Source organism: Somniosus microcephalus, unplaced genomic scaffold (assembly GCF_052327205.1).
Source record: "Somniosus microcephalus isolate GS21.2 unplaced genomic scaffold, FLI_Smic_1.0 unresolved_chr5, whole genome shotgun sequence".
NCBI lineage: Eukaryota > Metazoa > Chordata > Chondrichthyes > Squaliformes > Somniosidae > Somniosus > Somniosus microcephalus.
In genome coordinates this window covers 24253277-24323282 of record NW_028225183.1, presented here as the reverse complement: position 1 = coordinate 24323282, position 70006 = coordinate 24253277, and the positions used below count along the sequence as shown (strand labels likewise).

General features: G+C 46.1%; 21 non-coding genes across 21 annotated transcripts; all 21 read right to left on the bottom strand.

Annotated features, from left to right (window-relative positions):
• Nucleotides 1-26339: 26339 nt before the first annotated feature.
• trnad-guc (transfer RNA aspartic acid (anticodon GUC)) lies at nt 26340-26411 on the bottom strand. Its single transcript has one exon. It is a non-coding gene; the product is annotated as a tRNA-Asp (tRNA).
• A 1181-nt stretch (nt 26412-27592) lies between these two features.
• trnae-uuc (transfer RNA glutamic acid (anticodon UUC)) lies at nt 27593-27664 on the bottom strand. The gene has a single exon. It is a non-coding gene; the product is annotated as a tRNA-Glu (tRNA).
• Nucleotides 27665-28357: 693 nt separating this feature from the next.
• Nucleotides 28358-28429, bottom strand: trnad-guc (transfer RNA aspartic acid (anticodon GUC)). The gene has a single exon. It is a non-coding gene; the product is annotated as a tRNA-Asp (tRNA).
• Nucleotides 28430-29623: 1194 nt separating this feature from the next.
• On the bottom strand, nt 29624-29695 carry trnae-uuc (transfer RNA glutamic acid (anticodon UUC)). Its single transcript has one exon. It is a non-coding gene; the product is annotated as a tRNA-Glu (tRNA).
• Nucleotides 29696-30388: 693 nt separating this feature from the next.
• Nucleotides 30389-30460, bottom strand: trnad-guc (transfer RNA aspartic acid (anticodon GUC)). Its single transcript has one exon. It is a non-coding gene; the product is annotated as a tRNA-Asp (tRNA).
• A 1182-nt stretch (nt 30461-31642) lies between these two features.
• On the bottom strand, nt 31643-31714 carry trnae-uuc (transfer RNA glutamic acid (anticodon UUC)). The gene has a single exon. It is a non-coding gene; the product is annotated as a tRNA-Glu (tRNA).
• Nucleotides 31715-32417: 703 nt separating this feature from the next.
• On the bottom strand, nt 32418-32489 carry trnad-guc (transfer RNA aspartic acid (anticodon GUC)). The gene has a single exon. It is a non-coding gene; the product is annotated as a tRNA-Asp (tRNA).
• Nucleotides 32490-34449: 1960 nt separating this feature from the next.
• trnad-guc (transfer RNA aspartic acid (anticodon GUC)) lies at nt 34450-34521 on the bottom strand. The gene has a single exon. It is a non-coding gene; the product is annotated as a tRNA-Asp (tRNA).
• Nucleotides 34522-36474: 1953 nt separating this feature from the next.
• On the bottom strand, nt 36475-36546 carry trnad-guc (transfer RNA aspartic acid (anticodon GUC)). Its single transcript has one exon. It is a non-coding gene; the product is annotated as a tRNA-Asp (tRNA).
• A 3984-nt stretch (nt 36547-40530) lies between these two features.
• Nucleotides 40531-40602, bottom strand: trnad-guc (transfer RNA aspartic acid (anticodon GUC)). The gene has a single exon. It is a non-coding gene; the product is annotated as a tRNA-Asp (tRNA).
• A 1945-nt stretch (nt 40603-42547) lies between these two features.
• trnad-guc (transfer RNA aspartic acid (anticodon GUC)) lies at nt 42548-42619 on the bottom strand. The gene has a single exon. It is a non-coding gene; the product is annotated as a tRNA-Asp (tRNA).
• A 5231-nt stretch (nt 42620-47850) lies between these two features.
• On the bottom strand, nt 47851-47922 carry trnae-uuc (transfer RNA glutamic acid (anticodon UUC)). The gene has a single exon. It is a non-coding gene; the product is annotated as a tRNA-Glu (tRNA).
• Nucleotides 47923-48616: 694 nt separating this feature from the next.
• trnad-guc (transfer RNA aspartic acid (anticodon GUC)) lies at nt 48617-48688 on the bottom strand. Its single transcript has one exon. It is a non-coding gene; the product is annotated as a tRNA-Asp (tRNA).
• A 2165-nt stretch (nt 48689-50853) lies between these two features.
• On the bottom strand, nt 50854-50925 carry trnad-guc (transfer RNA aspartic acid (anticodon GUC)). The gene has a single exon. It is a non-coding gene; the product is annotated as a tRNA-Asp (tRNA).
• A 1953-nt stretch (nt 50926-52878) lies between these two features.
• On the bottom strand, nt 52879-52950 carry trnad-guc (transfer RNA aspartic acid (anticodon GUC)). Its single transcript has one exon. It is a non-coding gene; the product is annotated as a tRNA-Asp (tRNA).
• A 1963-nt stretch (nt 52951-54913) lies between these two features.
• Nucleotides 54914-54985, bottom strand: trnad-guc (transfer RNA aspartic acid (anticodon GUC)). The gene has a single exon. It is a non-coding gene; the product is annotated as a tRNA-Asp (tRNA).
• Nucleotides 54986-56939: 1954 nt separating this feature from the next.
• Nucleotides 56940-57011, bottom strand: trnad-guc (transfer RNA aspartic acid (anticodon GUC)). Its single transcript has one exon. It is a non-coding gene; the product is annotated as a tRNA-Asp (tRNA).
• Nucleotides 57012-58957: 1946 nt separating this feature from the next.
• On the bottom strand, nt 58958-59029 carry trnad-guc (transfer RNA aspartic acid (anticodon GUC)). Its single transcript has one exon. It is a non-coding gene; the product is annotated as a tRNA-Asp (tRNA).
• Nucleotides 59030-60220: 1191 nt separating this feature from the next.
• trnae-uuc (transfer RNA glutamic acid (anticodon UUC)) lies at nt 60221-60292 on the bottom strand. The gene has a single exon. It is a non-coding gene; the product is annotated as a tRNA-Glu (tRNA).
• A 2729-nt stretch (nt 60293-63021) lies between these two features.
• On the bottom strand, nt 63022-63093 carry trnad-guc (transfer RNA aspartic acid (anticodon GUC)). Its single transcript has one exon. It is a non-coding gene; the product is annotated as a tRNA-Asp (tRNA).
• A 6029-nt stretch (nt 63094-69122) lies between these two features.
• On the bottom strand, nt 69123-69194 carry trnad-guc (transfer RNA aspartic acid (anticodon GUC)). Its single transcript has one exon. It is a non-coding gene; the product is annotated as a tRNA-Asp (tRNA).
• Between the last annotated feature and the right edge of the window lie 812 nt (nt 69195-70006).

The window sequence follows — 70006 nt, the reverse complement described above, 5'->3', positions numbered from 1 at the left end:
GGGTATCATGCGACGGGAGGGAGTTGAGGACACTCGCATCAAAGACAGAGTCTCGGTTAAGGAGCTCCTCGAAGTGTTCCTTCCAGCAGGCACTGACTGCCTCCCTGTCTTTGATGATTACCTCTCCGTTCTTGGCCCGCAGTGGGCTAGAAACTTGTGTGCTTGGGCCGTATATGGTCTTGACTGCACTAAAGAATCCACTCACGTCATGATAGTGAGAAATGGAAGAAACAAAATTCTAAAAGTGGTGGATATAAGTGAGTCACAGCGGCTATGGAGACGAGTGACTGAACGTTCTGAATTCAGTTGGTTGGATGTCGGTGTTTGTCGTGTCTGGTGCTGGATTCAGGCCAATGATGGACCAGAGGAAATTCTGCAAATAGTTTCTGCCTGTCAATGACAGCTGAAGGGAAAGAATAGCATGGACCTCCATGAGGTAAATGGTGAAGAAGTGATATGATAATGTGCAGAACCGCTCACCCTGCATGGTTTACTGCTGTTGGTGAAGCGACGAAATTTATGATTGTTCAATTATGGACGTACACTTCGGGAAGGATGGCAAGGGCCTGGCGAGGGTGCAGAGGAGATCTACTAGAATGGTACCAGGGTTATTGGATTTAAGTTATGTGGATAATCCTACCGCTGCCAGATATTGTGTTTTTTTGTAAATTTCGTCTCTAAAACCATTACACTGTGCAGGCTGGCCAGTTTTGACAATATTTATGCCACACTTAAACTTTCGATGCTGACATTTCCGTTCCCTCACACATCTCCACACGCGCTGGGTCTCACTTACTCAGAGATTCTACCACTATTACAATTTTTTTGCTTGCATTTCTTACAACCCATCAACCGCACCCTCCTTGCTGCCACTCTCACACCCACCATTTCCCCACCGCTTCCCCGTTCACCCTTCCAAATTTACCGGTTGAACAGCACCTCCAACCTGCTCCTGCGCTCGAATCCGATCAATATAACAAGAAGATATTCTCAGCGTGACACAGGGAGGAATAGACTGGATTTTAGGAGGTGTTACTTTTCCCAGAGAGCATTGTGCCTCAGGAATGCGTTGCCAGTCGATGTTGTGGGTACTGACTCTCTGATCGCCTTCAAGAAGGATGGGATCATATGGCAGATGGATGTTAATGCAAAGAAGTGTGATGTGATATATTTTGGATGGACGAATGGGGAGAGGCGTTATGAAACAGAGAGATCTGGATGTGCATGCGCACAAGTCTTTGGAGGTGGCAGGACACGATCAGGGCTGTTAAAAAGCATATGGGATGCTTGGCTTTCTCAATAGAGCAATAGAGAAGAAAAGTAAAGAAATTATGCTAAACCATCTTGAAACACTGGTTAGTCTCAGTTGAGTATTGTGTTCAATTATGGGCATAAACTTTGACCAGAATAGCAAAGCCTTGGAGAGGGCACAGAGGAGATTTACTAGAATGGTACCAGGGTTAATTGATCTTAGTTGTGTGGAGAGATTGGAGAACGTCGGATTGTTCTCCTAGAGCAGAGACGGTTAAGGGGAGGCTTAATAGAGATATTCAAATACTTGAAGTGGTTTGATAGAACAAGTAGGAAAACTATTTCCCCTGACAATTGGAATGGTAACCAGAGGTCACAGATATAATATAAATCGGCGCACAGATGGTTGTTAATTGCAGGAATGCATTGCCTAAAAAGGTAGTGGAGTCAGACTCGACAGCAACTTCCAAAGACAATTGGACATTTATTTGAAGATAACTCGCAGGGTGGTGGGAAAAACGTTGGGGTATGGGGTGAAAATGGACAGCTATTTCAAAGAGCCAGGACAGGCAAGACAGCCGAATGGCCCCTGTTGTGATGTAATAGTCTATGACTTTAACCCCTCCATAATGATAAAGGCCTATGTGAGGTCTCCTCTCAGTCTACTTTTTCCTTGAGGGAAGATGCAATATAATCCCTCAAGTCTTCCTTCTCATTTCCCCTTTCTCTGTTCCTGGAGTGATGAGGCCAGAATTCTTCTCTTCACACACAGTTGCATCCGTTGAACCTACTTCAGCACAGATTGGAACACAGAGGGAGATTAGAAAGATAATACAGCCGGTTCTTCTGTTTTACATTACAGCAAAGCATCAGCTGGGGATGTAGCTCAGTAATACAGCGCATTCATGTCTGAGGTCCTGGGTTCTATCCCCAGCATCTCCAAATATTGTGATAAACACTATAGTTTTCGGCAAAATGTTATTTTATGAGTTCCAGCGTATCCCATCTGCTCCTGCGCGTCAATTCGATCAATATTACAAGTTAATATTCTCAACCTGACCTAGCCAGACAGTGAAACTTACATTAAGACAAGGATAAGAGAAGATTTATTCGCTGGAAACAGGTGGTGGGCTGGTCTCCGTGTTGAGGATAAGGGTCAGATGTTGTTTGAATTCCATTAGTCTGAGGAACTTTTGATTATGAGGGCAAATATCCCCTATTATTCTCTCCTCTTTAATTATGGTAAATTTCAGGCTCAATACGGCAGGAATAGTTCAGTTGTGAGAGCATTAGAAGGAAGATCAGAAGTGCCGGCTACGCTCAGAATTTTATTAACACAATTGGCAAAATTCTGTAATATTTCCCTGAGGAAATTATTATCTTTCCTTTTTTCTACCATTGTTTATTTCTTCCCTCTGACTCGATATCTTCCGTTTCGCTTACTTTCTGCCGACGGTTGTCACGATATTATTTGTTGTCATCTTGCAATGTTTCCCCTCAGGCTCGCACGCTCTTCTCAGACATGTATTGCCTTATCGTTTTTCACCTCCTCAGGATGTTCCACAGCGCTTAACAACAAATGAAGTATTTTGAAGTGTAGTTATTGTTGGGATGTTGGAAACGTTAAAATTAACTCGACCTGAAACATTAACTCTGTTTCTCTCTCCACAGATGCTGCCTGACCTGCTGAGTATTTCCAGCATTTTGTTTTTTTATTTCAGATTTCCAGCATGCACAGTATTTTGCTTTTGTATCTGTTTATTAGTGTTCAAACAGAGTAACCAAATCAGTTCGGGTCAAATATTTTCTGATTAGAAATTCATACCTCTAGCATTTGTCTGAAAATAAGTGATTGCAGGGGCTGCTCGCTTATCAGCCGCGGCGCCAGCGACAGGAAAAATTCATCCGCTCACAACCGAGTCCTCCAATGTACTGGACCTGATCGTGACGGAGCAGCTCAATCCGCAGGCCCTGATTGGACACATTCAATGGGGCATTTTCGCGGCGATGTATGTGATTGGTTGGTTGTTGTCACATGATCAGGGTGCGGGGCGATGCAAGGAAGCTGAAGTTGTCTGGCAATTCTATTGCTTCAAGCTTTCCGTTCTTATCCATGTAAGTGTAAAACTGAGCAAAGTGTTGAAAAGGGTTTCCAGAATGGATTATCTACTGTGGCCGATTTTCCAGCTGGATTTTCATGGCAAGAACGCTGCACTTGGAATATTGGTACAAGGGAAGTAGAATATCGAGGCTGCCTGGCAGAAGACTGAACGATGAAGCGATAGTTCCCATTGGAAGCAGGAAGGCAGCAGCAGTATGCACACCACTGTTCATTTCACGGAATCAAAGACTCCATTTTTATGCAACAGATAATTTTGCAAAAATTGAAATCTGTTCCTGTCCCTGGGTGGGCTCGAACCACCAACCTTTCAATTAAAAGCTGAATGCGCTGGCCCATTGCGCCACAAAAACAGCCGAGAAACGCTTTGAAATTCGAATTATTCCACGGCAACCCAAGTGATTATGCTCCAGAAAGTTCACACCAGAGGCACCGATTTTACAGCAAATGAGAAGCTGCGTGGGGCTAATTGAAATTCCGGTCAGTTGTGGCCGATTGGTTAAGGCAAGGAAATAAAAACCCGCTTTGCTTTCCCTGCATAAGTTCGAATTCTGCCGACTACGGAAATGAAAACGTCGTCCGCAATGCCCTGTTTTTAATTCTGGCCCATTGCGCCACACAGACAGACGAGCGACACTTTGCAATTGGATTAATTCCACAGGAAGCCAAGTGTTTATGTAACAGAGCGTTCACAGCAGAGGCACCGATATTGCAGCAAATGAGAAGGTGCGTGGCTCGAATCAACCATTGGAGTCGTCGTGGCCGAGTGTTTAAGGCGACAGACTTGAAACCTCTTCGGTGTTTCCTCGCAGAAATTCGATTTCTGCTGACTACGAAATGAGGACGTCGTTCCAAATAACACGTTTTTACTTCATTTTAACCGCTGCCTTTCGGTTCCTGTGCCGAGACACATTGAAAGCTACAATCAAACAAAGATTCAAGCAGAAAGTAAAACAAGCAATTCACCCCATAATTTCATCACGGCATCACGAGAGGCCTAGGTCACAGGAGAAATGTTACATTGTTCAATGCTCTTGAAACCGTGAAAGCAATGTTAACCGTCGAAAATATTTATTTCGCAACCCATTGAAGAAAATACACGTCCTCCGCGCAGCCATTTTCCAGTTTATGCTACTTCCTACTGCGATGCTTATTAATGAACTAAGACAGACCGGCCACAGTTCTCAACCCCGCCGGCCAAGATCGGTGCATGATAACATAAGAAATAGGAGCAGGGTTTGGCCATGCGGCCCTCGATCCTGCTCCGTCATTCAGTAAGGCCATGGCTGATCCTCTACCTCAACTGATAATTACCGAACTAGCCCCATATACCTTGATTTCCGTAAAGTACAAATCCATCTCAGTTAGGAATTTACTCTACGACTGAACACCACAGCCCTCTGCGGTTGACAATTACAAAGATACACAATCCTTACAATTAAGCAAATTCTCCTCTTCTCAATCCTAAATGGCCGGCCCCTTATTCTGAAACTTTGACCCCTAGTTCGGGAATCCACAGCCAGGGTAAACAGTCTCTCAGCATCCGCCCAGTCAAGACCTGAAAGAATTTATATGTTCTTCCTTCATACAATCTGTTGATTTCATTTCACCACAGAAAACAATGTTTAACTGGATGGACACACAGCAGGAAATACAATGTAGCCGCAGATTTATTCTCCAACCACATTCTCTGACACGCACGCGACTGTATAAAGGGACAAAAGCAGCACACGGGAGAAAAAGGCGATTTGAACCCCGTTCGTAGCGTCGAATTGCCTCAATTTACCCAATCGCCTTATGAAGCAGCAATTTGAATCAGGCTGAAAACGATACGCGATCACACACTGCAAACCGCACGGAAAAAGAAAAGCACAAGGCCCGTGACAGTCACTAAACCGCATTCAAACATAGCAACCAAATCAGCTCGCATCAAAGATTTTGTGATTAGAAATTCAAACTTCTAGAATTTGGCTGAAAACAAGAGATTGCAGGGGCTGCTCGCTTCTCGGCCGCGGCGCCAGCGGCAGGAACAAGTCATCCGCTCACAACTGAGTCCTCCAACGTACTGGAGCTGCTTGTGACGGAGCAGCTCAATCCTCAGGTGCCTTATTGGAGACATTCAATGGGGGCGTTCTCGCGCCGCTGTTTGTGATTGGTTGGTTGTTGTCACGTGATCAGGGTGCGGGGCGATGCAATGAAGCTGAAGTTGTCTGGCAATTGATATTGTTTCAAGCTTTCCATTCTTATCCATGTAAGTGTAAAACTGAGGAAAGTGTAGGAAAGGGTTTTCGGCATGGATTATCTACTGTGGCCGATTATCCTGCTGGATTTTCATGGCAAGAACTCTGCAGTTGGAATATTGGTATAAGGGAAGTAGAATACGGAGGCTGCCTGGCAGGAGACTGATCGATGAAGCGATTGTTCCCATTGGAAGCAGGAAGGCAGCAGCAGTTTGCTCACCACTGTTCATTTCACGGAATCAAAGACTCCATTTTTATACAATAGGTATGTTTGCAAAAATTAAAAGCTACGCACGTCCCTGGGCGGGCTCGAACCACCGACTTTTCAGTTAACACCTAGAAAGCGCTGAGCACATTGTGCCACAAAGACAAATGCAAAACGCTTTGCAATTCGAATTATTCCACGGGAACCCAAGTGATTATGTAACAGAGCGTTCACAGCAGAGGCACCGATTTTGCTTCAGAGAGGGGCTATAAAATGCCCCAGAGACCAGGTTATGCCTCACAGCGTCGGCGGGAATCCTGAGCGGCAGAGCGGGGCTATAAAAAGCCCCAGAGACCAGATAAGGTTTACCAGTCTCCAGTCTGGGAACTCTGAGGGAAGGAGAGAGGTCAAAAGTAATCCAAGTGTGACGTCACCGGAAAGCGGGTAAGTGATTGGTTGGTGATTATTTCTCCCTTTTGAAGCTTAAATCTCTTTGGTTTATAGTTTCTAAGGTGTGATATTCACCATCTAAAATCGGGCAGAGGGTATTTAAGAATAATATTAACAAATTTTATTAATTACATAGAATGGGAGATCAGGTGATGTGTTGCTGCTGCAATGTGTGGGAGCTGGTGGACACCATTGATGCTCACGGTGATCACATTTGCAGTAAGTGTTGGCTGATCGAGGAATTCCGGCTCTGTGTTGAAGAGCTGGAGTCCGAGCTTCAAACACTGAGACACTTCAGGGAGGGGGAGAGTTACCTGGACTCTGTTTATCATGAGATATTCACACCAATTAGATTAATTAATTCAGATGTAGTCCGTGGCCAGGGTCAGGATGGTGTGACTAGAAGTGAGACAGGTACGGGGATCCATGAGGTAGTTTTGGAGGAGCCGCAGCCCTTGCACTTGTCCAACAGGTTCGAGGCTCTTACTCCCTGTGGGGTTGGGAACAGGGACTGCGGGGAGCATGAGCAACCTGGCCACAGCACCGTGGAGCAGGGGGCCATTCAAGTGGGGGGAGTTAAAAGAAATGTGGTAGTGGTAGGGGATAATATCGTTAGGGGGATAGATAGAGTTCTTTGCAGCCGAGAGCGAGAGACCCGAAGGCTGTGTTGCCTGCCTGGTGCCAGGGTTAAGGACATCTCCTCTGGACTGGAGAGAAACTTGGAGTGGGTGGGGGAGGATCCAGTTGTCGTGGTCCATGTTGGTACCAACGACATAGACAGGACAAGGAAAGAGGTTCTGCTGAGGGAGTTTGAGCAGCTAGGGGCCAAATTAAAAAGCAGAACCACAAGGGTAATAATCTCTGGATTATTACCTGAGCCACGAGCGAATTTGGCTAGGACGAATAAAATCAGAGTGTTAAATGCGTGTCTCAAAGACTGGTGTGGGAGAAATGGGTTTTGCTTCCTGGGACACTGGCACCAGTACTGGGGCAGGAGGGAGCTGTTCCGTTGGGACGGGCTTCACTTGGCCAGTGCTGAGACTAGAGTCCTGGTGGATCATATAACTACGGCTGTAGAGAGGGCTTTAAACTAACTAGTGGGGGGGAGGTTCCTAGAGAGCAAATAATAAAAATGACAACAGAGAAGGTCATAGACTTAGGTAGCAGTGGGGAAATTGAAAACCAGAGCGTGTCAGGAAGGGGCAGAAGGTATGGAGTAAAAGCTAAAGTAATAAAAAGGGCAAAAGCAGGAACTAAGTGTCACAAAGCATCTTTGAAAGTTCTTTATCTGAGTGCACGTAGCATTCGTAACAAAATAGATGAGTTCATGGCACAAATAATTACATATGGGTATGATCTTGTGGCCATTACAGAAACATGGCTGCAGGGTGACAATGCCTGGGAATTAAACATACCAGGTTACTTAACGATCAGGAAGGACAGGCAGGAAGGAAGGGGAAGTGGCGTGGCTATGTTAATAAAGGAAGGAATCACTGTAATACAGAGAAATGATATTGGGTCAAAAGATCAGGATAATGAAACAGTTTGGGTGGAGGTATGGAATAAAAAGGGGAAAAAAACACGAGTGGGCGGAGTCTATAGGCCTCCGAACAGTGGCAACTCTGTTGGACGGAGTATCAATCAGGAAATAGTTGAGGCTTGTAATAAGGGAACATCTATTATTATGGGGGATTTTAACTATCATATTAATTGGACAAATCAAATTGGGCAGGGCTGCCTTGAGGATGAGTTCATTGAATGTATTAGGGATGGGTTTCTTGAGCAGTATGTAACTGAACCGACCAGGGAGCAAGCAACCTTAGATCTCGTCCTGTGTAACGAGAAAGGATTAATTAAAAATGTAAATGATCCCCTTGGAATGAGTGACCATAACATGGTTGAATTCCATATTCAATTAGAGGGTGAGAAGGTTGGATCTCAAACAAGCGTGCTAAGCTTGAATAAAGGAGACTATGAAGGTATGAGAGCGGAATTGAGTAGAGTTGATTGGGAAAATAGATTAAAGGGTAGGACGATACATGATCAGTGGTGTACATTTAAGGAGTTATTTTACAACTTCCAAAAAGTATATATTCCACTTAGAAGAAAAGGGTGTAAAAGAAAAGACAGCCATCCGTGGCTAAGTAAAGAAATTAAGGATAGTATTCGACTAAAAACAAGGGAATATAAGGTAGCCAGTGGGAGGATAGAGGATTGGGAAAACTTTAAAAGACAGCCAAAAATAACAAAAAGATTGATTAAGAAAGGGAAGATAGATTGTGAAAGTAAATTAGCAAAAAATATAAAAACAGATAGTAAGAGTTTTTATAGTTATATAAAAAGAAAAAGGGTGGCTAAAGTAAAGTTGGTCCCTTAGAGGATGAGACTGGGAAATTAATGGTGGGAAATATGGAGATGGCAAAAACACTGAATGAATATTTTGTATCAGTCTTTACAGTAGAAGACACTAAGAATATCCCAACACTGGACAAACAGGGGGCTAAAGGGGGGGAGGAGCTAAACACGATCAAAATCACTGAGGAAGTGGTACTCGGTAAAATAATGGGACTCAAGGCGGATAAATCACCTGGACCTGATGGCTTACATCCTAGTGTCTTGAGGGAAGTGGCGGTAGGGATTGTGGATGCATTGGTAATAATTTTCCAAAACGCCCTAGACTCGGCAAAGGTCCTGGCAGACTGGAAAACTGCTAATGTAACACCCTTATTTAAAAAGGGCAGTAGATTGAAGGCTGGAATCTATAGACCAGTTAGCCTAACATCTGTGGTAGGTAAAATTTTGGAGTCCATCAATAAGGAGACAGTAACAGGACATTTGGATAATCATAATTTAATAGGACAAAGTCAGCATGGTTTTATGAAGGGGAAGTCATGTTTGACATATTTGCTGGAGTTCTTTGAGGAAGTAACATATAGGGTGGATAAAGGGGAACCAGTGGACGTAATGTATTTAGACTTCCAAAAGGCATTTGACAAGGTGCCACACAGAAGATTATTGCTTAAGATAAAAAATCATGGGATTGGAGGTAATATTCTGGCATGGATAGAGGATTGGCTATCTAATAGAAGGCAGAGATTTGGGATAAATGGTTCATTCTCAGACTGGCAATCATTAACTAGTGTTGTTCTGCAGGGGTCAGTGCTGGGTCCCCAAAATCTTTACAATCTATATTAACGATTTGGAGGAGGGGACCGAGTGTAACATATCAAAGTTTGCAGATGATACTAAGATGGGAGGGAAAGTAGTGAGTGAGGAGGACATAAAAAACCTGCAAGGGGACATAGACAGGCTAAGTAGGTGGGCAGAGATTTGGCAGATGGAATACAATACTGGAAAGTGTGAGGTTACGCACTTTGGCAGGAAAAATCGTAGAACAAGTTATTATCTTAATGGCAAGAAACTTGAAAGTACTGAAGTACAAAGGGATCTGGGGGTCCTGGTGCACGAAACTCAAAAGGTTAGTATGCCGGTGCAGCAGGTGATTAATAAGGCCAATGGAATGTTGGCTTTCATTGCTAGGGGGATAGAATATAAAAATAGGGAGGTATTGCTTCAGTTGTCCAAGGTATTGGTGAGACCGCACCTGGAATAGTGCATACAGTTATGGTGTCCATACTTAAGAAAGGACATACTTGCTCTCCAGTCAGTACAAAGAAGGTTCACTCGGTTAATCCCGGGGATGAGGGGATGGACGTATGAGGAGAGGTTGAGTAGATTGGGACTCTACTCATTGGAGTTCAGAAGAATGAGAGGTGATCTTATTGAAACATAGAAGATTGTGAAGGGTTTGCATCGGGTGGATGCGGGGAAGATGTTCCCGATGATGGGTGAAACTAGAACTAGGGGGCATAGTCTTAGAATAAGGGGCTGCTCTTTCAAAACTGAGATGAGGAGGAACTACTTCACTCAGAGGGTGGTAGGTCCATGGAATATGCTGCCCCAAAAAGCTGTGGAAGCTACTTCATTACATAAATTTAAAACAGAAATAGACAGTTTCCTAGAAGTAAAGGGAATTAAGGGTTATGAGGAGCGGGCAGGAATTTGGACATGAGTCTAGGTTCGGAGCGGGCACAGGGGCCGTATAGCCTGACCCTGCTCCTATTTCGTGTGTCTAATTCTGTTAGATTCAGGAGATGGTTCTGTGATAGTGGATTGGCGGTTAGGATCAGATCAGCCATGATCTTATTGAATGGCGGAGCAGGCTCGAGGGGCCGATTGGCCTACTCCTGCTCCTATTTCTTATGTTCTTATGTTCAAATGAGAAGGTGCTTGAGACCAATCGACTACCGGGGTAGTCGTGGCTGAGTGGTTATGGTTAAAGCGATGGACTTGACATCTGTTGGGGTTTCCCCGTGCAGATTCGAATCCTGCCGACTACGGAAATGAAGACGTCGTCCCAAATTACCCGCTTTTACTTCATTTTAACCGTTGCCTTTCGTTTCCTGTGCCGAGACACATTCAAAGCTACAATCAAACAAAGATTCAAGCAGAAAGTAAAACAAGCGCTTCACCCCATTATTACATCAAGGCACCACGAGAGGCCGAGGCCACAGGAGAAATACTACGTTGTTTAATGCTCTTGAAACCGTGAAAGCAATTGTAACCGTCGAAAATATTTCTTTTGCAACGCATTGAAGAAAATGCACGTCGTCCGTGCAGCCATTTTCCAGTTTATGCTACTGCCTTCTGCGATGCTTATTAATGAACTAAGCCAGACCAGCCACAGTTCTCAAACCTGCCGGCCAAGATCGGTACATGATAACATAAGAAATAGGAGCAGGATTTGGCCATGTGGCCCTCGATCCTGCTCCGCCGTTCAATAAGTTCATGGCTCTACCTCAACTGAAAATTACCGACCTAGCCCCATATACCTTGATTTCTGTAATGGGCAAATCCATCTCGGTTAGGAATGTACTCAACGACTGAACACCACAACCGTCTGCGGTAGAGAATTCCAAAGAACCGCAATCCTTACAATTAAGCAATTTCTCCTCATCTCAATTGTTAATGGCCGGCCCCTTATTCTGAAACATTGACCCCGAGTTCGGGACTCCACAGCCAGGGTTAACAGCCTCTCAGCATCCGCACAGTCAAGCCCTGAAAGAATTTATATGTTCTTCCTTCGTACAGTCTGCTGATTTCATTTCACCACTGAAAACAATGCAGCCGCAGATTTATTCTCCAACCACATTCTCTGACACGCACGCGGCCGTATAAAGGGACAAAAGCAGCACACGAGAGAAATGGCGATTTGAATCCCGTTCGTTGTGTTGAATTCCTCAATTTGGCCGAACGCCATATGGAGCAGCAATTTGAATCAGACATTACACTTCATTTCAGTCTCAAAACGTTAAGCGGTCACACACTGCAAACCGCACGCGAAAAGAAAAGCACAAGGCCCGTGCGAGTCACTAAACCGCATTCAAACACAATAATCAAGTCATCTCGGGTCAAAGATTTGATGATTAGAAATTCATACCTCTAGCATTTGGCTGAAAACAGGAGATTGCAGGGGCTGCTCGTTTGTCGGCCATGCCGCCAGCGACAGGAACAAATCACCCGCTCACAACCGAGTCCTCCAACGTACTGGAGCTGATTGTGATGGAGCAGCTCAATCCTCAGGCCCTGATTGGACACATCCAAATGGGGGCGTTCTCGCGACGTTGTATGTGATTGAATCGTTGTTGACTCGTGATCAGGGTGCGGGGCGATGCAAGGAAGCTGAAGTTGTCTGGCAATTGTTATTGTTTCAAGCTTTCCGTTCTTGTCCATGTAAGTGTAAAACGGAGGAAAGTGTAGATAAGGGTTTTCAGAATGGATTATCTACTGTGGCCGATTTTCCTGCTGGATTTTCACGGCAAGAACTCTGCACTTGGAATATTGGTATAAGGGAAGTAGTATATCCAGGCTGCCTGGCAGAAGACTGATCGCTGAAGCGATTGTTCCCATTGGAAGCAGGAAGGCAGCAGCAGTTTGCTCACCACTGTTCATTTCACGGAATGAAAGACTCAATTTTTATACAATAGATATGTTTTCAATAAGTAAAACCTGGTGAATGTTAAATCTCAAGAGTTTAATTACCTTGCTTGTATAACAATTAAAAGAGTACGCAGGAGACAGAGTTCAGTTAACAGCCATCACTTTCAAGAGAGTCTTCTCAACTCGATGCACTCTCATTCCCATAGTGCATTGCACATCACAACTACGGTAACCTATGTGGAACAATTCAAATACAACATTCAAAATACACAACATCTCCTCCCCTCTTACATTAGATGTCCCAATAGAACCACAACATTTTAAAACACAATAACCTGGGTGGGGGTAGACTTCCTCCCACCATGGCTATAGCCATGGGGATTATACTGCCCCAGATAAATGGTAAGCCTCTGAACTTTAAGTTCAAACGTATAGGTGCCCGCCGTTCTCTGGTAGGATATCGGCGGTCAACCTGACTCTCCAGTTCATTGTCTCTCACAGGTGACGTCAACACAGTTGTAGGCGGCTGAGGTGCCTATATACAGGCCTCCCTTACTGATGAGATAGGGGCTCAAGCGGCTGCTTTCTCAGAAGTTGAGCCTCTCGGTGCAGAAGGCGGATGACCCACAGCATCACCCAATGGCAGATAAACTGCTGTTGGTGGTTCAGTGGGTGTTGCTGCACTTTGAAGAAGCTGATCGGTGTGTCACTTCCAGACAATGTCCTCAGGTGTCTGTCCAGTGTAGGGTACTGGACCAGTCTTTGCAATGACAGTAGCAGGAACCCACTTAGGTCCAGCACTGTAGTTCCGTGCCAACCCATGTTCACCTGGACTGAAGACTCTGTCTTTGGAGCGTTCTTCACGTCGTTTGCTGTGCTTATCCTGCTGATACTGTACCACGTCTTTCACCTTTGGCGGTTTCAGTAGGTCGAAGTTGGTTCGTAGCTATCTTTTGAGCAGTAGAGTGGCAGGTGATGCTTTTGTGGTCGTTTGTGGTGTGTTCCTGTAACTCAACAGGAAACTATACAGGCGCTGATGAAGCATTGCCTGGCCTTAGAGAGTGCTCCATGGTCTGAACAAACCTCTCAGCTAGACCATTGGTCGCAGGGTGCTATAGTGCAGCCCTGATATGTTGTATGCCATTCACCTGCAGGAATGTAGCCATTTCTTGTGACACCCATTGTGGACCGTAGTCTGAGACAAGTTGCATCGGAGATCCACATCGGCTGAACACCTCACCTAAATTCTCGATGGTCTTCTCAGCGGTGGTGAACCTCATTATAACAATTTGGCCACTTACTGTGCGCGTCAACAGCCACCAGGAACATTCTCTCCTCGAATGGACCTGCAAAGTCTACATGAATGCGGTGCCATGCTTCCTCTAGAAAGTCCCAGGGGTGAAGAGGTGCAAGCTGTGGCACATTACGAACTCTCTGACATGAGGAACAGGTTTTAGCTTTGTCCTCAACCTATCCATTCATACCCAGCCACCAGAAGTAGCTCTTCGCCATTTCTTTCATACGAACCATTCCGCAGTGTCTGGAGTGTAGTGGCTGTAACACTGGTTTCCGTAGTGATGGTGGAATAACCACTCTCCTCCCCCACAGGAAACATCCAGACTGCACCAACAGTTCGTTTCACCGTAAGAGATATGGTTTCAGGTTTGGGTCATCGCTGACAAGCTTGCCCCTGATGATAATGTCCAGCAGTGCAGACAACACTGGGTCGTTTCTGGTGTTTCGTCGGACCTGTGTAGCAGGCACGTTCTCCACCTGCCTAAAATAGCAGATGTCCAAGCTACGCATCATAGGCTTGGTGACAGGCAGCGGCAACCTGGAAAGACCGTCGGGATTGCCGTGCATGTCAGATTTGCGATATCTAATGTCAAATGTGTGTACAGACAACAGCAGCGCCCACCTTTGCATTCTGCCCGCAGCAAGTGACTGAATCCCTGTATGGGGCCCGAGGATGGTCGTGAGAGGGCGGTGATCTGTTAGTGGGGTGAACTGTCTCCCGTACAAATATTGGAGAAACTTGCGAACGCCATAAACGATGCTCAGTGCTTCTCGTTCTATTTGGGCGTAGTTAGTTTCAGCTCTTTTCAAAGTCCTAGATGCGAATGCTGTCGGCTTCTATTCTCCATTTGGCATGATATGAGAAACGACCGCTCCAACAACATATGACAATGCATTGCAAGCTAACTGTATTGGTAATGAAAGGCTAAAATGCGTCAAAGGCTCTGAATTCAGGAGCGTGTCCTTTGCTGTCATGAACGCCTCCTGACACTTGTTAGTCAATTCCCACTTCTTGCCTTTACATAGAAACCAATGCAGCGGCCTCAGCATCGAAGCTAGTTTCGGTATGAACCGTCATAGTAGTTCAGTAACAATAGAAAAGAACGCAGCTGGCTGATATTTTCAGGTGCTGGGGCATCCTCGATTGCCTTGGTCTTGGACGGTGCCTTGTGAAGGCCTGTGGCATCGATCACATGACCGAGGTACTCAACTGATGCCTGAATAAAATCGCATTTATCCCTGCGAACTCTGAGTCCGCAATCCCTCAGTCTCTGTAGCATTGCGTCCAAGTTACGCAGATGGTCTTGGTCATCACACCCAGTAACTAAGATATCATCTAAATAGCAGTGGACTCCAGGCAATCCACTAACGATCTGGTCCATAGCATGTTGGAAATGCGATGGAGCTAAAGTAAATTCGAAAGGTAGTCGACGATACCTAAATAGGCCCTTGTGCATCACAATAGTCAGCATTTCTCGTGACTGTTCATCCACATGCATTTGCAGGTAGGCTTGACAGAGGTCGACTGGCCCCCAGCAAGTCCCGCAAACAAATCATCAATATGGGAAAGTGGATATTGCTCCACGGACAATACAGGGTTAACAGATACTTTAAAATCTCCAAATATCCTAACTCCACCCCCTTTCTTGAGCACTGGTAAGATGGGCGTTGCCCATTCACTCATGCTGCATGGTTCTAGTACTCAGCTTTCAACTAGGGCTTCTAAGTCACCCTCGACTTTTGGTCTGATGGCATAGGGTACAGGTCGGACCTTCATGAACTTGGGTTTGCTATCCTGCTTAATAGGGAGCTTCACAATAATATCTTTCATGCTACCCAGTTCTCCAATAAAGAATTCTGCATGCTTCTTTAAGATGGCGGGTAAGCCTGGATCATTGTGTGACATCATATAGACTGATGACCAGTCTAATTTTATTTCCTCCATCCACGAACGTCCCAGCAGGGAGGGTTAGTCTCCTTTAACTATGTAGAGTGGTAACTTCCTAGTTTGTTCATTCAACTAAACTGTGACCTCAGTGATATCTCTCACGGTTACTCTTTCACCAGAATATGTCTTTAATGCTATGTTAGCTGGCTGAAGTGGAAGGTGCTTTAATGTCTTTTTGTAGACTGTCTCTGACATAAGAGATACTGCTGCCCCGGTATCGATCTGCATTCGCACAGGCTGCCCCTCTAACAAGGGTGATAGCCAGTAGCCATGCGAATCCCCAGCTACAGTCAGCACGCTCAGTGATCATTCCTCCTCTGACGTGTCACTTGCCTCTGTTTTGTCCTGTTCTACAGAGCCGACATGCTTCTTTGTCTTTTGTCTGAATGTTTCTTTTCTTCCTTCCGTCTTTGACGTTATCTCTGTGTCCTTTTTATTTCTGCATGTGCGCTGACTATGTCCCTTTTTACCACAACTGTGGCAATCCATGTCCACTCAACAGCATGCAGACGCAAGATGCCCCGTTTTGCCACAACGGAAGCATGGCCCTTGGCTCTCTGTTCTTACTTTGTGCACTTTTTCTTTTGTACCCAAATGTTGAGCTTCCTTAGCTGCCAACTCCGTGGAAATACTGATTTCAATGGCCCTTTGTAGTGTCAGATTAATCTCCATTAATAGTCTCTTCTGTAAGGCTTCAGTCAGTTCTCATACCATACACTAGCCTATCTCTTATAGTATCATTTAGCACGTCATTAAACTCACAGTGCTCTGATAGTCTTTTTAGTGCAGCTACAAACATGGTCACTGTTTCTCCTTCTTCCTGGTTACGCCTGTGGAACCTAAACATTTCAGCTACGACTAGGGGTTTGGGTGAAAAATGCCCTTTTAGTATCTCCACAATTTCGCTATATTGTTTAGTCCCTGGTTTATCTGGATGCACTAAAGTACGCAAAAGATTGAAAGTCTTTGGTCCCATCACACTTAACAATGTAGGTACTACTTTGTTCCCTCCAATGTCATTTGCTTGTGTGAAGTATTCAAATCGTTCTGTGTATGAGCTCCATTGTTCGACATTCTCATCAAATGGTCCAGTGTTAACGACAATTCCAGCCATTTTCCTTCTCTCAGGATCCTAATTATCATTCACTAAGGATCCTTCCAATGTTGAACTCAACGAACATCACTATCAGTTATTTAGTGCTTCAATTCACAGGTCGTTTCACAGTCGAATAAGTGTCCTTCCCGATTTACTCACTGCTTTTACTCCCCTTTTTCAAGTCGTTAGAACATTATACGCCATCTCGTCTTCCCGACATTGCAAGCTCCTTTATCCTCGAGCCAGCCTCACTTTAATTAACTGTCCATGGCAAAAATAACAGTTTTAAACACGTAAAACATATAAGTATGTGAAGGGGTTGGATCGGGTGGATGCGGGTAAGATGTTCCCGATGATGGGTGAAACTAGAACTAGGGGGCATAGTCTTAGAATAAGGGGCTGCTCTTTCAAAACTGAGATGAGGAGGAACTACTTCACTCAGAGGGTGATAGGTCCATGGAATATGCTGCCGCAAAAAGCTGTAGAAACTACATCATTACATAAATTTCAAACAGAAATAGACAGTTTCCTAGAAGTAAAGGGAATTAAGGGTTACGGGGAGCGGGCAGGAATTTGGACATGAGTCTAGGTTTGGATTGGTCATGGCCCTGTGGGTAGCGGAGCGGGCCCAGAGGCCGTGTAGCCTGATCCTGCTCCTATTTCATGTGTCTAATTCTGTTAGATTCAGGAGATGGTTCTGTGATAGTGGATTGGCGGTTAGGATCAGATCAGCCATGATCTTATTGAATGGCGGAGCAGCCTCGAGGGGCCGATTGGCCTACTGCTGCTCCAATTTCTTATGTTCTTAAAACCCGACTATTTTCCGCACAGCAGAGCCACGTAAGTTCAGACGTCCTCGTCGCCACTTTTGTTAAATCTCAAGAGTTTAATAACATTTCTTGTATAACAATTAAAAGAGTATGCAGGAGACAGAGTTCAGTTAACAGCCATCACTTTCAAGAGAGTCTTCTCAACTCGATGCACTCTATTTCCCATAGTGTATTGCACATCACAACTACGGTAAGCTTTATGGAACAATTCGAATACAACATTCTAAATACGCAACAGTCACGTCCCTGGGTGGTCTCAAACCATCAACCTTTCAGTTAACAGCCGAACGCGCAGGCTCCTTGCGCCCCAGAGACAAGTGACGAAAACTTTACAACTGGAATTATTCCACAGGTACCCAAGTGATTATGTACCAGAGCGTTTGCAGCAGAGGCACCGATTTTGCAGCAAATAAGAGGCTGCGTGGTTCCAATGGAATGTCGGGTTTGTCGTGGCCGAATGGTTAAGTCGATGGATTTTAAATCCATTGGAGTTTCCCAGCGCAAGTTCGAATTATGCCGACTACGGAAATGAGGACATCGTCCCCAATGAGTCATTTTTACTGCATTTTAACCGCTGCCTTTCGGTTCCTGTGCCGAGACACATTCAAAGCTACAATCAAACAACGATTCAAGCAGAAAGTTAAACAAGCACTTCACCCCATTATTACATCACGACATCACGAGAGGCCTAGGCCACAGGAGAAATACTACATTGATTAATGCTCTTGAAACCGTGAAAGCAACTTTAAACGTCGAATATATTTATTTTGCCACCCATTGAAGAAAATGCACGTCGTCCGCGCAGCCATCTTCAAGTTGATGCTGCTTCCTACTGCGATGCTTATTTAATGAACTAAGCCAGACGAGCCACAGTTCGCAACCCCGCTGGCCAAGATCGGAATATGAGAACGTAAGAAATAGGAGCAGGATTTGGCCATGCGTTCCTCGAGCCTGCTCCGCCATTCAATAAGATCATGGCTGATCAGATGTTCGACTCAACGCCACTTTCGCACCCGCTTCCCCTAACGCTTGACTCCCTTGTAGCTCAAATGTATGTCTATCTCCGCCTTGAATATAATCAATGACTCCGCTTCCACAGCTCTCTGGGCTAGAGGATTCCAAAGATTCACGACCGTTTGAGAGAAGAAATTCCTCCTCATCTCCGTTTTAAATGGGCTACCTCTTATCCTGAAACGCTGCCCCCATGTTATAGATTCTCGCAGGAGGGGAACATCCTCCCTGCATCTACACTGTCAATCCCCCACAGAATCATATAAAGAGACAAAGAGGGAGACAGAGACAAAGATAGACATATAGAGCGAGAGCCTCAGTTTGACGTCTTACGGACTGGTCCGAGGGAAAAGGGACTTCAGATATGTTGAGAGTGTGGAGAAGCTGCGATTGTTTTCCTCAGAAGGTTAAGAGGAAATTTAATTGAGGCTTTCAAAACTAAAGTGGCTTTGATTGAGTTAATAAGGAGAAACGCTTTCCAGTGGCAGGAGTGACGGCAACCAGAGGACACCGATTGAAGATAACCAGCAAAAGAATCAGTATGGGGAGAATTGTCTTACGCAGCAAGGGCTCAGGACTAATGAATATCTTACTGCTCAGGATAAGTTATCACGGCCCAGGCACTCTCTCATTCCAGGATTGCAACCGTTTATAAGTCTCAAATGTTGCATTTTTCACACTGGCAATGAGTTGATTGATAGCCGTGCTGTGATCAGCTAAGTTTGTTCGGGAGATGCAGTTGACAAGAAAATACATGGAATACGGATAATAACCGTGACTGTTCTGATACTGTGAGCTACAGTTAAATGTGGGCATGTAAACATTTAAAGTGTCTCGTTCACAATGTAATTTCCGGCTGGCTTTGAAAGAGCAGCCATTTCACAGAATGCCTAATGATAAGCTGCTGACTGTTGAAGCAGCAGCGCTGCGGAAAGTTGAAAGGTTGATGAGGTGCAAGCATTGCTTCGCGCGGGTGTTTTGATTGGTGGCATTTCAAACAGCCCCAAAATGCACTGTTCTCTGGGCAGGAAACGAACCCGAGCAGCCGTGGTGAACGCGCCGAATCCTAACCACTAGTCCAGCAGAAAAGCTGCGAAAAACTTCCTGCCAAGAAGCAGGGCAACGCAGTTATTCCTCCTTGCTGCTTTGAAATTCAAATCACTTTCACGCCAGGCAAACTTTTCGTACAAGATGACATCTTTTAGACGAGAACACAAAGGACATGTTCACTAAGCCACAGCATCAAGTGCGGGAAGGCGACCATTTGGCATATATTTCCTTCTATGCTTTTCTCAGAGACAGAGGCATAAAGTCAGAGAGAAGCCGTCGGGGAATTGAATACTGAACATGATAATATCCACGACATTGTAGAGGAGATGGTTATGCAGTGCTTGAGACAAAGCAGCAAACACACACAAAATACCCGTATGTGCTCTCTTTGTGTGGGTATGTCTCAGATATCCATCTCAGTGTCATGCATTCATGGAGGCTGGCAGCACGGTGTGAGGCCATTCGGCCAATCGTGCCTGTGCTGTCTCTTTGAAAGAGCAGTCGTGCTTTCTCCCGCTGTTATCTCATTTTCTCTCTCCCTCCTCAGTGCCCCACACAACAGGCAAACAGAAGGAGAACACTCTACTAACGAGGAACTGGTGCAGGGACTTGTTATAAATTTCGTCATGTACATATTTTAAAATTATTTTCGTTCATTTTGTTCTATTCAGCTTTTCCCAGGGTGTTTTTAAGGAGCTGCCCAAAGGTTTAAAATTGGGGAAGTTAAAAATTCTCCCCGTCGGGGAATTAAACCCCGGTCTCCCGCGTGACAGGCGGGGATACTCACCACTATACTAACGAGGAACTGAAAAGTGCCGAATCTGTCAGAGCAAAAATCGACCTGTGAACAGAGGGACAGAGGCAGAAGGGACAGAAATAAGAATAAGAACAGAAGGAATAGGAGCAGGAGTGGGCCATTCGGCCCCTCGAGCCTGCCCCGCCATTCAATAAGATCATGGCTGTTCAGATCTTCTACTCAACGCCACTTTCCTGCCCGCTCCCCATAACCCTTGACTCCACTGCAGCTCAAATATATGTCTATCTCCACCTTGAATATATTCAGTGACTCCGCCTCCACAGCTCTCTGGGGCAGAGGATTCCAAAGACTCACGACATTCTGAGAGAAGAAATTCCTCCTCATCTCCGTTTTAAATGGGCGACCGGATATCCTGGAGCTTTGCCCCCGAGTTGTAGATTCCCCCAGGAGGGGAAACATCCTCTCTGCATCTATCCTGTCAAGCACCCTCAGAATCCTATACAGAGAGAGACAGGGACAAAGAGGGAGACAAAGATAGACATACAGAGCGAGACACTCAGTTTGACGCCTTGCAGAGTGGTCCGAGGGATAAGGAACTTCAGTTATGTTGAGAGTTTGTGATTGTTTTCCTCAGACGGTTAAGAGGAAATTTAATAAGAGGCTTTCAAAATTACAAGGGGATTTGATTGAGTTAATAAGGAGAAACGCTTGCTAGTGGCAGGTATGACGGTAACCAGAGGAGAACAATTGAAGATAACAGAATCAGTATGGGGAGAATTGTATTACGCAGCAAGGGCTCAGGCCTACTGAATATCTTACTGCTTAGAAATGTTATCACGGCCCAACTCTCTCTCACTAAAGTCTTGCACACGTTGCTAACTTTCAAATGTTGCATTCTTCAAACTGGCGTTGAGTTGATTGATAGCCGTGCTGTGATAAGCTAAGTTTGTTATGGGGGTGCAGCCTGCAAGAAAATACATGGAAGTTTGATAATAACCGTGACTGTTCTGACACTGTCAGCTGCAGTTAAATGTGGGCAAGTACACGTTTAAATTGTCTCGTCCCAAATGTAATTTCCTGCTGACTTTGAAACAGTAGGCATTTTACAAAAGGCAAGGAAGTGCATTGTGTACCTGTTGAGGCAGCAGCAGTGTTGAAATTGCACATGTTGATCAAGAGCAGACATTGCTTCGCGCGGGTGCATTGATTGGAGGCATTTCAAACAGCTTCAAAACGCACTGTTCCCTAATCGGGAATTGAACCCGGGCCGCGGCGGTGAAAGCGCCGAAACTTAACCCCTAGACCACCAGGCAAGTTGCAAGAAGTTGCAAGAAGGTGCCTGCCAGCAAGCAGAGCAACGCAGACTTTCCTCCTTGCTGCTTTGAAATTCAGATCACTTTCACGCCAGGCAAACTTTTCGTACAAGATGACATCTTTTAGACGAGAACACAAAGGACATGTTCACTAAGCCACAGCATCAAGTGCGGGAAGGCGTCCATTTGCCATATATTTCCTTCTATGCTATTCTCAGAGACAGAGGCATAAAGTCAGAGAGAAGCCGTCGGGGAAGTGAAAACTGACATCATAATATCCACGACATTGTCGAGGAAATGGTTATGCAGTGCTTGAGACAAAGCAGCAAACACACACAAAATACCCGTATGCGCTCTCTTTGTGTGGGTATGTCTCAGATATCCATCTCAGTGTCATGCATTCATGGAGGCTGGCAGCACGGTGGGAGGCCATTCGGCCAATCGTGCCTGAGCTGTCTCTTTGAAAGAGCAGTCGTGCTTTCTCCCGCTGTTATCTCATTTTCTCTCTCCCTCCTCAGTGCCCCACACAACAGGCAAACAAAAGGAGAACACTCTACTAACGAGGAACTGGTGCAGGGAGTTGTTATAAATTACCTCATGTACATATTTTAAAATTATTTTCGTTCATTTTGTTCTATTCAACTTTTCCCAGGGTCTTTTTAAGGAGCTGCCCAAAGGTTTAAAATTGGGGATGTTAAAAATTCTCCCCGTCGGGGAATTGAAGCCCGGTCTCCCGCGTGACAGGCGGGGATACTCACCACTAAACTAACGAGGAACTGAAAGGTGCCGAATCTGTCAGAGCAAAAATCGACCTGTGAACAGAGGGACAGAGGCAGAAGGGACAGAAATAAGAATAAGAACAGAAGGAATAGGAGCAGGAGTGGGCCATTCGGCCCCTCGAGCCTGCCCCGCCATTCAATAAAATCATGGCTGATCAGATCTTCTACTCAACGCCACTTTCCTGCCCGCTCCCCATAACCCTTGACTCCACTGCAGCTTAAATAGATGTCTATCTCCACCTTGAATATATTCAGTGACTCCGCCTCCACAGCTCTCTGGGTGAGAGGATTCCAAAGATTCACGACATTCTGAGAGAAGAAATTCCTCCTCATCTCCGTTTTAAATGGGCGACCGGATATCCTGGAGCTTTGCAGCCTAGTTGTAGATTCCCCCAGGAGGGGAAACATCCTCCCTGCATCTATCCTGTCAAGCACCCTCAGAATCCTATACAGAGAGAGACAGGTACAAAGAGGGAGACAAATATAGAAATACAGAGCGAGACACTCAGTTTGACGTCTTGCAGAGTGGTCCGAGGGATAAGGAACTTCAGTTATGTTGAGAGCTTGTGATTGTTTTCCTCAGACGGTTAAGAGGAAATTTAATAAGAGGCTTTCAAAATTACAAAGGGATTTAATTGAGGTAATAAGGAGAAACGCTTGCCAGTGGCAGGTATGACCGTAACCAGAGGAGACCAATTGAAGATAACAGAATCAGTATGGGGAGAATTGTAGTACGCAGCAAGGGCTCAGGCCTACTGAATATCTTACTGCTTAGAAATGTTATCACGGCCCAACTCTCTCTCACTAAAGTCTTGCACACGTTGCTAACTTTCAAATGTTGCATTCTTCAAACTGGCGTTGAGTTGATTGATAGCCGTGCTGTGATAAGCTAAGTTTGTTAGGGGGGTGCAGCCTGCAAGAAAATACATGGAAGTTTGATAATAACCGTGACTGTTCTGACACTGCCAGCTGCTGTTAAATGTGGGCATGTACACGTTTAAATTGTATCGTCCCAAATGTAATGTCCTGCTGACTTTGAAACAGCAGGCATTTTACAAAAGGCAAGGAAGTGCATTGTGTACCTGCTGAGGCAGCAGCAGTGTTGAAATTGCAAAGGTTGATCAGGAGCAGGCATTACTTCGCGCGGGTGCGTTGATTGGAGGCATTTCAAACAGCCACAAAACGCACTGGTCCCTAACCGGGAATCGAACCCGGGCCGCGGCGCTCAAAGCGCCGAATTTTAACCACTAGACCACCAGGGAAGCTGCAAGAAGTTGCAAGAAGCTGCCTGCCAGCAAGCAGAGCAACGCAGACTTTCCTCCTTGCTGCTTTGAAATTCAGATCACTTTCACGCCAGGCAAACTTTTCGTACAAGATGACATCTTTTAGACGAGAACACAAAGGACATGTTCACTAAGCCACAGCATCAAGTGCGGGAAGGCGTCCATTTGCCATATATTTCCTTCTATGCTTTTCTCAGAGACAGAGGCATAAAGTCAGAGAGAAGCCGTCGGGGAAGTGAAAACTGAACATCATAATATCCACGACATTGTCGAGGAAATGGTTATGCAGTGCTTGAGACAAAGCAGCAAACACACACAAAATACCCGTATGTGCTCTCTTTGTGTGGGTATGTCTCAGATATCCATCTCAGTGTCATGCATTCATGGAGGCTGGCAGCACGGTGGGAGGCCATTCGGCCAATCGTGCCTGTGCTGTCTCTTTGAAAGAGCAGTCGTGCTTTCTCCCGCTGTTATCTCATTTTCTCTCTCCCTCCTCAGTGCCCCACACAACAGGCAAACAGAAGAAGAACACTCTACTAACGAGGAACTGGTGCAGGGAGTTGTTAAAAATTTCGTCATGTACATATTTTAAAATTATTTTCGTTCATTTTGTTCTATTCAACTTTTCCCAGGGTCTTTTTAAGGAGCTGCCCAAAGGTTTAAAATTGGGGATGTTAAAAATTCTCCCCGTCGGGGAATTGAACCCCGGTCTCCCGCGTGAACAGGCGGGGATACTCACCACGATACAAACGAGGAACTGAAAGGTGCCGAATCTGTCAGAGCAAAAATCGACCTGTGAACAGAGGGGACAGAAATAAGAATAAGAACAGAAGGAATAGGAGCAGGAGTGGGCCATTCGGCCCCTCGAGCCTGCCCCGCCATTCAATAAGATCATGGCTGATCAGATCTTCTACTCAACGCCACTTTCCTGCCCGCTCCCCATAACCCTTGACTCCACTGCAGCTCAAATATATGTCTATCTCCACCTTGAATATATTCAGTGACTCCGCCTCCACAGCTCTCTGGGGTAGAGGATTCCAAAGATTCACGACATTCTGAGAGAAGAAATTCCTCCTCATCTCCGTTTTAAATGGGCGACCGGATATCCTGGAGCTTTGCCCCCTAGTTGTAGATTCCCCCAGGAGGCGAAACATCCTCCCTGCATCTATCCTGTCAAGCACCTTCAGAATCCTATACAGAGAGAGACAGGGACAAAGAGGGAGACAAAGATAGACATACAGAGCGAGACACTCAGTTTGACGTCTTGCAGAGTGGTCCGAGGGATAAGGAACTTCAGTTATGTTGAGAGTTTGTGATTGTTTTCCTCAGACGGTTAAGAGGAAATTTAATTAGAGGCTTTCAAAATTACAAGGGGATTTGATTGAGTTAATAAGGAGAAACGCTTGCCAGTGGCAGGTATGACGGTAACCAGAGGAGACCAATTGAAGATAACAGAATCAGTATGGGGAGAATTGTATTACGCAGCAAGGGCTCAGGCCTACTGAATATCTTACTGCTTAGAAATGTTATCACGGCCCAACTCTCTCTCACTAAAGTCTTGCACACGTTGCTAACTTTCAAATGTTGCATTCTTCAAACTGGCGTTGAGTTGATTGATAGCCGTGCTGTGATAAGCTAAGTTTGTTAGTGGGTGCAGTCTGCAAGAAAATACATGGAAGTTTGATAATAACCGTGACTGTTCTGACACTGTCAGCTGCAGTTAAATGTGGGCATGTACACGTTTAAATTGTCTCGTCCCAAATGTAATTTCCTGCTGACTTTGAAACAGCAGGCATTTTACAAAAGGCAAGGAAGTGCATTGTGTACCTGTTGAGGCAGCAGCAGTGTTGAAATTGCAAAGGTTGATGAGGAGCAGGCATTACTTCGCGCGGGTGCGTTGATTGGAGGCATTTCAAACAGCCACAAAACGCACTGGTCCCTAACCGGGAATCGAACCCGGGCCGCGGCAGTGAAAGCGCCGAATCTTAACCACTCGACCACCAGGGAAGCTGCAAAAAGCAGCAAGAAGCTGCCTGCCAGCAAGCAGAGCAACGCAAACTTTCCTCCTTGCTGCTTTGAAATTCAGATCACTTTCACGCCAGGCAAACTTTTCGTACAAGATGACATCTTTTAGACGAGAACACAAAGGACATGTTCACTAAGCCACAGCATCAAGTGCGGGAAGGGGTCCATTTGCCATATATTTCCTTCTATGCTTTTCTCAGAGACAGAGGCATAAAGTCAGAGAGAAGCCGTCGGGGAAGTGAAAACTGAACATCATAATATCCACGACATTGTCCAGGAAATGGTTATGCAGTGCTTGAGACAAAGCAGCAAACACACACAAAATACCCGTATGTGCTCTCTTTGTGTGGGTATGTCTCAGATATCCATCTCAGTGTCATGCATTCATGGAGGCTGGCAGCACGGTGGGAGGCCATTCGGCCAATCGTGCCTGTGCTGTCTCTTTGAAAGAGCAGTCGTGCTTTCTCCCGCTGTTATCTCATTTTCACTCTCCCTCCTCAGTGCCCCACACAACAGGCAAACAGAAGGAGAACACTCTACTAACGAGGAACTGGTGCAGGGAGTTGTTATAAATTTCGTCATGTACATATTTTAAAATTATTTTCGTTCATTTTGTTCTATTCAACTTTTCCCAGGGTCTTTTTAAGGAGCTGCCCAAAGGTTTAAAATTGGGGATGTTAAAAATTCTCCCCGTCGGGGAATTGAACCCCGGTCTCCCGCGTGACAGGCGGGGATACTCACCACTATACTAACGAGGAACTGAAAGGGGCCGAATCTGTCAGAGCAAAAATCGACCTGTGAACGAGGGACAGAAGGGACAGAAATAAGAATAAGAACAGAAGGAATAGGAGCAGGCCATTCGGCCCCTCGAGCCTGCCCCGCCATTCAATAAGATCATGGATGATTAGATCTTCTACTCAACGCCACTTTCCTGCCCGCTCCCCATAACCCTTGACTCCACTGCAGCTCAAATATATGTCTATCTCCACCTTGAATATATTCAGTGGCTCCGCCTCCACAGCTCTCTGGGGTAGAGGATTCCAAAGATTCACGACATTCTGAGAGAAGAAATTCCTCCTCATCTCCGTTTTAAATGGGCGACCGGATATCCTGGAGCTTTGCCCCCTAGTTGTAGATTCCCCCAGGAGGGGAAACATCCTCCCTGCATCTATCCTGTCAAGCAACCTCAGAATCCTATACAGAGAGAGACAGGGACAAAGAGGGAGACAAAGATAGACATACAGAGCGAGACACTCAGTTTGACGTCTTGCAGAGTGGTCCGAGGGATAAGGAACTTCAGTTATGTTGAGAGTTTGTGATTGTTTTCCTCAGACGGTTAAGAGGAAATTTAATAAGAGGCTTTCAAAATTACAAGGGGATTTGATTGAGGTAATAAGGAGAAACGCTTGCCAGTGGCAGGTATGACGGTAACCAGAGGAGACCAATTGAAGATAGCAGAATCAGTATGGGGAGAATTGTATTACGCAGCAAGGGCTCAGGCCTACTGAATATCTTACTGCTTAGAAATGTTATCACGGCCCAACTCTCTCTCACTAAAGTCTTGCACACGTTGCTAACTTTCAAATGTTGCATTCTTCAAACTGGCGTTGAGTTGATTGATAGCCGTGCTGTGATAAGCTAAGTTTGTTATGGGGGTGCAGCCTGCAAGAAAATACATGGAAGTTTGATAATAACAGTGACTGTTCTGACACTGTCAGCTGCAGTTAAATGTGGGCATGTACACGTTTAAATTGTCTCGTCCCAAATGTAATTTCCTGCTGACTTTGAAACAGCAGGCATTTTACAGAAGGCAAGGAAGTGCATTGTGTACCTGTTGAGGCAGCAGCAGTGTTGAAATTGCAAAGGTTGATCAGGAGCAGGCATTGCTTCGCGCGGGTGCATTGATTGGAGGCATTTCAAACAGCCTCAAAACGCACTGTTCCCTAACCGGGAATCGAACCCGGGCCACGGCAGTGAAAGCGCCGAATCTTAACCACTAGACCACCAGGGAAGCTGCAAAAAGCTGCCTGCCAGCAAGCAGAGCAACGCAGACTTTCCTCCTTGCTGCTTTGAAATTCAGATCACTTTCACGCCAGGCAAACCTTTCGTACAAGATGACATCTTTTGGACGAGAACACAAAGGACATGTTCACTAAGCCACAGCATCAAGTGCGGGAAGGCGTCCATTTGCCATATATTTCCTTCTATGCTTTTCTCAGAGACAGAGGCATAAAGTCAGAGAGAAGCCGTCGGGGAAGTGAAAACTGACATCATAATATCCACGACATTGTCCAGGAAATGGTTATGCAGTGCTTGAGACAAAGCAGCAAACACACACAAAATACCCGTATGTGCTCTCTTTGTGTGGGTATGTCTCAGATATCCATCTCAGTGTCATGCATTCATGGAGGCTGGCAGCACGGTGGGAGGCCTTTCGGCCAATCGTGCCTGTGCTGTCTCTTTGAAAGAGCAGTCGTGCTTTCTCCCGCTGTTATCTCATTTTCTCTCTCCCTCCTCAGAGCCCCACACAACAGGCAAACAGAAGGAGAACACTCTACTAACGAGGAACTGGTGCAGGGAGTTGTTATAAATTTCGTCATGTACATATTTTAAAATTATTTTCGTTCATTTTGTTCTATTCAACTTTTCCCAGGGTCTTTTTAAGGAGCTGCTCAAAGGTTTAAAATTGGGGATGTGAAAAATTCTCCCCGTCGGGGAATTGAACCCCGGTCTCCCGCGTGACAGGCGGGGATACTCACCACTATACTAACGAGGAACTGAAAGGTGCCGAATCTGTCAGAGCAAAAATCGACCTGTGAACAGAGGGACAGAGGCAGAAGGGACAGAAATTAGAATAAGAACAGAAGGAACAGTAGCAGGAGTGGGCCATTCGGCCCCTCGAGCCTGCCCCGCCATTCAATAAGATCATGGCTGATCAGATCTTCTACTCAACGCCACTTTCCTGCCCGCTCCCCATAACCCTTGACTCCACTGCAGCTCAAATATATGTCTATCTCCACCTTGAATATATTCAGTGGCTCCGCCTCCACAGCTCTCTGGGGTAGAGGATTCCAAAGATTCACGACATTCTGAGAGAAGAAATTCCTCCTCATCTCCGTTTTAAATGGGCGACCGGATATCCTGGAGCTTTGCCCCCTAGTTGTAGATTCCCCCAGGAGGGGAAACATCCTCCCTGCATCTATCCTGTCAAGCAACCTCAGAATCCTATACAGAGAGAGACAGGGACAAAGAGGGAGACAAAGATAGACATACAGAGCGAGACACTCAGTTTGACGTCTTGCAGAGTGGTCCGAGGGATAAGGAACTTCAGTTATGTAGAGAGTTTGTGATTGTTTTCCTCAGACGGTTAAGAGGAAATTTAATAAGAGGCTTTCAAAATTACAAGGGGATTTGATTGAGGTAATAAGGAGAAACGCTTGCCAGTGGCAGGTATGACGGTAACCAGAGGAGACCAATTGAAGATAGCAGAATCAGTATGGGGAGAATTGTATTACGCAGCAAGGGCTCAGGCCTACTGAATATCTTACTGCTTAGAAATGTTATCACGGCCCAACTCTCTCTCACTAAAGTCTTGCACACGTTGCTAACTTTCAAATGTTGCATTCTTCAAACTGGCGTTGAGTTGATTGATAGCCGTGCTGTGATAAGCTAAGTTTGTTAGGGGGGTGCAGCCTGCAAGAAAATACATGGAAGTTTGATAATAACAGTGACTGTTCTGACACTGTCAGCTGCAGTTAAATGTGGGCATGTACACGTTTAAATTGTCTCGTCCCAAATGTAATTTCCTGCTGACTTTGAAACAGCAGGCATTTTACAGAAGGCAAGGAAGTGCATTGTGTACCTGTTGAGGCAGCAGCAGTGTTGAAATTGCAAAGGTTGATCAGGAGCAGGCATTGCTTCGCGCGGGTGCATTGATTGGAGGCATTTCAAACAGCCTCAAAACGCACTGTTCCCTAACCGGGAATCGAACCCGGGCCACGGCAGTGAAAGCGCCGAATCTTAACCACTAGACCACCAGGGAAGCTGCAAGAAGCTTCCTGCCAGCAAGCAGAGCAACGCAGACTTTCCTCCTTGCTGCTTTGAAATTCAGATCACTTTAACGCCAGGCAAACCTTTCGTACAAGATGACATCTTTTAGACGAGAACACAAAGGACATGTTCACTAAGCCACAGCATCATGTGCGGGAAGGCGTCCATTTGCCATATATTTCCTTCTATGATTTTCTCAGAGACAGAGGCATAAAGTCATAGAGAAGCCGTCGGGGAAGTGAAAACTGAACATCATAATATCCACGACATTGTCCAGGAAATGGTTATGCAGTGCTTGAGACAAAGCAGCAAACACACACAAAATACCCGTATGTGCTCTCTTTGTGTGGGTATGTCTCAGATATCCATCTCAGTGTCATGCATTCATGGAGCTGGCAGCACGGTGGGAGGCCATTCGGCCAATCGTGCCTGTGCTGTCTCTTTGAAAGAGCAGTCGTGCTTTCTCCCGCTGTTATCTCATTTTCTCTCTCCCTCCTCAGTGCCCCACACAACAGGCAAACAGAAGGAGAACACTCTACTAACGAGGAACTGGTGCAGGGAGTTGTTATAAATGTCGTCATGTTCATATTTTAAAATTATTTTCGTTCATTTTGTTCTATTCATCTTTTCCCAGGGTCTTTTTAAGGAGCTGCCCAAAGGTTTAAAATTGGGGATGTTAAAAATTCTCCCCGTCGGGGAATTGAACCCCGGTCTCCCGCGTGACAGGCGGGGATACTCACCACTATACTAACGAGGAACTGAAAGGTGCTGAATCTGTCAAAGCAAAAATCTACCTGTGAACAGAGGGACAGAAGGGACAGAAATAAGAATAGAAGGAATAGGAGTAGGAGTGGGCCATTCGGCCCCTCGAACCTGCCCCGCCATTCAATAAGATCATGGCTGTTCAGATCTTCTACTCAACGCCACTTTCACTGCCCGCTCCCCATAACCCTTGACTCCACTGCAGCTCAAATATATGTCTACCTCCACCTTGGATATATTCAGTGGCTCCGCCTCCACAGCTCTCTGGGGTAGAGGATTCCAAAGATTCACGACATTCTGAGAGAAGAAATTCCTCCTCATCTCCGTTTTAAATGGGCGACCGGATATCCTGGAGCTTTGCCCCCTAGTTGTAGATTCCCCCAGGAGGGGAAACATCTTCCCTGCATCTATCCTGTCAAGCAACCTCAGAATCCTATACAGAGAGAGACAGGGACAAAGAGGGAGACAAAGATAGACATACAGAGCGAGACACTCAGTTTGACGTCTTGCAGAGTGGTCCGAGGGATAAGGAACTTCAGTTATGTTGAGAGTTTGTGATTGTTTTCCTCAGACGGTTAAGAGGAAATTTAATAAGAGGCTTTCAAAATTACAAGGGGATTTGATTGAGGTAATAAGGAGAAACGCTTGCCAGTGGCAGGTATGACGGTAACCAGAGGAGACCAATTGAAGATAGCAGAATCAGTATGGGGAGAATTGTATTACGCAGCATGGGCTCAGGCCTACTGAATATCTTACTGCTTAGAAATGTTATCACGGCCCAACTCTCTCTCACTAAAGTCTTGCACACGTTGCTAACTTTCAAATGTTGCATTCTTCAAACTGGCGTTGAGTTGATTGATAGCCGTGCTGTGATAAGCTAAGTTTGTTAGGGGTGCAGCCTGCAAGAAAATACATGGAAGTTTGATAATAACCGTGACTGTTCTGACACTGTCAGCTGCAGTTAAATGTGGGCATATACGCGTTTAAATTGTCTCGTCCCAAATGTAATTTCCTGCTGACTTTGAAACAGCAGGCATTTTACAAAAGGCAAGGAAGTGCATTGTGTACCTGTTGAGGCATCAGCAGTGTTGAAATTGCTAAAGGTTGATCAGGAGCAGACATTGCTTCGCGCGGGTGCATTGATTGGAGGCATTTCAAACAGCCTCAAAACGCACTGTTTCCTAACCGGGAATCGAACCCGGGCCGCGGCGGTGAAAGCGCCGAATCCTAACCACTAGACCACCAGGGAAGCTGCAAGAAGCTGCAAGAAGCTGCCTGCCAGTAAGCAGAGCAAAGCAGACTTTCCTCCTTGCTGCTTTGAAATTCAGATCACTTTAACGCCAGGCAAACCTTTCCTACAAGATGACATCTTTTAGACGAGAACACAAAGGACATGTTCACTAAGCCACAGCATCAAGTGCGGGAAGGCGTCCATTTGCCATATATTTCCTTCTGTGCTTTTCTCAGAGACAGAGGCATAAAGTCAGAGAGAAGCCGTCGGGGAAGTGAAAACTGACATCATAATATCCACGACATTGTCCAGGAAATGGTTATGCAGTGCTTGAGACAAAGCAGCAAACACACACAAAATACCCGTATGTGCTCTCTTTGTGTGGGTATGTCTCAGATATCCATCTCAGTGTCATGCATTCATGGAGGCTGGCAGCACGGTGGGAGGCCTTTCGGCCAATCGTGCCTGTGCTGTCTCTTTGAAAGAGCAGTCGTGCTTTCTCCCGCTGTTATCTCATTTTCTCTCTCCCTCCTCAGAGCCCCACACAACAGGCAAACAGAAGGAGAACACTCTACTAACGAGGAACTGGTGCAGGGAGTTGTTATAAATTTCGTCATGCACATATTTTAAAATTATTTTCGTTCATTTTGTTCTATTCAACTTTTCCCAGGGTCTTTTTAAGGAGCTGCTCAAAGGTTTAAAATTGGGGATGTTAAAAATTCTCCCCGTCGGGGAATTGAACCCCGGTCTCCCGCGTGACAGGCGGGGATACTCACCACTATACTAACGAGGAACTGAAAGGTGCCGAATCTGTCAGAGCAAAAATCGACCTGTGAACAGAGGGACAGAGGCAGAAGGGACAGAAATAAGAATAAGAACAGAAGGAATAGGAGCAGGAGTGGGCCATTCGGCCCCTCGAGCCTGCCCCGCCATTCAATAAGATCATGGTTGATCAGATCTTCTACTCAACGCCACTTTCCTGCCCGCTCCCCATAACCCTTGACTCCACTGCAGCTCAAATATATGTCTATCTCCACCTTGAATATATTCAGTGGCTCCGCCTCCACAGCTCTCTGGGGTAGAGGATTCCAAAGATTCACGACATTCTGAGAGAAGAAATTCCTCCTCATCTCCGTTTTAAATAGGCGACCGGATATCCTGGAGCTTTGCCCCCTAGTTGTAGATTCCCCTAGGAGGGGAAACATCCTCCCTGCATCTATCCTGTCAAGCACCCTCAGAATCCTATACAGAGAGAGACAGGGACAAAGAGGGAGACAAAGATAGACATACAGAGCGAGACAGTCAGTTTGACGTCTTGCAGAGTGGTCCGAGGGATAAGGAACTTCAGTTATGTTGAGAGTTTGTGATTGTTTTCCTCAGACGGTTAAGAGGAAATTTAATAAGAGGCTTTCAAAATTACAAGGGGATTTGATTGAGGTAATACGGAGAAACGCTTGCCAGTGGCAGGTATGACGGTAACCAGAGGAGACCAATTGAAGATAGCAGAATCAGTATGGGGAGAATTGTATTATGCAGCAAGGGCTCAGGCCTACTGAATATCTTACTGCTTAGAAATGTTATCACGGCCCAACTCTCTCTCACTAAAGTCTTGCACACTTTGCTAACTTTCAAATGTTGCATTCTTCAAACTGGCGTTGAGTTGATTGATAGCCGTGCTGTGATAAGCTAAGTTTGTTAGGGGGGTGCAGCCTGCAAGAAAATACATGGAAGTTTGATAATAACCGTGACTGTTCTGACACTGTCACATGCAGTTAAATGTGGGCATGCACACGTTTAAATTGTCTCGTCCCAAATGTAATTTCCTGCTGACTTTGAAACAGCAGGCATTTTACAAAAGGCAAGGAAGTGCATTGTGTACCTGTTGAGGCAGCAGCAGTGTTGAAATTGCAAAGGTTGATCAGGAGCAGGCATTGCTTCGCGCGGGTGCATTGATTGGAGGCATTTCAAACAGCCTCAAAACGCACTGTTCTCTAATCGGGAATCGAACCCGGGCCGCGGCAGTGAAAGCGCCGAATCTTAACCACTAGACCACCAGGGAAGCTGCAAGAAGCTGCCTGCCAGCAAGCAGAGCAACGCAGACTTTCCTCTTTGCTGCTTTGAAATTCAGATCACTTTAACGCCAGGCAAACTTTTCGTACAAGATGACATCTTTTAGACGAGAACACAAAGGACATGTTCACTAAGCCACAGCATCAAGTGCGGGAAGGGGTCCATTTGCCATATATTTCCTTCTATGCTTTTCTCAGAGACAGAGGCATAAAGTCAGAGAGAAGCCGTCGGGGAAGTGAAAACTGAACATCATAATATCCACGACATTGTCCAGGAAATGGTTATGCAGTGCTTGAGACAAAGCAGCAAACACACACAAAATACCCGTATGTGCTCTCTTTGTGTGGGTATGTCTCAGATATCCATCTCAGTGTCATGCATTCATGGAGGCTGGCAGCACGGTGGGAGGCCATTCGGCCAATCGTGCCTGTGCTGTCTCTTTGAAAGAGCAGTCGTGCTTTCTCCCGCTGTTATCTCATTTTCTCTCTCCCTCCTCAGTGCCCCACACAACAGGCAAACAGAAGGAGAACACTCTACTAACGAGGAACTGGTGCAGGGAGTTGTTATAAATTTCGTCATGTTCATATTTTAAAATTATTTTCGTTCATTTTGTTCTATTCAACTTTTCCCAGGGTCTTTTTAAGGAGCTGCCCAAAGGTTTAAAATTGGGGATGTTAAAAATTCTCCCCGTCGGGGAATTGAACCCCGGTCTCCCGCGTGACAGGCGGGGATACTCACCACTATACTAACGAGGAACTGAAAGGTGCCGAATCTGTCAGAGCAAAAATCGACCTGTGAACAGAGGGACAGAGGCAGAAGGGACAGAAATAAGAACAGAAGGAATCGGAGCAGGAGTGGGCCATTCGGCCCCTCGAGCCTGCCCCGCCATTCAATAAGATCATGGCTGATCAGATCTTATACTCAACGCCACTTTCCTGCCCGCTCCCCATAACCCTTGACTCCACTGCAGCTCAAATATATGTCTATCTCCACCTTGAATATATTCAGTGGCTCCGCCTCCACAGCTCTCTGGGGTAGAGGATTCCAAAGATTCACGACATTCTGAGAGAAGAAATTCCTCCTCATCTCCGTTTTAAATGGGCGACCGGATATCCTGGAGCTTTGCCCCCTAGTTGTAGATTCCCCTAGGAGGGGAAACATCCTCCCTGCATCTATCCTGTCAAGCACCCTCAGAATCCTATACAGAGAGAGACAGGGACAAAGAGGGAGACAAAGATAGACATACAGAGCGAGACAGTCAGTTTGACGTCTTGCAGAGTGGTCCGAGGGATAAGGAACTTCAGTTATGTTGAGAGTTTGTGATTGTTTTCCTCAGACGGTTAAGAGGAAATTTAATAAGAGGCTTTCAAAATTACAAAGGGATTTGATTGAGGTAATAAGGAGAAACGCTTGCCAGTGGCAGGTATGACGGTAACCAGAGGAGACCAATTGAAGATAGCAGAATCAGTATGGGGAGAATTGTATTATGCAGGAAGGGCTCAGGCCTACTGAATATCTTACTGCTTAGAAATGTTATCACGGCCCAACTCTCTCTCACTAAAGTCTTGCACACTTTGCTAACTTTCAAATGTTGCATTCTTCAAACTGGCGTTGAGTTGATTGATAGCCGTGCTGTGATAAGCTAAGTTTGTTAGGGGGGTGCAGCCTGCAAGAAAATATATGGAAGTTTGATAATAACCGTGACTGTTCTGACACTGTCAGCTGCAGTTAAATGTGGGCATGTACACGTTTAAATTGTCTCGTCCCAAATGTAATTTCCTGCTGACTTTGAAACAGCAGGCATTTTACAAAAGGCAAGGAAGTGCATTGTGTACCTGTTGAGGCAGCAGCAGTGTTGAAATTGAAAAGGTTGATCAGGAGCAGGCATTGCTTCGCGCGGGTGCATTGATTGGAGGCATTTCAAACAGCCTCAAAACGCACTGTTTTCTAATCGGGAATCGAACCCGGGCCGCGGCAGTAAAAGCGCCGAATCTTAACCACTAGACCACCAGAAAAGCTGCAAGAAGCTGCCTGCCAGCAAGCAGAGCAACGCAGACTTTCCTCCTTGCTGCTTTGAAATTCAGATCACTTTAACGCCAGGCAAACTTTTCGTACAAGATGACATCTTTTAGACGAGAACACAAAGGACATGTTCACTAAGCCACAGCATCAAGTGCGGGAAGGCGTCCATTTGCCATATATTTCCTTCTATGCTTTTCTCAGAGACAGAGGCATAAAGTCAGAGAGAAGCCGTCGGGGAAGTGAAAGCTGACATCATAATACCCACGACATTGTCGAGGAAATGGTTATGCAGTGCTTGAGACAAAGCAGCAAACACACACAAAATACCCGTATGTGCTCTCTTTGTGTGGGTATGTCTCAGATATCCATCTCAGTGTCATGCATTCATGGAGGCTGGCAGCACGGTGGGAGGCCATTCGGCCAATCGTGCCTGTGCTGTCTCTTTGAAAGAGCAGTCGTGCTTTCTCCCGCTGTTATCTCATTTTCTCTCTCCCTCCTCAGAGCCCCACACAACAGGCAAACAGAAGGAGAACACTCTACTAACGAGGAACTGGTGCAGGGAGTTGTTATAAATTTCGTCATGTACATATTTTAAAATTATTTTCGTTCATTTTGTTCTATTCAACTTTTCCCAGGGTCTTTTTAAGGAGCTGCCCAAAGGTTTAAAATTGGGGATGTTAAAAATTCTCCCCGTCGGGGAATTGAACCCCGGTCTCCCGCGTGACAGGCGGGGATACTCACCACTATACTAACGAGGAACTGAAAGGTGCCGAATCTGTCAGAGCAAAAATCGACCTGTGAACAGAGGGACAGAGGCAGAAGGGACAGAAATAAGAATAAGAACAGAAGGAATAGGAGCAGGAGTGGGCCATTCCGCCCCTCGAGCCTGCCCCGCCATTCATTAAGATCATGGCTGATCAGATCTTGTACTCAACGCCACTTTCCTGCCCGCTCCCCATAACCCTTGACTCCACTGCAGCTCAAATATATGTCTATCTCCACCTTGAATATATTCAGTGGCTCCGCCTCCACAGCTCTCTGGGGTAGAGGATTCCAAAGATTCACGACATTCTGAGAGAACAAATTCCTCCTCATCTCCGTTTTAAATGGGCGACCGGATATCCTGGAGCTTTGCCCCCTAGTTGTAGATTCCCCCAGGAGGGGAAACATCCTCCCTGCATCTATCCTGTCAAGCACCCTCAGAATCCTATACAGAGAGAGACAGGGACAAAGAGGGAGACAAAGATAGACATACAGAGCGAGACAGTCAGTTTGACGTCTTGCAGAGTGGTCCGAGGGATAAGGAACTTCAGTTATGTTGAGAGTTTGTGATTGTTTTCCTCAGACGGTTAAGAGGAAATTTAATAAGAGGCTTTCAAAATTACAAGGGGATTTGATTGAGGTAATAAGGAGAAACGCTTGCCAGTGGCAGGTATGACGGTAACCAGAGGAGACCAATTCAAGATAGCAGAATCAGTATGGGGAGAATTGTATTACGCAGCAAGGGCTCAGGCCTACTGAATATCTTACTGCTTAGAAATGTTATCACGGCCCAACTCTCTCTCACTAAAGTCTTGCACACGTTGCTAACTTTCAAATGTTGCATTCTTCAAACTGGCGTTGAGTTGATTGATAGCCGTGCTGTGATAAGCTATGTTTGTTAGGGGGGTGCAGCCTGCAAGAAAATACATGGAAGTTTGATAATAACAGTGACTGTTCTGACACTGTCAGCTGCAGTTAAATGTGGGCATGTACACGTTTAAATTGTCTCGTCCCAAATGTAATTTCCTGGTGACTTTGAAACAGCAGGCATTTTACAAAAGGCAAGGAAGTGCATTGTGTACCTGTTGAGGCAGCAGTGTTGAAATTGCAAAGGTTGATCAGGAGCAGACATTGCTTCGCGCCGGTGCATTGATTGGAGGCATTTCAAACAGCCTCAAAACGCACTGTTTCCTAACCGGGAATGGAACCCGGGCCGCGGCGGTGAAAGCGCCGAATCCTAACCACTAGACCACCAGGGAAGCTGCAAGAAGCTGCCTGCCAGCAAGCAGAGCAACGCAGACTTTCCTCCTTGCTGCTTTGAAATTCAGATCACTTTCACGCCAGGCAAACTTTTCGTACAAGATGACATCTTTTAGACGAGAACACAAAGGACATGTTCACTAAGCCACAGCATCAAGTGCGGGAAGGGGTCCATTTGCCATATATTTCCTTCTATGCTTTTCTCAGAGACAGAGGCATAAAGTCAGAGAGAAGCCGTCGGGGAAGTGAAAACTGAACATCATAATATCCACGACATTGTCCAGGAAATGGTTATGCAGTGCTTGAGACAAAGCAGCAAACACACACAAAATACCCGTATGTGCTCTCTTTGTGTGGGTATGTCTCAGATATCCATCTCAGTGTCATGCATTCATGGAGGCTGGCAGCACGGTCGGAGGCCATTCGGCCAATCGTGCCTGTGCCGTCTCTTTGAAAGAGCAGTCGTGCTTTCTCCCGCTGTTATCTCATTTTCTCTCTCCCTCCTCAGTGCCCCACACAACAGGCAAACAGAAGGAGAACACTCTACTAACGAGGAACTGGTGCAGGGAGTTGTTATAAATTTCGTCATGTTCATATTTTAAAATTATTTTCGTTCATTTTGTTCTATTCAACTTTTCCCAGGGTCTTTTTAAGGAGCTGCCCAAAGGTTTAAAATTGGGGATGTTAAAAATTCTCCCCGTCAGGGAATTGAACCCCGGTCTCCCGCGTAACAGGCGGGGATACTCACCACTATACTAACGAGGAACTGAAAGGTACCGAATCTATCAAAGCAAAAATCGACCTATGAACAGAGGGACAGAGGCAGAAGGGACAGAAATAAGAATAGAAGGAATAGGAGCAGGAGTGGGCCATTCGGCCCCTCGAACCTGCCCCGCCATTCAATAAGATCATGGCTGATCAGATCTTCTACTCAACGCCACTTTCCTGCCCGCTCCCCATAACCCTTGACTCCACTGCAGCTCAAATATATGTCTACCTCCACCTTGAATATATTCAGTGGCTCCGCCTCCACAGCTCTCTGGGGTAGAGGATTCCAAAGATTCACGACATTCTGAGAGAAGAAATTCCTCCTCATCTCCGTTTTAAATGGGCGACCGGATATCCTGGAGCTTTGCCCCCTAGTTGTAGATTCCCCCAGGAGGGGAAACATCCTCCCTGCATCTATCCTGTCAAGCAACCTCAGAATCCGAAACAGAGAGAGACAGGGACAAAGAGGGAGACAAAGATAGACATACAGAGCGAGACAGTCAGTTTGACGTCTTGCAGAGTGGTCCGAGGGATAAGGAACTTCAGTTATGTTGAGAGTTTGTGATTGTTTTCCTCAGACGGTTAAGAGGAAATTTAATAAGAGGCTTTCAAAATTACAAGGGGATTTGATTGAGGTAATAAGGAGAAACGCTTGCCAGTGGCAGGTATGACGGTAACCAGAGGAGACCAATTGAAGAATCAGTATGGGGAGAATTGTATTACGCAGCAAGGGCTCAGGCCTACTGAATATCTTACTGCTTAGAAATGTTATCACGGCCCAACTCTCTCTCACTAAAGTCTTGCACACGTTGCTAACTTTCAAATGTTGCATTCTTCAAACTGGCGTTGAGTTGATTGATAGCCGTGCTGTGATAAGCTAAGTTTGTTAGGGGTGCAGCCTGCAAGAAAATACATGGAAGTTTGATAATAACCGTGACTGTTCTGACACTGTCAGCTGCAGTTAAATGTGGGCATGTACACGTTTAAATTGTCTCGTCCCAAATGTAATTTCCTGCTGACTTTGAAACAGCAGGCATTTTACAAAAGGCAAGGAAGTGCATTGTGCACCTGTTGAGGCAGCAGCAGTGTTGAAATTGCTAAAGGTTGATCAGGAGCAGACATTGCTTCGCGCGGGTGCATTGATTGGAGGCATTTCAAACGGCCTCAAAACGCACTGTTCTCTAACCGGGAATCGAACCCGGGCCGCGGCAGTGAAAGCGCCGAATCTTAACCACTAGACCACCAGGGAAGCTGCAAAAAGCTGCAAGAAGCTGCCTGCCAGCAAGCAGAGCAACGCAGACTTTCCTCCTTGCTGCTTTGAAATTCAGATCACTTTAACGCCAGGCAAACCTTTCGTACAAGATGACATCTTTTAGACGAGAACACAAAGGACATGTTCACTAAGCCACAGCATCAAGTGCGGGAAGGCGTCCATTTGCCATATATTTCCTTCTATCCTTTTCTCAGAGACAGAGGCATAAAGTCAGAGAGAAGCCGTCGGGGAAGTGAAAACTGACATCATAATATCCACGACATTGTCGAGGAAATGGTTATGCAGTGCTTGAGACAAAGCAGCAAACACACACAAAATACCCGTATGTGCTCTCTTTGTGTGGGTATGTCTCAGATATCCATCTCAGTGTCATGCATTCATGGAGGCTGGCAGCACGGTGGGAGGCCATTCGGCCAATCGTGCCTGTGCTGTCTCTTTGAAAGAGCAGTCGTGCTTTCTCCCGCTGTTATCTCATTTTCTCTCTCCCTCCTCAGAGCCCCACACAACAGGCAAACAGAAGGAGAACACTCTACTAACGAGGAACTGGTGCACGGAGTTGTTATAAATTTCGTCAAGTACATATTTTAAAATTATTTTCGTTCATTTTGTTCTATTCAACTTTTCCCAGGGTCTTTTTAAGGAGCTGCACAAAGGTTTAAAATTGGGGATGTTAAAAATTCTCCCCGTCGGGGAATTGAACCCCGGTCTCCCGCGTGACAGGCGGGGATACTCACCACTATACTAACGAGGAACTGAAAGGTGCCGAATCTGTCAGAGCAAAAATCGACCTGTGAACAGAGGCAGAAGGGACAGAAATAAGAACAGAAGGAATAGGAGCAGGAGTGGGCCATTCGGCCCCTCGAGCCTGCCCCGCCATTCAATAAGATCATGGCTGATCAGATCTTGTACTCAACGCCACTTTCCTGCCCGCTCCCCATAACCCTTGACTCCACTGCAGCTCAAATATATGTCTATCTCCACCTTGAATATATTCAGTGGCTCCGCCTCCACAGCTCTCTGGGGTAGAGGATTCCAAAGATTCACGACATTCTGAGAGAAGAAATTCCTCCTCATCTCCGTTTTAAATGGGCGACCGGATATCCTGGAGCTTTGCCCCCTAGTTGTAGATTCCCCTAGGAGGGGAAACATCCTCCCTGCATCTATCCTGTCAAGCACCCTCAGAATCCTATACAGAGAGAGACAGGGACAAAGAGGGAGACAAAGATAGACATACAGAGCGAGACAGTCAGTTTGACGTCTTGCAGAGTGTTCCGAGGGATAAGGAACTTCAGTTATGTTGAGAGTTTGTGATTGTTTTCCTCAGACGGTTAAGAGGAAATTTAATAAGAGGCTTTCAAAATTACAAAGGGATTTGATTGAGGTAATAAGGAGAAACGCTTGCCAGTGGCAGGTATGACGGTAACCAGAGGAGACCAATTGAAGATAGCAGAATCAGTATGGGGAGAATTGTATTATGCAGCAAGGGCTCAGGCCTACTGAATATCTTACTGCTTAGAAATGTTATCACGGCCCAACTCTCTCTCACTAAAGTCTTGCACACTTTGCTAACTTTCAAATGTTGCATTCTTCAAACTGGCGTTGAGTTGATTGATAGCCGTGCTGTGATAAGCTAAGTTTGTTAGGGGGGTGCAGCCTGCAAGAAAATATATGGAAGTTTGATAATAACCGTGACTGTTCTGACACTGTCAGCTGCAGTTAAATGTGGGCATGTACACGTTTAAATTGTCTCGTCCCAAATGTAATTTCCTGCTGACTTTGAAACAGCAGGCATTTTACAAAAGGCAAGGAAGTGCATTGTGTACCTGTTGAGGCAGCAGCAGTGTTGAAATTGAAAAGGTTGATCAGGAGCAGGCATTGCTTCGCGCGGGTGCATTGATTGGAGGCATTTCAAACAGCCTCAAAACGCACTGTTTTCTAATCGGGAATCGAACCCGGGCCGCGGCAGTAAAAGCGCCGAATCTTAACCACTCGACCACCAGAAAAGCTGCAAGAAGCTGCCTGCCAGCAAGCAGAGCAACGCAGACTTTCCTCCTTGCTGCTTTGAAATTCAGATCACTTTAACGCCAGGCAAACTTTTCGTACAAGATGACATCTTTTAGACGAGAACACAAAGGACATGTTCACTAAGCCACAGCATCAAGTGCGGGAAGGCGTCCATTTGCCATATATTTCCTTCTATGCTTTTCTCAGAGACAGAGGCATAAAGTCAGAGAGAAGCCGTCGGGGAAGTGAAAGCTGACATCATAATACCCACGACATTGTCGAGGAAATGGTTATGCAGTGCTTGAGACAAAGCAGCAAACACACACAAAATACCCGTATGTGCTCTCTTTGTGTGGGTATGTCTCAGATATCCATCTCAGTGTCATGCATTCATGGAGGCTGGCAGCACGGTGGGAGGCCATTCGGCCAATCGTGCCTGTGCTGTCTCTTTGAAAGAGCAGTCGTGCTTTCTCCCGCTGTTATCTCATTTTCTCTCTCCCTCCTCAGAGCCCCACACAACAGGCAAACAGAAGGAGAACACTCTACTAACGAGGAACTGGTGCAGGGAGTTGTTATAAATTTCGTCATGTACATATTTTAAAATTATTTTCGTTCATTTTGTTCTATTCAACTTTTCCCAGGGTCTTTTTAAGGAGCTGCCCAAAGGTTTAAAATTGGGGATGTTAAAAATTCTCCCCGTCGGGGAATTGAACCCCGGTCTCCCGCGTGACAGGCGGGGATACTCACCACTATACTAACGAGGAACTGAAAGGTGCCGAATTTGTCAGAGCAAAAATCGACCTGTGAACAGAGGGACAGAGGCAGAAGGGACAGAAATAAGAATAAGAACAGAAGGAATAGGAGCAGGAGTGGGCCATTCCGCCCCTCGAGCCTGCCCCGCCATTCATTAAGATCATGGCTGATCAGATCTTGTACTCAACGCCACTTTCCTGCCCGCTCCCCATAACCCTTGACTCCACTGCAGCTCAAATATATGTCTATCTCCACCTTGAATATGTTCAGTGGCTCCGCCTCCACAGCTCTCTGGGGTAGAGGATTCCAAAGATTCACGACATTCTGAGAGAACAAATTCCTCCTCATCTCCGTTTTAAATGGGCGACCGGATATCCTGGAGCTTTGCCCCCTAGTTGTAGATTCCCCCAGGAGGGGAAACATCCTCCCTGCATCTATCCTGTCAAGCACCCTCAGAATCCTATACAGAGAGAGACAGGGACAAAGAGGGAGACAAAGATAGACATACAGAGCGAGACAGTCAGTTTGACGTCTTGCAGAGTGGTCCGAGGGATAAGGAACTTCAGTTATGTTGAGAGTTTGTGATTGTTTTCCTCAGACGGTTAAGAGGAAATTTAATAAGAGGCTTTCAAAATTACAAGGGGATTTGATTGAGGTAATAAGGAGAAACGCTTGCCAGTGGCAGGTATGACGGTAACCAGAGGAGACCAATTCAAGATAGCAGAATCAGTATGGGGAGAATTGTATTACGCAGCAAGGGCTCAGGCCTACTGAATATCTTACTGCTTAGAAATGTTATCACGGCCCAACTCTCTCTCACTAAAGTCTTGCACACGTTGCTAACTTTCAAATGTTGCATTCTTCAAACTGGCGTTGAGTTGATTGATAGCCGTGCTGTGATAAGCTATGTTTGTTAGGGGGGTGCAGCCTGCAAGAAAATACATGGAAGTTTGATAATAACAGTGACTGTTCTGACACTGTCAGCTGCAGTTAAATGTGGGCATGTACACGTTTAAATTGTCTCGTCCCAAATGTAATTTCCTGGTGACTTTGAAACAGCAGGCATTTTACAAAAGGCAAGGAAGTGCATTGTGTACCTGTTGAGGCAGCAGTGTTGAAATTGCAAAGGTTGATCAGGAGCAGACATTGCTTCGCGCCGGTGCATTGATTGGAGGCATTTCAAACAGCCTCAAAACGCACTGTTCCCTAACCGGGAATGGAACCCGGGCCGCGGCGGTGAAAGCGCCGAATCCTAACCACTAGACCACCAGGGAAGCTGCAAGAAGCTGCCTGCCAGCAAGCAGAGCAACGCAGACTTTCCTCCTTGCTGCTTTGAAATTCAGATCACTTTCACGCCAGGCAAACTTTTCGTACAAGATGACATCTTTTAGACGAGAACACAAAGGACATGTTCACTAAGCCACAGCATCAAGTGCGGGAAGGGGTCCATTTGCCATATATTTCCTTCTATGCTTTTCTCAGAGACAGAGGCATAAAGTCAGAGAGAAGCCGTCGGGGAAGTGAAAACTGAACATCATAATATCCACGACATTGTCCAGGAAATGGTTATGCAGTGCTTGAGACAAAGCAGCAAACACACACAAAATACCCGTATGTGCTCTCTTTGTGTGGGTATGTCTCAGATATCCATCTCAGTGTCATGCATTCATGGAGGCTGGCAGCACGGTGGGAGGCCATTCGGCCAATCGTGCCTGTGCCGTCTCTTTGAAAGAGCAGTCGTGCTTTCTCCCGCTGTTATCTCATTTTCTCTCTCCCTCCTCAGTGCCCCACACAACAGGCAAACAGAAGGAGAACACTCTACTAACGAGGAACTGGTGCAGGGAGTTGTTATAAATTTCGTCATGTTCATATTTTAAAATTATTTTCGTTCATTTTGTTCTATTCAACTTTTCCCAGGGTCTTTTTAAGGAGCTGCCCAAAGGTTTAAAATTGGGGATGTTAAAAATTCTCCCCGTCAGGGAATTGAACCCCGGTCTCCCGCGTAACAGGCGGGGATACTCACCACTATACTAACGAGGAACTGAAAGGTACCGAATCTATCAAAGCAAAAATCGACCTATGAACAGAGGGACAGAGGCAGAAGGGACAGAAATAAGAATAGAAGGAATAGGAGCAGGAGTGGGCCATTCGGCCCCTCGAACCTGCCCCGCCATTCAATAAGATCATGGCTGATCAGATCTTCTACTCAACGCCACTTTCCTGCCCGCTCCCCATAACCCTTGACTCCACTGCAGCTCAAATATATGTCTACCTCCACCTTGAATATATTCAGTGGCTCCGCCTCCACAGCTCTCTGGGGTAGAGGATTCCAAAGATTCACGACATTCTGAGAGAAGAAATTCCTCCTCATCTCCGTTTTAAATGGGCGACCGGATATCCTGGAGCTTTGCCCCCTAGTTGTAGATTCCCCCAGGAGGGGAAACATCCTCCCTGCATCTATCCTGTCAAGCAACCTCAGAATCCGAAACAGAGAGAGACAGGGACAAAGAGGGAGACAAAGATAGACATACAGAGCGAGACAGTCAGTTTGACGTCTTGCAGAGTGGTCCGAGGGATAAGGAACTTCAGTTATGTTGAGAGTTTGTGATTGTTTTCCTCAGACGGTTAAGAGGAAATTTAATAAGAGGCTTTCAAAATTACAAGGGGATTTGATTGAGGTAATAAGGAGAAACGCTTGCCAGTGGCAGGTATGACGGTAACCAGAGGAGACCAATTGAAGAATCAGTATGGGGAGAATTGTATTACGCAGCAAGGGCTCAGGCCTACTGAATATCTTACTGCTTAGAAATGTTATCACGGCCCAACTCTCTCTCACTAAAGTCTTGCACACGTTGCTAACTTTCAAATGTTGCATTCTTCAAACTGGCGTTGAGTTGATTGATAGCCGTGCTGTGATAAGCTAAGTTTGTTAGGGGTGCAGCCTGCAAGAAAATACATGGAAGTTTGATAATAACCGTGACTGTTCTGACACTGTCAGCTGCAGTTAAATGTGGGCATGTACACGTTTAAATTGTCTCGTCCCAAATGTAATTTCCTGCTGACTTTGAAACAGCAGGCATTTTACAAAAGGCAAGGAAGTGCATTGTGCACCTGTTGAGGCAGCAGCAGTGTTGAAATTGCTAAAGGTTGATCAGGAGCAGACATTGCTTCGCGCGGGTGCATTGATTGGAGGCATTTCAAACGGCCTCAAAACGCACTGTTCTCTAACCGGGAATCGAACCCGGGCCGCGGCAGTGAAAGCGCCGAATCTTAACCACTAGACCACCAGGGAAGCTGCAAAAAGCTGCAAGAAGCTGCCTGCCAGCAAGCAGAGCAACGCAGACTTTCCTCCTTGCTGCTTTGAAATTCAGATCACTTTAACGCCAGGCAAACCTTTCGTACAAGATGACATCTTTTAGACGAGAACACAAAGGACATGTTCACTAAGCCACAGCATCAAGTGCGGGAAGGCGTCCATTTGCCATATATTTCCTTCTATCCTTTTCTCAGAGACAGAGGCATAAAGTCAGAGAGAAGCCGTCGGGGAAGTGAAAACTGACATCATAATATCCACGACATTGTCGAGGAAATGGTTATGCAGTGCTTGAGACAAAGCAGCAAACACACACAAAATACCCGTATGTGCTCTCTTTGTGTGGGTATGTCTCAGATATCCATCTCAGTGTCATGCATTCATGGAGGCTGGCAGCACGGTGGGAGGCCATTCGGCCAATCGTGCCTGTGCTGTCTCTTTGAAAGAGCAGTCGTGCTTTCTCCCGCTGTTATCTCATTTTCTCTCTCCCTCCTCAGAGCCCCACACAACAGGCAAACAGAAGGAGAACACTCTACTAACGAGGAACTGGTGCACGGAGTTGTTATAAATTTCGTCAAGTACATATTTTAAAATTATTTTCGTTCATTTTGTTCTATTCAACTATTCCCAGGGTCTTTTTAAGGAGCTGCACAAAGGTTTAAAATTGGGGATGTTAAAAAATTTTCCCGTCGGGGAATTGAACCCCGGTCTCCCGCGTGACAGGCGGGGATACTCACCACTATACTAACGAGGAACTGAAAGGTGCCGAATCTGTCAGAGCAAAAATCGACCTGTGAACAGAGGCAGAAGGGACAGAAATAAGAACAGAAGGAATAGGAGCAGGAGTGGGCCATTCGGCCCCTCGAGCCTGCCCCGCCATTCAATAAGATCATGGCTGATCAGATCTTGTACTCAACGCCACTTTCCTGCCCGCTCCCCATAACCCTTGACTCCACTGCAGCTCAAATATATGTCTCTCTCCACCTTGAATATATTCAGTGGCTCCGCCTCCACAGCTCTCTGGGGTAGAGGATTCCAAAGATTCACGACATTCTGAGAGAACAAATTCCTCCTCATCTCCGTTTTAAATGGGCGACCGGATATCCTGGAGCTTTGCCCCCTAGTTGTAGATTCCCCCAGGAGGGGAAAGATCCTCCCTGCATCTATGCTGTCAAGCACCCTCAGAATCCTATACAGAGAGAGACAGGGACAAAGAGGGAGACAAAGATAGACATACAGAGCGAGACAGTCAGTTTGACGTCTTGCAGAGTGGTCCGAGGGATAAGGAACTTCAGTTATGTTGAGAGTTTGTGATTGTTTTCCTCAGACGGTTAAGAGGAAATTTAATAAGAGGCTTTCAAAATTACAAGGGGATTTGATTGAGGTAATAAGGAGAAACGCTTGCCAGTGGCAGGTATGACGGTAACCAGAGGAGACCAATTGAAGATAGCAGAATCAGTATGGGGAGAATTGTATTACGCAGCAAGGGCTCAGGCCTACTGAATATCTTACTGCTTAGAAATGTTATCACGGCCCAACTCTCTCTCACTAAAGTCTTGCACACGTTGCTAACTTTCAAATGTTGCATTCTTCAAACTGGCGTTGAGTTGATTGATAGCCGTGCTGTGATAAGTTTGTTAGGGGGGTGCAGCCTGCAAGAAAATACATGGAAGTTTGATAATAACCGTGACTGTTCTGACACTGTCAGCTGCAGTTAAATGTGGGCATGTACACGTTTAAATTGTCTCGTCCCAAATGTAATTTCCTGCTGACTTTGAAACAGCAGGCATTTTACAAAAGGCAAGGAAGTGCATTGTGTACCTGTTGAGGCAGCAGCAGTGTTGAAATTGCAAAGGTTGATCAGGAGCAGACATTGCTTCGCGCCGGTGCATTGATTGGAGGCATTTCAAACAGCCTTAAAACGCACTGTTCCCTAACCGGGAATCGAACCCGGGCCGCGGCGGTGAAAGCGCCGAATCCTAACCACTAGACCATCAGGGAAGCTGCAAGAAGCTGCCTGCCAGCAAGCAGAGCAACGCAGACTTTCCTCCTTGCTGCTTTGAAATTCAGATCACTTTCACGCCAGGCAAACTTTTCGGACAAGATGACATCTTTTAGACGAGAACACAAAGGACATGTTCACTAAGCCACAGCATCAAGTGCGGGAAGGGGTCCATTTGCCATATATTTCCTTCTATGCTTTTCTCAGAGACAGAGGCATAAAGTCAGAGAGAAGCCGTCGGGGAAGTGAAAACTGAACATCATAATATCCACGACATTGTCCAGGAAATGGTTATGCAGTGCTTGAGACAAAGCAGCAAACACACACAAAATACCCGTATGTGCTCTCTTTGTGTGGGTATGTCTCAGATATCCATCTCAGTGTCATGCATTCATGGAGGCTGGCAGCACGGTGGGAGGCCATTCGGCCAATCGTGCCTGTGCTGTCTCTTTGAAAGAGCAGTCGTGCTTTCTCCCGCTGTTATCTCATTTTCTCTCTCCCTCCTCAGTGCCCCGCACAACAGGCAAACAGAAGGAGAACACTCTACTAACGAGGAACTGGTGCAGGGAGTTGTTATAAATTTCGTCATGTTCATATTTTAAAATTATTTTCGTTCATTTTGTTCTATTCAACTTTTCCCAGGGTCTTTTTAAGGAGCTGCCCAAAGGTTTAAAATTGGGGATGTTAAAAATTCTCCCCGTCGGGGAATTGAACCCCGGTCTCCCGCGTGACAGGCGGGGATACTCACCACTATACTAACGAGGAACTGAAAGGTGCCGAATCTGTCAGAGCAAAAATCGACCTGTGAACAGAGGGACAGAGGCAGAAGGGACAGAAATAAGAACAGAAGGAATCGGAGCAGGAGTGGGCCATTCGGCCCCTCGAGCCTGCCCCGCCATTCAATAAGATCATGGCTGATCAGATCTTGTACTCAACGCCACTTTCCTGCCCGCTCCCCATAACCCTTGACTCCACTGCAGCTCAAATATATGTCTATCTCCACCTTGAATATATTCAGTGGCTCCGCCTCCACAGCTCTCTGGGGTAGAGGATTCCAAAGATTCACGACATTCTGAGAGAACAAATTCCTCCTCATCTCCGTTTTAAATGGGCGACCGGATATCCTGGAGCTTTGCCCCCTAGTTGTAGATTCCCCCAGGAGGGGAAACATCCTCCCTGCATCTATCCTGTCAAGCACCCTCAGAATCCTATACAGAGAGAGACAGGGACAAAGAGGGAGACAAAGATAGACATACAGAGCGAGACAGTCAGTTTGACGTCTTGCAGAGTGGTCCGAGGGATAAGGAACGTCAGTTATGTTGAGAGTTTGTGATTGTTTTCCTCAGACGGTTAAGAGGAAATTTAATAAGAGGCTTTCAAAATTACAAGGGGATTTGATTGAGGTAATAAGGAGAAACGCTTGCCAGTGGCAGGTATGACGGTAGCCAGAGGAGACCAATTGAAGATTGCAGAATCAGTATGGGGAGAATTGTATTACGCAGCAAGGGCTCAGGCCTACTGAATATCTTACTGCTTAGAAATGTTATCACGGCCCAACTCTCTCTCACTAAAGTCTTGCACACGTTGCTAACTTTCAAATGTTGCATTCTTCAAACTGGCGTTGAGTTGATTGATAGCCGTGCTGTGATAAGCTAAGTTTGTTAGGGGGGTGCAGCCTGCAAGAAAATACATGGAAGTTTGATAATAACCGTGACTGTTCTGACACTGTCAGCTGCAGTTAAATGTGGACATAGTCATAGAGTCATAGCGTAATACAGCACGGATAGAGGCCCTTCGGCCCATCGTGTCCATGCCGGCCATCAAGCCCTGTCTAATCTAATCCCATATTCCAGCATTTGGCCCGTAGCCTTGTATGCTATGGCATTTCAAATGCTCATCCAAATGCTTCTTAAATGTTGTGAGGGTTTCTGCCTCCACAACCCTTTCAGGCAGTGAGTTCCAGACTCCAACCACCCTCTCGTCCCAAATGTAATTTCCTGCTGACTTTGAAACAGCAGGCATTTTACAAAAGGCAAGGAAGTGCATTGTGTACCTGTTGAGGCAGCAGCAGTGTTGAAATTGCAAAGGTTGATCAGGAGCAGGCATTGCTTCGCGCGGGTGCATTGATTGGAGGCATTTCAAACAGCCTCAAAACGCACTGTTCCCTAACCGGGAATCGAACCACGGGCCGCGGCGGTGAAAGCGCCGAATCCTAACCACCAGGGAAGCTGCAAGAAGCTGCAAGAATCTGCCTGCCAGCAAGCAGAGCAACGCAGACTTTCCTCCTTGCTGCTTTGAAATTCAGATCACTTTCACGCTAGGCAAACTTTTCGTACAAGATGACATCTTTTAGACGAGAACACAAAGGACATGTTCACTAAGCCACAGCATCAAGTGCGGGAAGGGGTCCATTTGCCATATATTTCCTTCTATGCTTTTCTCAGAGACAGAGGCATAAAGTCAGAGAGAAGCCGTCGGGGAAGTGAAAACTGAACATCATAATATCCACGACATTGTCCAGGAAATGGTTATGCAGTGCTTGAGACAAAGCAGCAAACACACACAAAATACCCGTATGTGCTCTCTTTGTGTGGGTATGTCTCAGATATCCATCTCAGTGTCATGCATTCATGGAGGCTGGCAGCACGGTGGGAGGCCATTCGGCCAATCGTGCCTGTGCTGTCTCTTTGAAAGAGCAGTCGTGCTTTCTCCCGCTGTTATCTCATTTTCTCTCTCCCTCCTCAGTGCCCCACACAACAGGCAAACAGAAGGAGAACACTCTACTAACGAGGAACTGGTGCAGGGAGTTGTTATAAATTTCGTCATGTTCATATTTTAAAATTATTTTCGTTCATTTTGTTCTATTCAACTTTTCCCAGGGTCTTTTTAAGGAGCTGCCCAAAGGTTTAAAATTGGGGATGTTAAAAATTCTCCCCGTCGGGGAATTGAACCCCGGTCTCCCGCGTGACAGGCGGGGATACTCACCACTATACTAACGAGGAACTGAAAGGTGCCGAATCTGTCAGAGCAAAAATCGACCTGTGAACAGAGGGACAGAGGCAGAAGGGACAGAAATAAGAACAGAAGGAATCGGAGCAGGAGTGGGCCATTCGGCCCCTCGAGCCTGCCCCGCCATTCAATAAGATCATGGCTGATCAGATCTTATACTCAACGCCACTTTCCTGCCCGCTCCCCATAACCCTTGACTCCACTGCAGCTCAAATATATGTCTATCTCCACCTTGAATATATTCAGTGGCTCCGCCTCCACAGCTCTCTGGGGTAGAGGATTCCAAAGATTCACGACATTCTGAGAGAACAAATTCCTCCTCATCTCCGTTTTAAATAGGCGACCGGATATCCTGGAGCTTTGCCCCCGAGTTGTAGATTCCCCCAGGAGGGGAAACATCCTCCCTGCATCTATCCTGTCAAGCACCCTCAGAATCCTATACAGAGAGAGACAGGGACAAAGAGGGAGACAAAGATAGACATACAGAGCGAGACAGTCAGTTTGACGTCTTGCAGAGTGGTCCGAGGGATAAGGAACTTCAGTTATGTTGAGAGTTTGTGATTGTTTTCCTCAGACGGTTAAGAGGAAATTTAATAAGAGGCTTTCAAAATTACAAGGGGATTTGATTGAGGTAATAAGGAGAAACGCTTGCCAGTGGCAGGTATGACGGTAACCAGAGGAGACCAATTGAAGATAGCAGAATCAGTATGGGGAGAATTGTATTACGCAGCAAGGGCTCAGGCCTACTGAATATCTTACTGCTTAGAAATGTTATCACGGCCCAACTCTCTCTCACTAAAGTCTTGCACACGTTGCTAACTTTCAAATGTTGCATTCTTCAAACTGGCGTTGAGTTGATTGATAGCCGTGCTGTGATAAGCTAAGTTTGTTAGGGGGTGCAGCCTGCAAGAAAATACATGGAAGTTTGATAATAACCGTGACTGTTCTGACACTGTCAGCTGCAGTTAAATGTGGGCATGTACACGTTTAAATTGTCTCGTCCCAAATGTAATTTCCTGCTGACTTTGAAACAGCAGGCATTTTACAAAAGGCAAGGAAGTGCATTGTGTACCTGTTGAGGCAGCAGCAGTGTTGAAATTGCAAAGGTTGATCAGGAACAGGCATTGCTTCGCGCGGGTGCATTGATTGGAGGCATTTCAAACAGTCTCAAAACGCACTGTTCCCTAATCGGGAATCGAACCCGGGCCGCGGCAGTAAAAGCGCCGAATCTTAACCACTAGACCACCAGGGAAGCTGCAAAAAGCTGCCTGCCAGCAAGCAGAGCAACGCAGACTTTCCTCCTTGCTGCTTTGAAATTCAGATCACTTTCACGCCAGGCAAACTTTTCGTACAAGATGACATCTTTTAGACGAGAACACAAAGGACATGTTCACTAAGCCACAGCATCAAGTGCGGGAAGGGGTCCATTTGCCATATATTACCTTCTATGCTTTTCTCAGAGACAGAGGCATAAAGTCAGAGAGAAGCCGTCGGGGAAGTGAAAACTGAACATCATAATATCCACGACATTGTCCAGGAAATGGTTATGCAGTGCTTGAGACAAAGCAGCAAACACACACAAAATACCCGTATGTGCTCTCTTTGTGTGGGTATGTCTCAGATATCCATCTCAGTGTCATGCATTCATGGAGGCTGGCAGCACGGTGGGAGGCCATTCGGCCAATCGTGCCTGTGCTGTCTCTTTGAAAGAGCAGTCGTGCTTTCTCCCGCTGTTATCTCATTTTCTCTCTCCCTCCTCAGTGCCCCACACAACAGGCAAACAGAAGGAGAACACTCTACTAACGAGGAACTGGTGCAGGGAGTTGTTATAAATTTCGTCATGTACATATTTTAAAATTATTTTCGTTCATTTTGTTCTATTCAACTTTTCCCAGGGTCTTTTTAAGGAGCTGCCCAAAGGTTTAAAATTGGGGATGTTAAAAATTCTCCCCGTCGGGGAATTGAACCCCGGTCTCCCGCGTGACAGGCGGGGATACTCACCACTATACTAACGAGGAACTGAAAGGTGCCGAATCTGTCAGAGCAAAAATCGACCTGTGAACAGAGGGACAGAGGCAGAAGGGACAGAAATTAGAATAAGAACAGAAGGAACAGGAGCAGGAGTGGGCCATTCGGCCCCTCGAGCCTGCCCCGCCATTCAATAAGATCATGGCTGATCAGATCTTATACTCAACGCCACTTTCCTGCCCGCTCCCCATAACCCTTGACTCCACTGCAGCTCAAATATATGTCTATCTCCACCTTGAATATATTCAGTGGCTCCGCCTCCACAGCTCTCTGGGGTAGAGGATTCCAAAGATTCACGACATTCTGAGAGAACAAATTCCTCCTCATCTCCGTTTTAAATAGGCGACCGGATATCCTGGAGCTTTGCCCCCGAGTTGTAGATTCCCCCAGGAGGGGAAACATCCTCCCTGCATCTATCCTGTCAAGCACCCTCAGAATCCTATACAGAGAGAGACAGGGACAAAGAGGGAGACAAAGATAGACATACAGAGCGAGACAGTCAGTTTGACGTCTTGCAGAGTGGTCCGAGGGATAAGGAACTTCAGTTATGTTGAGAGTTTGTGATTGTTTTCCTCAGACGGTTAAGAGGAAATTTAATAAGAGGCTTTCAAAATTACAAGGGGATTTGATTGAGGTAATAAGGAGAAACGCTTGCCAGTGGCAGGTATGACGGTAACCAGAGGAGACCAATTGAAGATAGCAGAATCAGTATGGGGAGAATTGTATTACGCAGCAAGGGCTCAGGCCTACTGAATATCTTACTGCTTAGAAATGTTATCACGGCCCAACTCTCTCTCACTAAAGTCTTGCACACGTTGCTAACTTTCAAATGTTGCATTCTTCAAACTGGCGTTGAGTTGATTGATAGCCGTGCTGTGATAAGCTAAGTTTGTTAGGGGGGTGCAGCCTGCAAGAAAATACATGGAAGTTTGATAATAACCGTGACTGTTCTGACACTGTCAGCTGCAGTTAAATGTGGGCATGTACACGTTTAAATTGTCTCGTCCCAAATGTAATTTCCTGCTGACTTTGAAACAGCAGGCATTTTACAAAAGGCAAGGAAGTGCATTGTGTACCTGTTGAGGCAGCAGCAGTGTTGAAATTGCAAAGGTTGATCAGGAGTAGACATTGCTTCGCGCGGGTGCATTGATTGGAGGCATTTCAAACAGCCTCAAAACGCACTGTTCCTTAACCGGGAATCGAACCACGGGCCGCGGCGGTGAAAGCGCCGAATCCTAACCACGAGGGAAGCTGCAAGAAGCTGCAAGAATCTGCCTGCCAGCAAGCAGAGCAACGCAGACTTTCCTCCTTGCTGCTTTGAAATTCAGATCACTTTCACGCCAGGCAAACTTTTCGTACAAGATGACATCTTTTAGACGAGAACACAAAGGACATGTTCACTAAGCCACAGCATCAAGTGCGGGAAGGGGTCCATTTGCCATATATTTCCTTCTATGCTTTTCTCAGAGACAGAGGCATAAAGTCAGAGAGAAGCCGTCGGGGAAGTGAAAACTGAACATCATAATATCCACGACATTGTCCAGGAAATGGTTATGCAGTGCTTGAGACAAAGCAGCAAACACACACAAAATACCCGTATGTGCTCTCTTTGTGTGGGTATGTCTCAGATATCCATCTCAGTGTCATGCATTCATGGAGGCTGGCAGCACGGTGGGAGGCCATTCGGCCAATCGTGCCTGTGCTGTCTCTTTGAAAGAGCAGTCGTGCTTTCTCCCGCTGTTATCTCATTTTCTCTCTCCCTCCTCAGTGCCCCACACAACAGGCAAACAGAAGGAGAACACTCTACTAACGAGGAACTGGTGCAGGGAGTTGTTATAAATTTCGTCATGTACATATTTTAAAATTATTTTCGTTCATTTTGTTCTATTCAACTTTTCCCAGGGTCTTTTTAAGGAGCTGCCCAAAGGTTTAAAATTGGGGATGTTAAAAATTCTCCCCGTCGGGGAATTGAACCCCGGTCTCCCGCGTGACAGGCGGGGATACTCACCACTATACTAACGAGGAACTGAAAGGTGCCGAATCTGTCAGAGCAAAAATCGACCTGTGAACAGAGGGACAGAGGCAGAAGGGACAGAAATAAGAATAGAAGGAATAGGAGCAGGAGTGGGCCATTCGGCCCCTCGAGCCTGCCCCGCCATTCAATAAGATCATGGCTGCTCAGATCTTCTACTCAACGCCACTTTCCTGCCCGCTCCCCATAACCCTTGACTCCACTGCAGCTCAAATATATGTCTATCTCCACCTTGAATATATTCAGTGGCTCCGCCTCCACAGCTCTCTGGGGTAGAGGATTCCAAAGATTCACGACATTCTGAGAGAAGAAATTCCTCCTCATCTCCGTTTTAAATGGGCGACCGGATATCCTGGAGCTTTGCCCCCTAGTTGTAGATTCCCCCAGGAGGGGAAACATCCTCCCTGCATCTATCCTGTCAAGCACCCTCAGAATCATATACAGAGAGATACAGGGACAAAGAGGGAGACAAAGATAGACATACAGAGCGAGACACTCAGTTTGACGTCTTGCAGAGTGGTCCGAGGGATAAGGAACTTCAGTTATGTTGAGAGTTTGTGATTGTTTTCCTCAGACGGTTAAGAGGAAATTTAATAAGAGGCTTTCAAAATTACAAGGGGATTTGATTGAGGTAATAAGGAGAAACGCTTGCCAGTGGCAGGTATGACGGTAACCAGAGGAGACCAATTGAAGATAGCAGAATCAGTATGGGGAGAATTGTATTACGCAGCAAGGGCTCAGGCCTACTGAATATCTTACTGCTTAGAAATGTTATCACGGCCCAACTCTCTCTCACTAAAGTCTTGCACACGTTGCTAACTTTCAAATGTTGCATTCTTCAAACTGGCGTTGAGTTGATTGATAGCCGTGCTGTGATAAGCTAAGTTTGTTAGGGGGGTGCAGCCTGCAAGAAAATACATGGAAGTTTGATAATAACCGTGACTGTTCTGACACTGTCAGCTGCAGTTAAATGTGGGCATGTACACGTTTAAATTGTCTCGTCACAAATGTAATTTCCTGCTGACTTTGAAACAGCAGGCATTTTACAAAAGGCAAGGAACTGCATTGTGTCCCTGTTGAGGCAGCAGCAGTGTTGAAATTGCAAAGGTTGATCAGGAGCAGGCATTGCTTCGCGCGGGTGCATTGATTGGAGGCATTTCAAACAGCCTCAAAACGCACTGTTCCCTAATCGGGAATCGAACCCGGGCCGCGGCAGTGAAAGCGCCGAATCTTAACCACTAGACCACCAGGGAAGCTGTAAAAAGCTGTCTGCCAGCAAGCAGAGCAACGCAGACTTTCCTCCTTGCTGCTTTGAAATTCAGATCACTTTCACGCCAGGCAAACTTTTCGTACAAGATGACATCTTTTCGACGAGAACACAAAGGACATGTTCACTAAGCCACGGCATCAAGTGCGGGAAGGGGTCCATTTGCCATATATTACCTTCTATGCTTTTCTCAGAGACAGAGGCATAAAGTCAGAGAGAAGCCGTCGGGGAAGTGAAAACTGAACATCATAATATCCACGACATTGTCCAGGAAATGGTTATGCAGTGCTTGAGACAAAGCAGCAAACACACACAAAATACCCGTATGTGCTCTCTTTGTGTGGGTATGTCTCAGATATCCATCTCAGTGTCATGCATTCATGGAGGCTGGCAGCACGGTGGGAGGCCATTCGGCCAATCGTGCCTGTGCTGTCTCTTTGAAAGAGCAGTCGTGCTTTCTCCCGCTGTTATCTCATTTTCTCTCTCCCTCCTCAGTGCCCCACACAACAGGCAAACAGAAGGAGAACACTCTACTAACGAGGAACTGGTGCAGGGAGTTGTTATAAATTTCGTCATGTACATATTTTAAAATTATTTTCGTTCATTTTGTTCTATTCAAATTTTGCCAGGGTCTTTTTAAGGAGCTGCCCAAAGGTTTAAAATTGGGGATGTTAAAAATTCTCCCCGTCGGGGAATTGAACCCCGGTCTCCCGCGTGACAGGCGGGGATACTCACCACTATACTAACGAGGAACTAAAAGGTGGCGAATCTGTCAGAGCAAAAATCGACCTGTGAACAGAGGGACCAGAAATAAGAATAAGAACAGAAGGAATAGGAGCAGGAGTGGGCCATTCGGCCCCTCGAGCCTGCCCCGCCATTCAATAAGATCATGGCTGATCAGATCTTCTACTCAACGCCACTTTCCTGCCCGCTCCCCATAACCCTTGACTCCACTGCAGCTCAAATATATGTCTATCTCCACCTTGAATATATTCAGTGGCTCCGCCTCCACAGCTCTCTGGGGTAGAGGATTCCAAAGATTCACGACATTCTGAGAGAAGAAATTCCTCCTCATCTCCGTTTTAAATGGGCGACCGGATATCCTGGAGCTTTGCCCCCTAGTTGTAGATTCCCCTAGGAGGGGAAACATCCTCCCTGCATCTATCCTGTCAAGCACCCTCAGAATCCTATACAGAGAGAGACAGGGACAAAGAGGGAGACAAAGATAGACATACAGAGCGAGACAGTCAGTTTGACGTCTTGCAGAGTGGTCCGAGGGATAAGGAACTTCAGTTATGTTGAGAGTTTGTGATTGTTTTCCTCAGACGGTTAAGAGGAAATTTAATAAGAGGCTTTCAAAATTACAAGGGGATTTGATTGAGGTAATAAGGAGAAACGCTTGCCAGTGGCAGGTATGACGGTAACCAGAGGAGACCAATTGAAGATAGCAGAATCAGTATGGGGAGAATTGTATTATGCAGCAAGGGCTCAGGCCTACTGAATATCTTACTGCTTAGAAATGTTATCACGGCCCAACTCTCTCTCACTAAAGTCTTGCACACTTTGCTAACTTTCAAATGTTGCATTCTTCAAACTGGCGTTGAGTTGATTGATAGCCGTGCTGTGATAAGCTAAGTTTGTTAGGGGGGTGCAGCCTGCAAGAAAATATATGGAAGTTTGATAATAACCGTGACTGTTCTGACACTGTCAGCTGCAGTTAAATGTGGGCATGTACACGTTTAAATTGTCTCGTCCCAAATGTAATTTCCTGCTGACTTTGAAACAGCAGGCATTTTACAAAAGGCAAGGAAGTGCATTGTGTACCTGTTGAGGCAGCAGCAGTGTTGAAATTGAAAAGGTTGATCAGGAGCAGGCATTGCTTCGCGCGGGTGCATTGATTGGAGGCATTTCAAACAGCCTCAAAACGCACTGTTTTCTAATCGGGAATCGAACCCGGGCCGCGGCGGTGAAAGCGCCGAATCCTAACCACTAGACCACCAGAAAAGCTGCAAGAAGCTGCCTGCCAGCAAGCAGAGCAACGCAGACTTTCCTCCTTGCTGCTTTGAAATTCAGATCACTTTAACGCCAGGCAAACTTTTCGTACAAGATGACATCTTTTAGACGAGAACACAAAGGACATGTTCACTAAGCCACAGCATCAAGTGCGGGAAGGCGTCCATTTGCCATATATTTCCTTCTATGCTTTTCTCAGAGACAGAGGCATAAAGTCAGAGAGAAGCCGTCGGGGAAGTGAAAACTGAACATCATAATATCCACGACATTGTCGAGGAAATGGTTATGCAGTGCTTGAGACAAAGCAGCAAACACACACAAAATACCCGTATGTGCTCTCTTTGTGTGGGTATGTCTCAGATATCCATCTCAGTGTCATGCATTCATGGAGGCTGGCAGCACGGTGGGAGGCCATTCGGCCAATCGTGCCTGTGCTGTCTCTTTGAAAGAGCAGTCGTGCTTTCTCCCGCTGTTATCTCATTTTCTCTCTCCCTCCTCAGAGCCCCACACAACAGGCAAACAGAAGGAGAACACTCTACTAACGAGGAACTGGTGCAGGGAGTTGTTATAAATTTCGTCATGTACATATTTTAAAATTATTTTCGTTCATTTTGTTCTATTCAACTTTTCCCAGGGTCTTTTTAAGGAGCTGCCCAAAGGTTTAAAATTGGGGATGTTAAAAATTCTCCCCGTCGGGGAATTGAACCCCGGTCTCCCGCGTGACAGGCGGGGATACTCACCACTATACTAACGAGGAACTGAAAGGTGCCGAATCTGTCAGAGCAAAAATCGACCTGTGAACAGAGGGACAGAGGCAGAAGGGACAGAAATAAGAATAAGAACAGAAGGAATAGGAGCAGGAGTGGGCCATTCCGCCCCTCGAGCCTGCCCCGCCATTCATTAAGATCATGGCTGATCAGATCTTGTACTCAACGCCACTTTCCTGCCCGCTCCCCATAACCCTTGACTCCACTGCAGCTCAAATATATGTCTATCTCCACCTTGAATATATTCAGTGGCTCCGCCTCCACAGCTCTCTGGGGTAGAGGATTCCAAAGATTCACGACATTCTGAGAGAAGAAATTCCTCCTCATCTCCGTTTTAAATGGGCGACCGGATATCCTGGAGCTTTGCCCCCTAGTTGTAGATTCCCCCAGGAGGGGAAACATCCTCCCTGCATCTATCCTGTCAAGCACACTCAGAATCCTATACAGAGAGAGACAGGGACAAAGAGGGAGACAAAGATAGACATACAGAGCGAGACAGTCAGTTTGACGTCTTGCAGAGTGGTCCGAGGGATAAGGAACTTCAGTTATGTTGAGAGTTTGTGATTGTTTTCCTCAGACGGTTAAGAGGAAATTTAATAAGAGGCTTTCAAAATTACAAGGGGATTTGATTGAGGTAATAAGGAGAAACGCTTGCCAGTGGCAGGTATGACGGTAACCAGAGGAGACCAATTCAAGATAGCAGAATCAGTATGGGGAGAATTGTATTACGCAGCAAGGGCTCAGGCCTACTGAATATCTTACTGCTTAGAAATGTTATCACGGCCCAACTCTCTCTCACTAAAGTCTTGCACACGTTGCTAACTTTCAAATGTTGCATTCTTCAAACTGGCGTTGAGTTGATTGATAGCCGTGCTGTGATAAGCTATGTTTGTTAGGGGGGTGCAGCCTGCAAGAAAATACATGGAAGTTTGATAATAACAGTGACTGTTCTGACACTGTCAGCTGCAGTTAAATGTGGGCATGTACACGTTTAAATTGTCTCATCCCAAATGTAATTTCCTGGTGACTTTGAAACAGCAGGCATTTTACAAAAGGCAAGGAAGTGCATTGTGTACCTGTTGAGGCAGCAGTGTTGAAATTGCAAAGGTTGATCAGGAGCAGACATTGCTTCGCGCCGGTGCATTGATTGGTGGCATTTCAAACAGCCTCAAAACGCACTGTTCCCTAACCGGGAATCGAACCCGGGCCGCGGCGGTGAAAGCGCCGAATCCTAACCACTAAACCACCAGGGAAGCTGCAAGAAGCTGCCTGCCAGCAAGCAGAGCAACGCAGACTTTCCTCCTTGCTGCTTTGAAATTCAGATCACTTTCACGCCAGGCAAACTTTTCGTACAAGATGACATCTTTTAGACGAGAACACAAAGGACATGTTCACTAAGCCACAGCATCAAGTGCGGGAAGGGGTCCATTTGCCATATATTTCCTTCTATGCTTTTCTCAGAGACAGAGGCATAAAGTCAGAGAGAAGCCGTCGGGGAAGTGAAAACTGAACATCATAATATCCACGACATTGTCCAGGAAATGGTTATGCAGTGCTTGAGACAAAGCAGCAAACACACACAAAATACCCGTATGTGCTCTCTTTGTGTGGGTATGTCTCAGATATCCATCTCAGTGTCATGCATTCATGGAGGCTGGCAGCACGGTGGGAGGCCATTCGGCCAATCGTGCCTGTGCCGTCTCTTTGAAAGAGCAGTCGTGCTTTCTCCCGCTGTTATCTCATTTTCTCTCTCCCTCCTCAGTGCCCCACACAACAGGCAAACAGAAGGAGAACACTCTACTAACGAGGAACTGGTGCAGGGAGTTGTTATAAATTTCGTCATGTTCATATTTTAAAATTATTTTCGTTCATTTTGTTCTATTCAACTTTTCCCAGGGTCTTTTTAAGGAGCTGCCCAAAGGTTTAAAATTGGGGATGTTAAAAATTCTCCCCGTCAGGGAATTGAACCCCGGTCTCCCGCGTAACAGGCGGGGATACTCACCACTATACTAACGAGGAACTGAAAGGTACCGAATCTATCAAAGCAAAAATCGACCTATGAACAGAGGGACAGAGGCAGAAGGGACAGAAATAAGAATAGAAGGAATAGGAGCAGGAGTGGGCCATTCGGCCCCTCGAACCTGCCCCGCCATTCAATAAGATCATGGCTGATCAGATCTTCTACTCAACGCCACTTTCCTGCCCGCTCCCCATAACCCTTGACTCCACTGCAGCTCAAATATATGTCTACCTCCACCTTGAATATATTCAGTGGCTCCGCCTCCACAGCTCTCTGGGGTAGAGGATTCCAAAGATTCACGACATTCTGAGAGAAGAAATTCCTCCTCATCTCCGTTTTAAATGGGCGACCGGATATCCTGGAGCTTTGCCCCCTAGTTGTAGATTCCCCCAGGAGGGGAAACATCCTCCCTGCATCTATCCTGTCAAGCAACCTCAGAATCCGAAACAGAGAGAGACAGGGACAAAGAGGGAGACAAAGATAGACATACAGAGCGAGACAGTCAGTTTGACGTCTTGCAGAGTGGTCCGAGGGATAAGGAACTTCAGTTATGTTGAGAGTTTGTGATTGTTTTCCTCAGACGGTTAAGAGGAAATTTAATAAGAGGCTTTCAAAATTACAAGGGGATTTGATTGAGGTAATAAGGAGAAACGCTTGCCAGTGGCAGGTATGACGGTAACCAGAGGAGACCAATTCAAGATAGCAGAATCAGTATGGGGAGAATTGTATTACGCAGCAAGGGCTCAGGCCTACTGAATATCTTACTGCTTAGAAATGTTATCACGGCCCAACTCTCTCTCACTAAAGTCTTGCACACGTTGCTAACTTTCAAATGTTGCATTCTTCAAACTGGCGTTGAGTTGATTGATAGCCGTGCTGTGATAAGCTAAGTTTGTTAGGGGGGTGCAGCCTGCAAGAAAATACATGGAAGTTTGATAATAACCGTGACTGTTCTGACACTGTCAGCTGCAGTTAAATGTGGGCATGTACACGTTTAAATTGTCTCGTCCCAAATGTAATTTCCTGCTGACTTTGAAACAGCAGGCATTTTACAAAAGGCAAGGAAGTGCATTGTGTACCTGTTGAGGCAGCAGCAGTGTTGAAATTGCAAAGGTTGATCAGGAGCAGACATTGCTTCGCGCGGGTGCATTGATTGGAGACATTTCAAACAGTATCAAAACGCACTGTTCCTTAATCGGGAATCGAACCCGGGCCGCGGCAGTGAAAGCGCCGAATCTTAACCACTAGACCACCAGGGAAGCTGCAAAAAGCTGCAAGAAGCTGCCTGCCAGCAAGCAGAGCAACGCAGACTTTCCTCCTTGCTGCTTTGAAATTCAGATCACTTTCACGCCAGGCAAACTTTTCGGACAAGATGACATCTTTTAGACGAGAACACAAAGGACATGTTCACTAAGCCACAGCATCAAGTGCGGGAAGGCGCCCATTTGCCATATATTTCCTTCTATCCTTTTCTCAGAGACAGAGGCATAAAGTCAGAGAGAAGCCGTCGGGGAAGTGAAAACTGACATCATAATATCCACGACATTGTCCAGGAAATGGTTATGCAGTGCTTGAGACAAAGCAGCAAACACACACAAAATACCCGTATGTGCTCTCTTTGTGTGGGTATGTCTCAGATATCCATCTCAGTGTCATGCATTCATGGAGGCTGGCAGCACGGTGGGAGGCCATTCGGCCAATCGTGCCTGTGCTGTCTCTTTGAAAGAGCAGTCGTGCTTTCTCCCGCTGTTATCTCATTTTCTCTCTCCCTCCTCAGAGCCCCACACAACAGGCAAACAGAAGGAGAACACTCTACTAACGAGGAACTGGTGCAGGGAGTTGTTATAAATTTCGTCATGTACATATTTTAAAATTATTTTCGTTCATTTTGTTCTATTCAACTTTTCCCAGGGTCTTTTTAAGGAGCTGCTCAAATGTTTAAAATTGGGGATGTTAAAAATTCTCCCCGTCGGGGAATTGAACCCCGGTCTCCCGCGTGACAGGCGGGAATACTCACCACTATACTAACGAGGAACTGAAAGGTGCCGAATCTGTCAGAGCAAAAATCGACCTGTGAACAGAGGGACAGATGCAGAAGGGACAGAAATAAGAACAGAAGGAATAGGAGCAGGAGTGGGCCATTCGGCCCCTCGAGCCTGCCCCGCCATTCAATAAGATCATGGCTGATCAGATCTTGTACTCAACGCCACTTTCCTGCCCGCTCCCCATAACCCTTGACTCCACTGCAGCTCAAATATATGTCTATCTCCACCTTGAATATATTCAGTGGCTCCGCCTCCACAGCTCTCTGGGGTAGAGGATTCCAAAGATTCACGACATTCTGAGAGAACAAATTCCTCCTCATCACCGTTTTAAATGGGCGACCGGATATCCTGGAGCTTTGCCCCCTAGTTGTAGATTCCCCCAGGAGGGGAAACATCCTCCCTGCATCTATCCTGTCAAGCACCCTCAGAATCCTATACAGAGAGAGACAGGGACAAAGAGGGAGACAAAGATAGACATACAGAGCGAGACAGTCAGTTTGACGTCTTGCAGAGTGGTCCGAGGGATAAGGAACTTCAGTTATGTTGAGAGTTTGTGATTGTTTTCCTCAGACGGTTAAGAGGAAATTTAATAAGAGGCTTTCAAAATTACAAGGGGATTTGATTGAGGTAATAAGGAGAAACGCTTGCCAGTGGCAGGTATGACGGTAACCAGAGGAGACCAATTGAAGATAGCAGAATCAGTATGGGGAGAATTGTATTACGCAGCAAGGGCTCAGGCCTACTGAATATCTTACTGCTTAGAAATGTTATCACGGCCCAACTCTCTCTCACTAAAGTCTTGCACACGTTGCTAACTTTCAAATGTTGCATTCTTCAAACTGGCGTTGAGTTGATTGATAGCCGTGCTGTGATAAGCTATGTTTGTTAGGGGGGTGCAGCCTGCAAGAAAATACATGGAAGTTTGATAATAACAGTGACTGTTCTGACACTGTCAGCTGCAGTTAAATGTGGGCATGTACACGTTTAAATTGTCTCGTCCCAAATGTAATTTCCTGCTGACTTTGAAACAGCAGGCATTTTACAAAAGGCAAGGAAGTGCATTGCGCACCTGTTGAGGCATCAGCAGTGTTGAAATTGCAAAGGTTGATCAGGAGCAGACATTGCTTCGCGCGGGTGCATTGATTGGAGGCATTTCAAACAGCCTCAAAACGCACTGTTCCCTAACCGGGAATCGAACCAGGACCGCGGCAGTGAAAGCGCCGAATCTTAATCACTAGACCACCAGGGAAGCTGCAAAAAGCTGCAAGAAGCTGCCTGCCAGCAAGCAGAGCAACGGAGACTTTCCTCCTTGCTGCTTTGAAATTCAGATCACTTTCACGCCAGGCAAACTTTTCGGACAAGATGACATCTTTTAGACGAGAACACAAAGGACATGTTCACTAAGCCACAGCATCAAGTGCGGGAAGGCGCCCATTTGCCATATATTTCCTTCTATCCTTTTCTCAGAGACAGAGGCATAAAGTCAGAGAGAAGCCGTCGGGGAAGTGAAAACTGACATCATAATATCCACGACATTGTCGAGGAAATGGTTATGCAGTGCTTGAGACAAAGCAGCAAACACACACAAAATACCCGTATGTGCTCTCTTTTTGTGGGTATGTCTCAGATATCCATCTCAGTGTCATGCATTCATGGAGGCTGGCAGCACGGTGGGAGGCCATTCGGCCAATCGTGCCTGTGCTGTCTCTTTGAAAGAGCAGTCGTGCTTTCTCCCGCTGTTATCTCATTTTCTCTCTTCCTCCTCAGAGCCCCACACAACAGGCAAACAGAAGGAGAACACTCTACTAACGAGGAACTGGTGCAGGGAGTTGTTATAAATTTCGTCATGTACATATTTTAAAATTATTTTCGTTCATTTTGTTCTATTCAACTTTTCCCAGGGTCTTTTTAAGGAGCTGCCCAAATGTTTAAAATTGGGGATGTTAAAAATTCTCCCCGTCGGGGAATTGAACCTCGGTCTCCCGCGTGACAGGCGGGGATACTCACCACTATACTAACGAGGAACTGAAAGGTGCCGAATCTGTCAGAGCAAAAATCGACCTGTGAACAGAGGGACAGAAGGGACAGAAATAAGAACAGAAGGAATAGGAGCAGGAGTGGGCCATTCGGCCCCTCGAGCCTGCCCCGCCATTCAATAAGATCATGGCTGATCAGATCTTGTACTCAACGCCACTTTCCTGCCCGCTCCCCATAACCCTTGACTCCACTGCAGCTCAAATATATGTCTATCTCCACCTTGAATATATTCAGTGGCTCCGCCTCCACAGCTCTCTGGGGTAGAGGATTCCAAAGATTCACGACATTCTGAGAGAACAAATTCCTCCTCATCACCGTTTTAAATGGGCGACCGGATATCCTGGAGCTTTGCCCCCTAGTTGTAGATTCCCCCAGGAGGGGAAACATCCTCCCTGCATCTATCCTGTCAAGCACCCTCAGAATCCTATACAGAGAGAGACAGGGACAAAGAGGGAGACAAAGATAGACATACAGAGCGAGACAGTCAGTTTGACGTCTTGCAGAGTGGTCCGAGGGATAAGGAACTTCAGTTATGTTGAGAGTTTGTGATTGTTTTCCTCAGACGGTTAAGAGGAAATTTAATAAGAGGCTTTCAAAATTACAAGGGGATTTGATTGAGGTAATAAGGAGAAACGCTTGCCAGTGGCAGGTATGACGGTAACCAGAGGAGACCAATTGAAGATAGCAGAATCAGTATGGGGAGAATTGTATTACGCAGCAAGGGCTCAGGCCTACTGAATATCTTACTGCTTAGAAATGTTATCACGGCCCAACTCTCTCTCACTAAAGTCTTGCACACGTTGCTAACTTTCAAATGTTGCATTCTTCAAACTGGCGTTGAGTTGATTGATAGCCGTGCTGTGATAAGCTATGTTTGTTAGGGGGGTGCAGCCTGCAAGAAAATACATGGAAGTTTGATAATAACAGTGACTGTTCTGACACTGTCAGCTGCAGTTAAATGTGGGCATGTACACGTTTAAATTGTCTCGTCCCAAATGTAATTTCCTGCTGACTTTGAAACAGCAGGCATTTTACAAAAGGCAAGGAAGTGCATTGCGCACCTGTTGAGGCATCAGCAGTGTTGAAATTACAAAGGTTGATCAGGAGCAGACATTGCTTCGCGCGGGTGCATTGATTGGAGGCATTTCAAACAGCCTCAAAACGCACTGTTCCCTAACCGGGAATCGAACCCGGACGGCGGCAGTGAAAGCGCCGAATCCTAACCACTAGACCACCAGGGAAGCTGCAAGAAGCTGCAAGAAGCTGCCTGCCAGCAAGCAGAGCAACGCAGACTTTCCTCCTTGCTGCTTTGAAATTCAGATCATTTTCACGCCAGGCAAACTTTTCGGACAAGATGACATCTTTTAGACGAGAACACAAAGGACATGTTCACTAAGCCACAGCATCAAGTGCGGGAAGGGGTCCATTTGCCATATATTTCCTTCTATGCTTTTCTCAGAGACAGAGGCATAAAGTCATAGAGAAGCCGTCGGGGAAGTGAAAACTGAACATCATAATATCCACGACATTGTCCAGGAAATGGTTATGCAGTGCTTGAGACAAAGCAGCAAACACATACAAAATACCCGTATGTGCTCTCTTTGTGTGGGTATGTCTCAGATATCCATCTCAGTGTCATGCATTCATGGAGGCTGGCAGCACGGTGGGAGGCCATTCGGCCAATCGTGCCTGTGCTGTCTCTTTGAAAGAGCAGTCGTGCTTTCTCCCGCTGTTATCTCATTTTCTCTCTCCCTCCTCAGTGCCCCACACAACAGGCAAACAGAAGGAGAACACTCTACTAACGATGAACTGGTGCAGGGAGTTGTTATAAATTTCGTCATGTTCATATTTTAAAATTATTTTCGTTCATTTTGTTCTATTCAACTTTTCCCAGGGTCTTTTTAAGGAGCTGTCCAAAGGTTTAAAATTGGGGATGTTAAAAATTCTCCCCGTCAGGGAATTGAACCCCGGTCTCCCGCGTGACAGGCGGGGATACTCACCACTATACTAACGAGGAACTGAAAGGTGCCGAATCTGTCACAGCAAAAATCGACCTATGAACAGAGGGACAGAGGCAGAAGGGACAGAAATAAGAACAGAAGGAATAGGAGCAGGAGTGGGCCATTCGGCCCCTCGAGCCTGCCCCGCCATTCAATAAGATCATGGCTGATCAGATCTTCTACTCAACGCCACTTTCCTGCCCGCTCCCCATAACCCTTGACTCCACTGCAGCTCAAATATATGTCTATCTCCACCTTGAATATATTCAGTGGCTCCGCCTCCACAGCTCTCTGGGGTAGAGGATTCCAAAGATTCACGACATTCTGAGAGAAGAAATTCCTCCTCATCTCCGTTTTAAATGGGCGACCGGATATCCTGGAGCTTTGCACCCTAGTTGTAGATTCCCCCAGGAGGGGAAACTTCCTCCCTGCATCTATCCTGTCAAGCACCCTCAGAATCCTATACAGAGAGAGACAGGGACAAAGAGGGAGACAAAGATAGACATACAGAGCGAGACAGTCAGTTTGACGTCTTGCAGAGTGGTCCGAGGGATAAGGAACTTCAGTTATGTTGAGAGTTTGTGATTGTTTTCCTCAGACGTTTAAGAGGAAATTTAATAAGAGGCTTTCAAAATTACAAGGGGATTTGATTGAGGTAATAAGGAGAAACGCTTGCCAGTGGCAGGTATGACGGTAACCAGAGGAGACCAATTGAAGATAGCAGAATCAGTATGGGGAGAATTGTATTATGCAGCAAGGGCTCAGGCCTACTGAATATCTTACTGCTTAGAAATGTTATCACGGCCCAACTCTCTCTCACTAAAGTCTTGCACACTTTGCTAACTTTCAAATGTTGCATTCTTCAAACTGGCGTTGAGTTGATTGATAGCCGTGCTGTGATAAGCTAAGTTTGTTAGGGGGGTGCAGCCTGCAAGAAAATACATGTAAGTTTGATAATAACCGTGACTGTTCTGACACTGTCAGCTGCAGTTAAATGTGGGCATGTACACGTTTAAATTGTCTCGTCCCAAATGTAATTTCCTGCTGACTTTGAAACAGCAGGCATTTTACAAAAGGCAAGGAAGTGCATTGTGTACCTGTTGAGGCAGCAGCAGTGTTGAAATTGCTAAAGGTTGATCAGGAGCAGACATTGCTTCGCGCGCGTGCATTGATTGGAAGCATTTCAAACGGCCTCAAAACGCACTGTTGTCTAACCGGGAATCGAACCCGGGCCGCGGCAGTGAAAGCGCCGAATCTTAACCACTAGACCACCAGGGAAGCTGCAAAAAGCTGCAAGAAGCTGCCTGCCAGCAAGCAGAGCAACGCAGACTTTCCTCCTTGCTGCTTTGAAATTCAGATCACTTTAACGCCAGGCAAACCTTTCGTACAAGATGACATCTTTTAGACGAGAACACAAAGGACATGTTCACTAAGCCACAGCATCAAGTGCGGGAAGGCGTCCATTTGCCATATATTTCCTTCTATCCTTTTCTCAGAGACAGAGGCATAAAGTCAGAGAGAAGCCGTCGGGGAAGTGAAAACTGACATCATAATATCCACGACATTGTCGAGGAAATGGTTATGCAGTGCTTGAGACAAAGCAGCAAACACACACAAAATACCCGTATGTGCTCTCTTTGTGTGGGTATGTCTCAGATATCCATCTCAGTGTCATGCATTCATGGAGGCTGGCAGCACGGTGGGCGGCCATTCGGCCAATCGTGCCTGTGCTGTCTCTTTGAAAGAGCAGTCGTGCTTTCTCCCGCTGTTATCTCATTTTCTCTCTCCCTCCTCAGAGCCCCACACAACAGGCAAACAGAAGGAGAACACTCTACTAACGAGGAACTGGTGCAGGGAGTTGTTATAAATTTCGTCATGTACATATTTTAAAATTATTTTCGTTCATTATGTTCTATTCAACTTTTCCCAGGGTCTTTTTAAGGAGCTGCACAAAGGTTTAAAATTGGGGATGTTAAAAATTCTCCCCGTCGGGGAATTGAACCCCGGTCTCCCGCGTGACAGGCGGGGATACTCACCACTATACTAACGAGGAACTGAAAGGTGCCGAATCTGTCAGAGCAAAAATCGACCTGTGAACAGAGGGACAGAGGCAGAAGGGACAGAAATAAGAACAGAAGGAATAGGAGCAGGAGTGGGCCATTCGGCCCCTCGAGCCTGCCCCGCCATTCAATAAGATCATGGCTGATCAGATCTTTTACTCAACGCCACTTTCCTGCCCGCTCCCCATAACCTTTGACTCCACTGCAGCTCAAATATATGTCTCTCTCCACCTTGATTATATTCAGTGGCTCCGCCTCCACAGCTCTCTGGGGTAGAGGATTCCAAAGATTCACGACATTCTGAGAGAACAAATTCCTCCTCATCTCCGTTTTAAATGGGCGACCGGATATCCTGGAGCTTTGCCCCCTAGTTGTAGATTCCCCCAGGAGGGGAAAGATCCTCCCTGCATCTATCCTGTCAAGCACCCTCAGAATCCTATACAGAGAGAGACAGGGACAAAGAGGGAGACAAAGATAGACATACAGAGCGAGACAGTCAGTTTGACGTCTTGCAGAGTGGTCCGAGGGATAAGGAACTTCAGTTATGTTGAGAGTTTGTGATTGTTTTCCTCAGACGGTTAAGAGGAAATTTAATAAGAGGCTTTCAAAATTACAAGGGGATTTGATTGAGGTAATAAGGAGAAACGCTTGCCAGTGGCAGGTATGACGGTAACCAGAGGAGACCAATTGAAGATAGCAGAATCAGTATGGGGAGAATTGTATTACGCAGCAAGGGCTCAGGCCTACTGAATATCTTACTGCTTAGAAATGTTATCACGGCCCAACTCTCTCTCACTAAAGTCTT